Source organism: Python bivittatus, unplaced genomic scaffold (assembly GCF_059951505.1).
Source record: "Python bivittatus isolate LINGU-HERP-01145 unplaced genomic scaffold, Pbiv_v1 ctg000050_np1212, whole genome shotgun sequence".
Taxonomy (NCBI): domain Eukaryota; kingdom Metazoa; phylum Chordata; class Lepidosauria; order Squamata; family Pythonidae; genus Python; species Python bivittatus.
In genome coordinates, this window is record NW_028277033.1 from 4,321,726 (window position 1) to 4,393,814 (window position 72,089).

The window sequence follows — 72,089 nt, forward strand, 5'->3', positions numbered from 1 at the left end:
TCTTTTCCCACCATACTTATGCACCATCTCCAGTTACTATTACTGAAATTCTTAGGTCAGGCACATTTGTGCAAATAGGCAATGGTGCATTGTATAAATGTAGCCCGTGATTGTGCAACCTATCTTAAGATATTTTTTAATGGGGGAGGCCTGGAAGACTCCTACCGTGACTACCACAAGTAGAACCAAGCCAGCAAGCCACCAACAAGCCTGCCCCATTTGGAGCTGAAAGTGGAGGAGGAGGGATGAAGATGGAGAGACAACACTGATGACCTGTTTGATGATGACCTGTTTGCTATTTGCCAGTTTCCTGATGCATGAATTTCAACATTAGTGACTGCTGAAAAATGTAGTTACTGCATATCAGGCCAGATTTATGACTTGAGCATTAGTCTTTTATTTCATGGTTTGCTGAAGATTTCCTGATGGCACAAATGCAAGGCTCAAGCTGCTAGAAAAAGGAAAGGCTTCATGCTGAGATAATAATTTGGGAGTAGATAATGCTTCTAATCTTCCAGTGTTGGGATGATACATAGAAATTTGAGATGGCTGTTCCTTGTTTTCTGCACAAAGTCTATCTGGCTAGGTTGGTAAATGATACTTCTGTTCATGTAAGTAGCTAAGGAGGTTATTATCTCTATTAGTGAAGAAAACTGTTTTATAACTCTTACTGTATACTGTTATGGATCTATTTGCAATGGGTTGTTCCATATACTCTATCCAACTGATAGCCTTTTCTTGAGATCTTGTCAGCTCAGGCCTTTTTTTTTTTTAGAGGGGGCAACTGTCCTGCTTTTCATACATGGAAGAATGACTCAATAATTGAAATAATCACATTAGGTACTAGTCCTTCAGGTACCCCAAACACTTTGTTGTGTTTGCTACAACATAGCTTCACTTTGGAATATCCTGTTTGCTACCTACTGATTTGCAATGCCTCTGCCTGTATTGAAATGGGTTGCAGAGGAACAGACAAGCAAATGTTCCCTGGACAGCAGATTGGGTCAATATTGGTCCTGGCAGGTTTTTGGGGGTCCATGGGGCTCCTGTAGTTGTTTTAATGTTCTGGCTGATGTGGAGGATGGAGCTTTATTCCATAATTATAATGTGACAGTAAACGTCATCCATCAGATGCTACACGAAATCAACTACAAGAGCTCAAGAACTCCAAAACTGGATACCGTTTCTGATAATTATTAAATTTATTTCCTGCCTTTCTGTTTGTATTAACATTCAAGAAGAACCCCCTACTTAATATGTGACAATGTCTTCGTGCCAGCCTAAAGAAAGGCAATGAGAGGCTGAAAGGAAGCCATTAAGAAGAATTGAAAATGCATACAGGTTTCTTCATTGTCAATCTCCTCTTCTCACTGAAGCTGAAAGCAGTGAAGAACTTGGTGTACCAGCTGTATAACTCCTCCCTATCACGCTAGCTTATGTAGGCAGAGGTCCTTATGGAAGTTACATGAAGGAATGCAAAATGCAAAGTGGACACATTTTGAGGATCTTGCTTTTAGAATACTGATGGACTGTTTCAGTAGAAGTCTTTCCAAAGTGAAAGTGCTATTTTGCATCTCTGCAGGTGTTAGGCCCATGAGGAGCTACACAGTCAGACAAGGAAAAGTGTTCTGTTTTGCCTGTAAATTCCCTGACTCATCTACAGTGATGAAAAGTGCATTTGTGGAAGGACGTTTTTCAACTTGAAAGAAAGATAAAGAAAAATCAAAGTGCATGAAAACACTGTGTTGTGGTGGGCCTGTTAAATATAATTATGCAACTGCAACAGATGAACATTTTAGGAGACAGACATATAAAGAAGCTCAATATTGGAAAGGCAGATTGAATTGTACAGTTGCTGTTACAATATTTCTTTCCAAAAGAGGACTTCCACTCTGTGGGGAGAATTGGACTTTGCAATTACGCTACAATGGGACTTTCCTTAGATTATTGGAGCCTATTTCTCCTTTGGACCCTTTTCCTGAGCAGTGCCTGAGAGATTGCGCTAATGAAGACAATTGACACATTTCCCACCTTTTGTCACTGATCTGTGATGAACTGATTATATTAATAGGGAATGAATTTGTATGAAATCCATTTTCATCTGAATAGAGAGCAGATGCTAGTGAAGACCCTGCTCCAGGACACATCTGTAGTGTCCAGATTTGGAGCTTAGACCTTCTTATATTCTCTCACTAGTAGGCAGTGAGATCTTTCCAAGGGCTTTATTAACCAATGCAGGTGGGGGTGTTAGTATGTAAAAATCCTAATTTTTATACCTCAAACAATAACAATACTATAAAGTTCCATAACTCCTTTTTTGTTCATTCATATACCTTCTATGTATCAGTAGGACCCCTGTGGAGAACTCCTATGGAGTTCTTTGTCACATTCAGGGGCAAAGATACACAAAAATTTAGAAAATACGAAAGGGAGCATCATAAATCCCATTGTAATTTCTGAGCCATCATTTAGTTCTAAGAATTTTCTGGTACCCAACACTTTGAAGGAAGCTAGGACCCTGCAGGAATTATTACAGGAATTCTCTACTGGATTGTCACCCAGGAGCAACCAAGAGTGAGATCAGTCCATTGTGTGAGATTAGGATTGATTTATAGGGTTTTATATGGTGTGTGTCCCCTGGGGGATATATACTAGTAGTGATACATGCTGGAACTGGTTTTATAGATCTGTGTGCATAATCTCTGCCAAAGGGATGCATCAGTCTCCCAACATCTTGAAGCCTTATTCCTTCATTAAAATAAATTAGACCAGCTCGCTATTTATGTGGTGCTCTGTGTTTCTAGCTTAAAGCTGGTTTATGATGTTTATGATTTTGGACCTTCCAGTTAGAATACCATTCTAAACTACTGAGAAACCTCACAATTCTCTTGAATTGTCTTTGAAAATGTCCATTGCAAAATAGTACCACTTAATTCATTCCTCCAGATAAATCACCCAGAGTTATAATTTTGTGTCCATCTACATAATTATTTCAGTGGACCGTTCTTTGTTGATACATACATACATACATACATACATACATACATACATACATACATATAAAATGAGAGCCAGTGTGATGTAGTGGTTAAAGTGCTGGACTAGGAGTGGGGAAACCCAAGATCTAGTCCTCTGTTAGGCATGGAAGCTGGCTGGGTGACTTTGGGTCAACCCTTCTCTCTCAGCCCTAGATTGGGAAGTCAAAGAAAGCTATCTACTGTACTAACCAGTACTGGACCAACATGGTAGATTATGATCCATAACCTTCAATGAAGAGGATCAATTGGGCTGTTGCTGTTGCTAATTCTCCCAGGAACTCCTTTTCTGACAAGAGTTCTTGACTGAATAACTTCAAAAGGATTCACTGGAGAAGATTGATTATTTATTTATTCATTGGTAATGTTTCTAAAGCCTCCCAATTTCTTGTGGAGTCTTGGCGGTACGTGCAGTGAAAACCAAAGGAATAGAACAAGTTTAGACCACCGAAAAAAGAAAACAGATCCCTCACAAAGGGAGGCACCTGGGGGGAAGGGTGCTTTTGCTTTAACCATGTTTTCATGGGTTGTTGTGAGCTGCCCAGAGTCATTATATGAGATGGGCAGCCATATAAGCCCTGCAAATAAACAAACAAACAAACTTTCCCTAGCTCAGAGCCTGGTGAAAAGCCAGGTCTTGTTTAAAGGACAGCAAGGTTGGGCTGTCTGAGTTTCTGGGGGGATATTATAAGTAGACCTCACTTAGCGACCACTCATTCAGTGACCATTCAAAGTTATGATGGTGCAGAACTAGGAGGCTTATGGCTGGTCCTCAAAGTTGCGTCTGTAGCAGCAACCCCACAGTGACATGACCGTGATTCTGGTGTTTGGCAAGTGGCTAGCAATTAAGATGGTTGCAGTGTCCCGTGGTGAGGTGATTGTCATTTGTGACCTTTACCATTGGCCTGTGATAAGCAAAGTCAATTAGGAAGCCAGCAGGAAGCTACAAGTTGTGGTCACATGACATTGTGTTTAACAACTGCTCGTAATTCGTTTAACAACTGCAAACGGAACTGCTGTTGTAAGTTGGTGCGGTCACATGATTTTTCACTTTATGACTGCATCGCTTAGAAACAGAGTTCCCAGTGCCAATTACGGTAGTTAACTGAGGAATACCTGTATTCCAGAGAGCAGGTACCACAACAAAGAAGGGTGTTTCCAGGGTCCCATCAGTTTAATGGATGGATCTGGGACATGCCAACTTTGTCTGATTTTGCAGGATGGGCAGAAACAATGGAGAGAGTTGGTTCCTCAAATAACCAGGCCCTATGCCGTGTAGGGCTTTGTAGGTAATAACCAGTATTTTAAATTGCACCCATAATTCTACCAGTAACTAGTGCAATTTGTGAAGCAGAGATGTTACGTGGGTATTTGGTGGCATGACCATAATTGCTTATGTTGCTGCATCTGAGCCGGCTGAAGCTTCTGAGTGGTTTTCAAAGCAGAATACATTGCAGTTGTCCGCACATGAGTTAATCAAGACAAGAGTTATCAGGAGTCATCTTGGAAAAAAAAAATCCAACAGTTTATCTGTTTATTTAAAACATTTATATACTGTCCATCTTATATCAAACTCTGGGTAGCTCCCAACCACAAGTTAAAACAACATCAGTAATAAACCAACATAATGCATACAAATATCTATTAAAAGCCACAGACATCTCTCTTCGCTTACAGCAGATGCTGCAACTATGGTGGTGGAAAACAATTTGCTCTTTCCACTCACTGTGTTGCTGTGTTGCATTTCCAGCTGGGCAATGGTCAAAATAATTCAACAATATCATTTTAAATCGCCCTGCTTTGCTGGTTTAAGCATCATGTGGATTGGCCCTTGAGATAAAATAATCAAGGAAATAAGGGTCTGGTTCCAGAATGGGAGCATGATCTCTCCAAGACTTTTCCCTTTATTTTTTTCCAACACCACCTACAATATAAGACGAATAACAAGACAAAATTAAAAACAAAGCAAAAAACGATCTGAAAGAAAACCAAGAGCATTTTAAAAAATACTCATTTGCTGTATACAGAAAGTATATCTAATCCTGAGGTTAATACATACCTAATTTAAAGAGACATAAATTTTATATATGCATACTTAATAGCTTCGCCCAAACCAAACTTTATAGGGATTACTTTGATCAGAATTAGCTTTTGGGAAAAACATTGTTATTACTGCTAATAAATATTGACCAAATTTGATGGAATTTGCCCTTCATTGTAGAATTTTTCAGTGTTGTTTGTTAGTGTGTTAATTTTTCAGGCAAAGCGATTTCCCACACTTTAAAATTACACAGCTGCAATGAAAGATGCATTTTGATTTTCCAATGTTTTGCAATTGCAAATCTGGCAGCTAACAGTAAGAACTAAATCAAGGTATTATGCTGGATTAATTTGTATGCAGTAGAAAATATAGACAGTAAGCCAACCTCAGGATTCATCCTGAAAAATTGTTGCATGATTCCCCCAATTTCTTCAAAATCTTCCCAAGATAAAGTGCTTTCAGTCCAATTTATTGGTTCACAAAAGAGATTTAAGCATGTGCTTTTTCTCAGTGGCAGGTCTAACACCAGTCTTTTGATCACAGCTGCAATTTAGATTGGCGATGCGTAGCTGTATTTTCATACCTTCGCTAGACTTTATGCTCTTTCTCCATATCTGAGACCCAAAGCAGATGTTTCAAAACACACATGGTCATCAGCCAAGCTATTGGCTCTATGTTTCTTCCTTTTTTCCTTCTTTCTTGCTGGAAGTAAAAAATGCTTGGTGGCCATCTTATACAGTGCATTATGTTTTTTAGTCTGTGCCAAAGAGGTTTGGGTTAATATTCACTAAAAATGCAGCCTGTGACTTTCCAAACCTGTGTATGACATAGGTTCCTTTGTTATGGAAGTTTGTGAAACATTAGATGGCACAGGTTTGTGAGAGGTTAATGTGTGAAAGGGGTTTATGGACATGGAGTAACTTAGCAAACATCAATTTTTTCAGAACATGTATTTGGGGCCAACACAGTACATGACATGGTCATTCTTCCTCAAGTTATTATTAGCAAGTGTGGCTTTCTATTCTAAGTAAGGCTTCATAATACAATCCCCACAAGTCTTCTGGAGATAGTCTGAAAGTCTGAGTGGAATAAAGTCAATAAAAGCATGTTGTAGATCTTTCTCCAGTCTCTGCACTCCATAAGATGCTCAACTCAAAGAATGGAGTCTGCTCTTCAAAGGATTTTGTTTGACCTAGCCTTAATCAGCATAAGCTTCAGCCCAGCAGGCAGGTGCCATTAAAATGGTTCGTTTACAAGGTAAGTGCGTTCGCAACGCGACAAGTCCAGAATTAGTAATGCAACTCATCTGTCATTTTTATCATTGGGCCCTGCAGGGAGGATCTGATTAAATGGATATTCAACTCTTTGCATTAATGTGCACCCAATTTTAATTTGCATTTCATTAACAGCACAAAAAAGGCATAATTTTATTATTTGCTGTTCTGAAAGCATCTTCACCAGCAAGAACTACACAGAGTTGCTAAAAACAAGAAAAGGAATGCTCTCTTGAATTATCGTCTTTGTTCCTTCTCTTCCTGTCACCCCTTCAGCACTGTAAAGGTCAGCTGCTGTTCACTTGGACAGACAGCACACCGATCTAGTTATATTTCAGGCTTAAATACTATTCTGGCTTCTAAGCAAATCCTTACACAAAACAACAGAATATAGCCCACATATTTTGATTCCAGTGATGAAAAATAAGCATGCAGGGAACTAAACTAAATGGGTAATGTCATATAGTAGACTTTGGACTGAGATTTAGGTCTGGTTTAAATAAACAGTTCATCTGAAGAATACAAGAAGAATCTAAGACTAGATTATTCCACTTTCAAGTCCAACACCCTTTTCTGGCTCATTGCTTCTCAGCTATAGATATTTAGGCTATTATTTCCTTTGAACCTGGAGATGTCTTTTAGCTCTCATAGGAAAACTGTGTGTGAACAATATTCTATCCCAGCAGATGGTTGTAACTGGTCAACCTTGTTTGGGCTCAGAAGCTAGGTAGGGTAGAGTCAGGTTAACATTATGATGGGAGACTATTGGGAAGTCCAAGAATTATAGACTGGGAAATCAGAAAAAAAATATCCTGGAAGAATATAATAGCAATTTATTTCTTGTTGCCAAGAAAACAATATGAATGTTTCCATATAGTCATGAGGAAATCAATTTAAAAGCCCTGATCAACACTTTGAATTGGACTTGGAGGTCTACTGATAACCAAGGCAGCAACTTTAAGATAGGTGCTATAACTGTTCTTGGAGATTTAACCCACTAGCAGTCTAGCTGGTACATTTTGTACCAGTTGCAATTTCCAGATGCCTCCACTGCAGCTGGAATGAGAATATAATCTTTTTATCAGCTGAAATCTTGAGAACTTTTTTCTTTATGTGTTTTTCATACTGTTAAGAAATCTAATGTTAGGAAATCAGTGCAAATAGCATCTTCAGAGGAGGAATTTCTTAGGAACTCAGTATGGAAGAAAATCCTTCCATGCTTATTGCAAGTTGAAGCTATTTGCATCTAAAAAGAAAACCTCCTTCTTAAATCTAAGCAACCAGACCTGAGCTGCAAACATCCAGACTACTACTACCAGGCAGCAAAGAGTTACAATTTTCTTGTAGTCATCTGGATTTCTGCAGCCTGGATTTGATAGCCCTCTCGCAAACTCAGTGATACACTTATGATCACTTCCAATCTGATACTTAATCAGGATGTCTACTTGACTGGCATCCTGCGCAGAAGAAGAACAATTCAGTGTAGGTTCCTATAGGATCAAGAGATTGAAAACTAGAATTATCAAGCTTGGTTTCAGTTTTAAGGCTTAGACTCCAGGATTCTTTTTCATTCCTCTATAGCAAGTTGCTCTAACAAGAGCAAACGAGAAATCCCACCATGAGATACTGTATGTCTATTATTACACAAAGCAACTCATAGTTCTTGAATGATTTAAATTGTGGAAAACAAAAAAGTGAGGATTAAAAAGATCTGATACGCTTTCCAGACTGAAATATCAATTAAAAACACTTACAATCTTAAAAACTTGTTTGGAAGAATTCAATATCAAGTTAAAACATTCACTACAGGTCCTTCCTTGCCCCCCTACTTTCATGTGTTTCATGGCTGCTTAAATTTGCATTTATTGCATCAACTTCCTTCACATAGTTGGACATTTTGATAACAGATACGGTCTATAAAGAGAAAAGCACCTAGAATAATTGACAAGTTTATACTCTTCATGTTGTGTATAGCCCACTAGTATCCATAGTGCTGCATCCTCCTGGTCTAAATGCTAGATTGCATTTGAGATTGAATATACAGTTAGTCCTCGGCTTACGTCCAATTGTTCAGCGACCAGTTATGACGACACTGAGAAAATGGACTTACAATTGGTCCTCGAAGTTCCAGCTGTTGCAGCGTCCCCACGGTCACATGATAGCGATATAGGCTCTTGAGTGCCTGGCTTGCAATTACAACATCACAGTGAGCTGCATCACATGATCACCATTTGCAACTTTCCCTGCTGGCTTCCCACAAGCAAAGCCAAGGGAGAAGCTGGCAATGAAAGTCACAAGTCACCACAGTAAGTTGCTCCCACTGCTTTTTCTCCTGAGGAGCCCCACTACAGAGTATATCCACTGGATTTAGTGGCAAATATTTCCAGTTTCATGTCTACAGGACTTCAATCATGCATTGTAATATACTCCCAAATTATTTTAATTCTGTCCATTAATTTAGTTGCAAAGCATTCAAATTACAGAACAGAAATAGTGTTGATACATACATGCATGCATGCATGCATGCATACATACATACATACATACATATTTGTATGTATTCTTGAACTGCAATCCTACACAGGCTTACAAAGTATGAAACCTCTTTCAGCACAGTGAGTAAATATGCATATGACTGCACGGTCAGATATGTCTTGGCAGCATGCATACATGGTCTATTACATTAAAATGTAAGAGTCACCATGGTAACTGAAGCTTAACAATGGTTAAACATTACCTCTGAATTCCTAAAGCGGCAGTCCTAAAAATCAAGAGAAACATTGTACTGAATTGAAATGTGGAAAGGATCTTTATTCCTAAATTCTCCAGTTGAAATGTTGAGTGCTCACTTAATGCCGTTTTATCTGTCCTTATCCCCCAACAGGGCTCATCATTATTTCAAAGCAATATTTCATATAATCAGGATAAAAAATACAAATGACAACTGGAGTTAATATTCACTCAAAAGTGTGAACAAAGAATCAATTAGGACTGCCAGATCTGCCCTGCAAAAATCGTAAGAGCCACTAGAAGGTAGCAGATGGATGGCATTTTTAGAATCTTCTACTGCCATCTAGTGGTTTTCCAAATTCTTGTACCTAAGATGGACGAGCCCAAGATGTACCCTGTATTTCTGTGAAGACCAATGCTTTACAAGCTGACAATTCAAGTTTATCTTATCGCTCCATATAAAATTGCTTCTGCTCCATGGGTGTCTAGAATCACAAGCGTTCCTTTCACTATATCCTTTCTATGAAAAAAACGAGTAAAACATGTAAATATCTTATTGAAATTCAGTTAAAATGAAACCTAACAATGAGACTAGATAATAATATGTTGAAGGAATGGATTAATCAAATAAATTGCATGCCCTGATTAAGAATTGATTAAAATTGAGTAAAGGGTGGAAAATTAATTCTTGGGGATTAAGTTATGAATCAAAATATCAGGACTGGATTTTAGAAATTAATGAATAGGGAATAATATACTGAAAAGGAAGGGCAAAAATCCTTTTTAAAATTTTTGTTTTGGTGCTGGCTTGTTCATTTTGTACTCTGTCCCAACATTCTCACTCTTTAAGGGGATGCACCCTACATCAGATTAAATACTTTCATTTCAAAAAGCTTAGAACTTACCGGGCACCGATTGCCACACTCCTTGGAGTGACTTACAGTTCTGAATACAGTAATAAGCTTAAAAACATAAATGAATAAGAACAATGCAATAAACATACCAAGACGAAGGAACAGCCAATTAGGTAGAAGACTAATCTTCTGTCAGATTCAGCCCCAGAACCACTACCAGACAGTCCAGGAACAGCTCAGTTACTTTATTAGCTTACACCTACTAGACAGAATCTCGCCAGACTAACTCTAACCCCCAACAACAGCAACTATAACCCTGAATCCCTTAGGGAGGGGCCAATCTCCTTCTCTTCACTTTCACACACTCTGGCTGGGGGCTGAGGAGATGCTTGGAATGTCTCTCCCCCTCCCTGTAACCCTGAAGCTCCATTCCAGGATCCTCCTCGCTCATGTCTTCCATCACATCTTCAGAACCCAAAGGCTTGTTGAAAAAAAGAGGTCAACATGATCTCTAGGGCTATGCTGTTCCAGAGAACGTGGGCACCTGTTGACATCACAGGGTAAACCAAATAAGGATCACAACCAGATGAGGTAATTCTACTTTATTGTAAATCTACATTGACAGAATCTTATAAGTCTGAAAGTACAATTCTCCCACCATTTCCTTTACACCCTGAGAGACTAGGGAGGGTCTTTTCTGAGCCTCTTGCCCCACCCACTATGCAGCTGTGGGCTATGCTCTCTCTTATCTGACTATTCCCTTGGCAGCATCTCTTCTCCCCGTCTCCCAAAGTCTTTCCCACATAGCATTGCAGCTCCAAACTGTCTATCCTGAAACTGCACACCACAACAGTAATCGCCAAACCAGTTCAAGAAATTTTGTGATCCAGATTTAATTTAAAGATTGGGCTTTGAATAAAACGGGTGTGTGAAAAATTCTGCCGTAACTTATAAAATTATCTTCTCTACCACTTTTCTCTTTTCACCTGTGTAATTATACCATCAGATCAGCAGTGTTCTTTTTAAATTAGAAGAGCAGAATCAGCAAAAAGCAACCTCCATATGCAACATATTATTTGGACACAACTTGGAAAACTATGTGAATGTCATTGCATGTAGCTTAAAAAGTGGCCTATGAACTAAAAGCCATATGATCTCTAATGTTAAAATATTTTTCTGTTTTGGAAGTCCTAGTGCTGGTTTAATTTTTTTTTTCCACAACAGAGTTTTGGTCATCAGTTGGAAACTATTGACCTATTAAGTATTGGTCCAGAATTTAATTTCAAAAAGATCTTTTGGAATGCACAGGACAGGAGCATGAACACTGAAGCAACTTTTTTAAAGCAGTTGCAGCTTTTCCTAGCATCACCTATATTTATTTTCTCTAGGATAGTAAAAAGAATGCAAACAAGAAAGGGATAAAAAAAAGAAAAAGAAATTAGCAAGTAGAATTCTATATTGCACATTAAGGTTTTGAATAGAGAAAATCAAATTTCTGTGAATACCACCGATATGAAAACCACCTTGAAGCACTTCTTCAAAATTGAGTTATAGCACAGTTCTATAACCCTTTCTTCAGGGTAGGGTTTCTCAAATTCAGTAAGATTTAATTCCAACCGTACCTAAAATGAATTGCACAGATTTATTTTGTGGGAGGATTGGGTCTTCTGCTATATTTGAATGTGAACAGAATGGGGGGGGGCAGTTTTTCACTCAAATATATTGAAACTCAGAAAGACCGTGTAATCTGATATTTCTGCTGTTGTTATCACTTCTTATGGCTCATTTCTGGGCTGCTGGTATTGTCTTCTAAAGCTGGGCCAGTTCTCAACACTTTTTAAATCTTTGAGCCAAATTGTATTGGATTTCTCAGGATCTCTGACTCCCTTTCTTTATGGAAGTTGGATACCAAAGGACTAATGCTCAAAGGAGTGACAGGTAAACCCTTTTCACAGAGTCATGAAAACAGAAATGGAAACATGAAAACAGAAATGAAAACAGAAATGGAAATCATGAACAGTGTTCTTAGAAATCTAATTTTATGCATGTCTTGGTTTCTCTTTTCTTGAAAATATGCTGCCAAGGGAACCCACTGCTTTCCTAAGATATTTCATAAGAACTTTTCTTTACACTCTCTGCATTATCAAGAATCTGTTTATTTCACTTAGAGTTGGAGGCAAACTTGGATAAATGCCAGGGTCCAGTTCTCTCTCCACCCCCCCGCCCCCCAAAAAGGGAGTTAGTGATTGTTTTTCTAGTTCTAAAATCTTAGGTGTAACTTGATCCCTGAATCACTGAGCAGAAATTAATTCAATCAGGATGCAGTCTGGGAAGACTGTCTGCAAATTGAAAACATGTGGCTATAACATCCAGGCTATTTTTCTTCCTCCCCCCACCTTTCTTCTGCTTTATGCATCATCTGTCCTGACAAAGAGTTACTCAGAACTCAAACACTTGCTTGCTCTGTTGTGACATTTTTGTTACTCATAAAGTTATAACATAGTCAATAACCTGAATTTATCCAAGCCATACAAAACAGAGACCAGATGATCATCGGTAATTCACATTATCATTAAGAGTACAGGTGTCAAGGGAATAATAACGACCAAGAGTTAAGTACCATAGACATGAAATGTGATTTTCTGCAACTATTTTGGATAGTTTCTTATTTCTCTTATTTCTTTGCCATTGTCCATGCAGGTGGGGGCAAATGGGAATTGAAATCTAACATCTCTAAAGGCAAGAGAGAGCCAGTCTGGTGTAGTGGTTACGGTACCAAGCTAGAAACCAGGAGACTATGAGTTCTAGTCCCACCTTAGGCATGAAGCCAGCTGGGTGACTGTGGGCCAGTCCCTCCCTCTCAGTCCTAGGAAGCAGGCAAGGACAAACCACTTCTGAAATGTTGCCAAGAAAACTGCAGGGATGCATCCAGGCAGTCACCAGGAGTCAACACTGACTCAAAGGCACACAGCCTCCTTGCTACAGCATAATCCATAGTTTCATGGATTGTTATTGTTGTTGCTATTCAATCAGCTAACAGTACAATAGGAAAGAAAAAAGAAAAAAAATCAGCACATGGGGTAACCAGAGCATTGTTCAAGCCAGTTGCAGGAAGCTTTCCATGTGGTAGATAAATGTTGGACAGTTAGTCGGACTACTAAAGCAATTCCTTTTTTTTTGGTCTATATTTCAGTGTCCTTCCCTCTCCCTACATCAATTCCCACATCATTCCCAATGGGATTTCAGTTGTAGAAGGCAAGGAATATTAGCTTTAGTGGCATAGGAGCATGAATGAATGACAGAAGATTCATTTCCTCTGAGCCTGAGAAAGGTATTATTAAGTGAATGCTTCTACGTTTTGGTTGGAACATGGAAGAATGGTGAGTTGATAGCTAGCTTGTTCTTATCAGCTACCATTTTGAAAACTCCAGAACAGTAGCGCTTCTGTCCAAACGTTTTCTTCCCCCTTTGGACCCACTTCCAGCATTCCCTGCTCACCTATGATTGTTATGGGTAAGAAGGTGGTGGAGAAGAAGTAAGATGTTTTGAACTGTGTGATTAAGACAGAATAGAGAAAAATCCCCCCCCCTTTTTTTTTCTGACGAGGAAGCAGAGAGAAAAATGAAATGGGAGGTTCTGGGTGATAATCTGATAGGGCCATCAATTGAAGGAATACAGAATTTGAGTTGAGTTAATTTGGGCAACTCAGTGAAAGCACATAGATTCGACATGAACTTGGGAGCAAATAAATATGGTGTGTACAGGAAGCTATCCAGAATTGGGTGGTCTCCAAATCTAATAATAAACAGACAAACAAACAAATAATTAATGCTTGGAGGTAAATTAGTTGATGGGAAATTGCTTTGTGATAGGATCTGAAAGAGAAATAAATTAATTTGCCCATATATTGCAGCACTGAATACAAGGTCAAATGAGTTTAGTATTTAGGTTTAAATCTAACTTTAGCCTGTATTCAGTATGAGACTATGGCTTGTCCAACATTTTGTTTTCAAAACATTCAAAGATCTCTAAAAAACTTGAATGCAAAGCACAAGTGCAAAAATCAGGCCTGGTATCTTTCTTTTCAGGCAGAGAGGAACCATATTGTAATTTTCTCCCCTACACTTGGTAAACATTTTCTGAAAAGTCTTCTACATGCCTTTCTTTCTTATGGCTATTGGAAGCATTTTCACTCTGCCAACTCATGCCAACTTCACTGTCATCACCCTCAAAATATTCAAGCTGATGAATAAGAAAGTTAAAAAAAAATCAATTTCAGCCACACCATCTACATTTTTAGTTTATCATGGCATGCATGCATCTGACGTTTTGCCCCAAACCGTCTTTCAACAAATGCTATAAATGAAAGCTGCAAAACTACAGAACTACTGTTTCACTGTTGCATTTAAGAGATGCAGTGCTAGTGTCTAAGTGTGATATGGTGACAGCTGAACCTCTGGTTGTGGAAAAGAATTGATTGAGCCCAGGAGACAGCATCACATTGAGACAAGTATTCTCACTGATGTGAAAATGGACTGCCCGCAAGTTCTGTAGAGCTTCAGATTTCAGCCAGAAGGATCAATTTTATTGCAATTTCAGATATACCACCATTGGGAATGCTGTCTTCATGTGGAAGTGCCCTATCTTTAGTTTGTATCACTATCTTGAGGTATTTAGTTGTGTTCTTTCCAGCATGCTTGTAGTCTAGCTAGTGGCAACGTGATGCTCTATGTGAATGTTCACAGAGATCTGTAAGCATCAGCCGTAGTTCTATACCTTACACAAAGTAAGGATTTTACATCCCTCTTGATCTGGGAGGTGCTGCCAGGCTCTTTTATCTGACCTGCAAAGCTCTGCTTTCTAAAGCATTAATTAGATACTTCCAAGGCTCAATCTTTGGCATTCAGTTTACCAGGATCTACTGGGGGAATTAATGAATTGTAGGGCTTTCACCACCTTTTAGAGCCATCAGCTGTTATAGGATGTGGACTCATATAAAACCAGGGGAGCTTTTTCTTGGTCTGCACTTATTATCATTATTTTGCAAGCAGTAACTGGGGGGGGGGGGGACGTGTATTTTATCCAATATTTGGTATTCTAATTTGGTTGAGGAAAGCTTTTCCCCAGTTTGGTTGTCAAGGTAACCATGCCCTTCATCTCCATGTGTTCCGCATGTGTATTACTTTTTCTCATATCTCTCGGAGGCAATATTATAGTACTGCAACTGAGATTTTAAAAAAATAAATAAATAAGGGGGAAAAAAAGACGGGAAGTCTTTTAACATTGAGAAGACTCATTAAATGGTCTTGCTTGAGAGCAGCTTTGGAATGCCTCTGCTGAGGCTATAACCTTCCAACCGGTCTTTCAAATGGCTAGTATCAAAGTGGTGGCGTTTACACATTTTCAGGCAGAAGTGCATGCATTTATGTATGTACGTGGAATGTACATTGCTGTGTCTTTCTCACAAATGGCCGTTATAACTAGCAACGGCATATATGTGTGTAAGTAGTATACAAATGAAACTGGACTTGGAAACCGTTGTGTGCCCACAAAGTAAATGAGAATCACAGCCAGGTAATAAGTGTTGTATGCTGCTCAGAACCACTTTTTTGTGAGATGAATGGCTATATAAATATGATCAATCAACCAATCAATAAGGGTCTGGAAACATTTCCAAAGCAAATACTTATTATTTTAGAGGCCACAAATGATTACTGATGGGGATAATTCAGCACAGAGCTTAGATCCAAAGGCTATTTTTCCCAAAGTTGGAAAATTATTTTCTAACCCAAGTTTTCATCCAGTTCTTTCTCCAGAGGTGTCCTTGGGAGTTGAGAGGGTCCTATATTCTTCTGATGATCTGACCTTCTGAACCCTGTGCCTAGATTCTGCTTTTCCAACTGCTGATTTTTGGGCTGGGTTCAAACAACATGTTTAAACAGGTCACATAAAGATCTAACCCAGCTTGGTTAATGTTCATTAGTTGATTGGGGTGTTCTGTTTCAATGTTTTGGGAGGACTCAGAAATCTGTAACCAGGTTCAGAATATTGTGGAATGCAGATAAAGTGTAATGCAATAAAGAGTAATGGATGGACAATGAATGAGATCTATATTGCTAGTCCCAGATCTGACTGTCCCAGTGTAGGAATTGCACTGTGGGAGATTAAAACTTGTGATAGTTTGGTCCTGAACAAAGACAAGAAGATTGCATCATGCTACCAGATAAAACCATTGGAACTGGGAAAGGGGATAGACATCTCTCCTGTGGGTGAGGTGAAATTGCCAGGGGCTCACTGAATCTTTGGGGGACTTTCAGCAGGTTCCTACTATAGTCATGAATTCTGCTCTGGGTAGAATCCAAAGCATATAATCCAAAAATAATTGCTCCAAAACAAAGAAAGAAAGAAAGAATCAGTTCCAAGTACTCAAAGCTATTTCTTTTTCCCTTAATTTAGTGTTAAGCATGTTGTGTGAATCCAGTTTTTGAACTGTTCTGGCTGTGGGAACAGTGAAAGGGAAGGTAAGAATCTCTAGCCTACTTTTCTGGTCTAAGCCCAGAATGACATTCCCCAGCTTTGTTGGTGCTTCACTTCTTGCAATGAGATAAGAACAGATAAGACTGAGCTAATAATCCTTAACATAGCAGCCTTAGATATCAGCTGTAGGATGCAGACCAAGTAACAATGTTTTCAGCATTTGTCTCTTAGCGATATTCCCCAGCCTTTGAAACCATTTCTAAGCAGATCCATTTCAAGGATGATACTTTAGTTACTTAGGAGCGGACAAAAATCCAGATGGAGTTCTGTGATTCAGGGACGGCTCTGTAGTTTGAAGGTTCCAAGGTTGAATCACCAGCGGAAGACTGGAAGAGTTCCAGACTGAAATCCTGGATAGCTAGTGCAGGTTAATACCACAACTTGTTTCTTATTATGCAGTGACAGCCTCTTGCCTGACTCTGAGACTCCTTCCCCTATACTCACACCAGCATTAATTAGTGGTAAGATCTACTGTGGCCAGCCAATTTCAGTTTCCTGCACTGTAGCAATTAGTCTCTGGAGTTCAGTTCTGTTCTTATTGTGGTCTGGACACTGTTCAAGTCACATTGTGAACCCAAGCACCAGTAAGCTAGTGAAAGCTAAAATTGCGAAAGAGTAGATTTTCTTTCTTGACAACACCAGAAGAAATTTGCTACAGCTCAGTAATATCAGGTCATCCGTAGCTCTTTACCAGGGCTGTGTTCCAACTTAGGGCAAAACCAAATCTGAGGTGATTTGGAGTAGTTTTTAATTCACTCAAGGAGAGTCTGAGGTCTCTCACTCCTTGGACAGATCTTCACAGTACTCTGAAGCTGCTCCTATCCTGGACTCATGCTGGCTTGACTCTAAATTGGCTGAAAAAAATTGAGACTGAGACACTTCAGGAACAGCTTTCATGGTATTCAGTCCAAGCTGTAGGTTATAATATCCTCCCACTGGACAATCCCCCTGCTGTTCTGACATCCCATTTTTCTCCTTCAGGAAAGCAATTGCCAGTAACTTTCCTTTCTTTCTGGAAATGCATTTTTTTTTTGTCTGTCTGTCTCTCTGCGTGTCTCTTTCCAATGCACAACAATTCAGCATGGGTAGCTATGTCTCTCTATATATCATTATCAGCTGCCAGTTAGTACAGCAGAGCCTTTATAAGACTTCACAAGGATTGAGTTGAATAACTTTGTATATTCCTGTTTTCTAAGCATGCTCCAAATTGTAAATTAAAGCATTTTTGCACAGAAAGACGAATCCCCATTGTTAACTTCTGAACAGACATTGACATTCTCTGCCGCAGTTTTGTTCTCTCCAAAACTTTGGGACTATACTCATAGTACCCAGCCAACCTGACCACTGATTGAGTTTTATGGGAAATACAGTCCAGTGCATCTGAAAGGCATGCCATTTACTGAGTTCCTGTCATCGTCATAATCCTGTTTTATACTTTCAGCTTCTGAATTTTTTTTGGTTGTTTGTTTTTTGGCACCCCACTTTGGGAATCCTTTGAATGAATAGCAGTGAAGAATAGCAGTAAATAAATAAATGACCAAGTAAAAGGCTGGTGTAAAGCAGACATATCTTGCAGAGAGCTATTGTAGAAAGGGACTTGAAGCGTTACATCCCTCTGAACTAACAGATGTGTGTGAACTCCTGGAATGTGACAGTTCTCACGCTGCCTTTGGTGAGGAGCTAAAACACATGAAACACACACTTCTTACCACCCTGAATATGGCCTGGGAAGTGGGGGAGATGTAAACAGCCCCAGGACAAATTATTTTCCCTTTTATCCTATTGTTATCTTTACAATAGAGATCTGTTCCTCCTGGCAGTCAACCCCTTTGTGACTTTATTCGCTAGCCAAGACCTTCTAAATAGGAACGAAAACCCAGTGTATTAAATCTTGGAAAAGTTAAATGATCTCTGCCTACTCTTTAAAAAATACAGCAATGCTTTTGAAAACAATCGCCTTAAAAATACATGAATTCTAGCAAGGCTGTGTCTAATGCCTGTGAAGTTGTCATGTCTAAACTACTGAACTAGCAATCATAGCTCTGTAGGATTAAAGATGGCATTTTCATGGCAATGGTTGGAGAATTTCATTAAAGTCTGCCTGGAAATTTCATTAAAACCAGCACCAGGGAGTTCAATGGCATTAGCTTCAAAGTTGTTGTTGTTATTATTATAAATACAGCTTGGTGCTAATGATAAGATAATCCATATAAGTCTTCAGCCCCAGCAGTATTTTGGATTGTTGCTGGCTTTCCCCAGCCTGCTAAGCTATGATTTAATCATGATTTATTGAATAAATTGCAATTGGCTTCCATATTTATAAGCCACAGTAGTTGGCGGACAGAATAAGCTAAAAAGCCATAGCAGATTTATGATGTAAGAAAAAGGGTCAATCTAACCTACTGTGAAGGGGATTGTCATGAGAAAAATAGAAAGGAATGCTACATGTGATGCCTTGAGCTCTTGTATGAAAGGTGGTATAGAAATCTAACGAGCACACAAATACCTGCTCTTCCTGAGTGAATATTCCTGAATACAAGTAAGTAAAAATCCCAGTATATCAAGATAAGGGTTGGGTCATCTTTTTCTCTCATTACCCAAATCCTTCAGCTAATTGCGGTTAACTTGGAGAACACGTGGAGGCAAAATCTCAAGTGCTGAGCCACAAATACCATTTGTAAAATAGCTGATTCACCACCTAGCCTTTTAGTCTGGGAATACATCTCCACAAGCCTGCTTGAAGGAAAGAAGCGGGCATCCATCTTGGCTTCCAAAGATGGTGTAACTCAGACAGGTTAAACTGAGAGCAAACCCTTCAAAGCACTGAAGATGTTACCTAGCCAGGTAATGAAACAACCAAGCTCGGAGAACCCCAGGGACTCCACAGGTTATACTTTTTCTGGCCAGGAGAGGTTTTGAGCTAACATCCACTTGATCTACCTTATTGATTCTTCTGCTTCCCTTGTGAGGCTGCTACTTTTCAACAAACAAATAGAGGGAATGCTGTTTAGCTGCCAACATGCACCCATTCTTGTAGAGTTTTGGCAATATCTGTGCACATAATGGCTGCAATTAATTTTAATCTCATCTTCCCTCTGGAGGGAAAATTCCCCATTTTCTCCTCTCCCAAACCCTTTGAGGTTGGGTTGGCTAAAGGAGAGGGATAAAGTCATCTGGAGAGCTTCATGGTAGAAAGAGATTTTGGACTCTATGATATCAAACTGGTTTGCTTATCCAAGGCCACTGTTAAAATCTATTATAGTCTTCCTTGTCTAAGATTCCCAATTTGGGATTGAAATGAGCTGCTTGGAAATTGAATGATGTCATGAGAAGGGAATTGCAATTGTGCAAAACGCAATCCTCATTATTAATGTGGATGGGGAACTTCTATTTCAAGGCAGCTGCTCTCTGTGAAACTGACAAGCTTTTTTCTCTAGCCTGCACAGAAGAAAATAAACAGTTCCAGCTGATCTTTTACTAAATAACTCTCATCAGTTGCACCGCTGGTGCTCCCTTCCCCTGATCTATTGACAAAACAGAAGTGTTTCAGGGAAGATAGAGAAAAAGCCTCAGACAGTGAAAATAGCACAGAAGGATCCCAGGTGCATTTTATGCAGGAATCAGAAAGATTGGGAGACAAGGTTGGTTGTTGGAGAGCAACCGTACACAAGTTTACATGAGAGACAGGAAATAGGTTTAAATTCTGAAAATTTTTGAGAGACATAGTAAATCCCATTTTTTTAGTCCCTTGCTCACAACTTTTATCAGTGATGAAACCGATGTTGGTTTCTTAGAGAAATGTAAATGAGTGTGTATAATCACAAGCAGTCACTGCTTTTTCAAACACCCTTCCACTTTCTCTTAATATTCTTCATGATAAAGATTAAGTTAACTTCTTTATGCATACCAGCACATAAAGGATGTGTTGTGTGTTACCATGGCCTGCAGTTCATAGTAGTTCAGCGACAGTAGCTCATATCATTTTAGCATCTAGACAAGATGATCAGAGACTTAAGTCCATGAAGATCTGATGTAAGTCAATCAGTCTAGCACTTTCTGGAGGCAACCATTTATTTCAGATCTATGATGGGCTTTGTTTGAATGTTATTATTCATCCATTCATTACACACTTCTCAACTTCTACCACAAACATCTTCCCTGCTTTCCATTGGTATTTTAGATACTGCAGATCAAAGCTGGCAAAATGATATATGTTTTGATTTCCTAAAGACAATGCTGATGTAAAAAAAGGCTGTATAAGACATTGTCCACAAAGGTGAAAAAGTATCTTGAAAAAAAAAAACATATAATGATGCTAGAAATAATGGAGGTTGAAAAGTTTGAAATTTGGGCTGAGGTTGAAAGGAGGCCACAAAAATTGCAAAATAGGTTGAAAATGGTAAAGGCCCAATTCTAAGCATGTTTCCTTGGAAATTAAACCAATAAAATTTACTTCCACTTCAGTCTTTCAGTCCAACATGATGCATATTTACTTGGAACTAAGACCCACTGAGTTCAGTGACAGCAGAAATTACCTTATTCTTGAGGCTAAAACTACATGGTATCTTAATTAATTGGCAAGCAGCTCTCCATTCAAATTTTGTTTGCAGTGGTGTAAATGGAATTCTGATGAAGGCCATCAAACATCTGGGAGGAAGATTGAAATCTGTCATCCTGGCAGGTGCTTTATGAGTTAAAATGATGGGGTGGGTGGGGGGGGGGGCGACTCTAATGGCACCAATGGAGATTTCAGATCCCAAGAGCAGAACTCCAAATTGTCATTTTGTCATGGCAGAGATATTTTAAAGTATATTGACTGTATATATCCCCCAATAAACTTAGAAAAAATCAGAATTCTTTGTTTGTTTCAGCGTTCTTTGTTGGATCACAAAGTTCACCTGTACTTAATGAAATAAGATACATATAGATAATATTTAATCACAGAAATAGCTTTAATCATTTTATTCAGGAAGAGCTTATATTATTGGATAATCATGCCTTAAAAATAGCTGGTTAAACTGTTTTTGAGATAAATTTGGCCCTCATATCATTATTTTGGACCAACTTAATTTTGATGCATCTTCTAATAGGATCTCAGTAGACCTACAACAACGTTTAATTTATCTAAATACACTTGTTGCCAGATACACTTAAACATTTTTTTTTTTTTTTTTTGGTCTGGGCTACTTGTTACTTCTGAAGTCCCTCAGCTTAATATCTTTTGGAAGAATAAACTTGAGGGTCCTAAGCCAATAATCTAATTTTAGAAGAACTTGACATAAACTATTTAAGTGAATAATGAGTTTGAATGTTTGTTTTTTGTGACATAGTGGAAGATTACTTTTAAAAAAAGCATGAAATTTACTTCTTTGGATTAAAAATTAGGTTATTGCAACTCTATTTCACATATATTTCTCATATCATAGAATTTTTAGTACAGATTGGATAGGATTGCCTAGCTGTTGGAGATACAGTTTAGAAGTTGAACCATTAAATTACATGCTTTGGATGTTCCTTAATATGGCCACAGTTTGGGCTGAAACCCACATTTATTAACAGGGCTTTTGGATTGCTCCCTGCTAGTTAAGGATACATATTTTCTGCTTGGCTGTATCCCTAGCATTTGGAATCCATCAAGCTATCAGGAAGTGTGGAATATTTGTGCACAACAAATAATTAGAAGGAAAGACAAATTGATACTTGACTTACAGCAATAGATTGCTTGTCCTTTCTTTGCTTTTTTTCCTTTCTTTTTTAAACAACTAAAATAAAATAAAATCCTCATTCAGTTATTGATTGACTATACAAGCTGGCAATTTAGTCAATTTTTGGGAGCGGTTTTCATGAGATAAATCTTTCCTCCTCCTCCTCCTCCTCTCCTTCTTTATTATTGTGTTAACTCACCCCATTTTATATATACTTCCCCCTCTTTGCTAGTAGCTCCCTTTTACAGCTCAAGAAGAAGGTCCTTGATCTGTACTGAACTAGAGCCAAGTCTAATTAACTTCAAAAATAAAAATGAACTAATCTTTTACAAAGGTCATTTTCCTTTGAGGCACTGAAAACAGGCTATGCTTTCATTGGTCTTGACTATGAAAAGAATCAGGCAAAAAGAGAGGCAACCATTTCTTATTCTGCTGCCATAGTGTTATGCATATGGAGAAAACCATCCTACTGTCAATTGAAAGAGTAATTCAGCAACAGTTGGCAATAGTAAAAATTGGGGTTTATTTCCTGTTGCTGGATCAGAGTTATTTTCTTGCCAATGACAGTTGAAAATGACCCAAGACAATTTGGTTCCAGAGGCAGAAAATCCAGCTCCATTGTAATATATAACACTACATCACCGAACTACAACAACAAAAAGCAGACAATTTACCTTTTTGCTGCCTTTTAATGGCATCATAAAAAATGGATAATGGGGCAAGAATTATGTATTTATTGGATGTACACCTCCCTTTTCTCTGAAAACAAAAGGTGGCGTAAGGGGGAGGGGGGAGGTTTCTTCTACTTTTATTTGACCAGCCCTGTGATATAGGCTGACCTGAGAAAGAAAGTGATTGATCCCAAATTCTCTGTGGTCAAGTGGGGAGGTAAACATCTTTGCTAAGCCCTTCAGAGCTGGCAAACTCAGAAAACAAGAACCACTTGGATTTCTGGAATGATCTTTATGGCTAGTAGGGTAATGTAACAGAATCGTGAAAGCCTTTCAAAGCAATTCTCCATCTCAACTTATACCTAGTATAATTAAGGAGGAGTGACCCTAAGTCACTTTCTCATGCTTCCCCTTCTCTTGGACTAAGATTCGAATCTTTTCTATAATGTTCTCCTCCTCCACGTTTCCATAGCCTATTAGACATTCCATCACAGCCTTAAGCACTACACTATATTAGGCATGTCATGCTTGATAGTAGTAGACTTTGCTCTACTATTAACCCCTACTATGTTCTATCTCCTCCATTTCTTTTTCACCTCTTCTCATTAGGTTTTCTACCTCTCCTCCACTGAATAGCAAAGTTCTCCTGAAGAACAATCTGTCTGTTGTCACCAGCAAGAAAACCAACAGCTCCAGGTGATTGATTGTACATACTTGCTATCAGAATCTTCTCCTTCCACCTAAAATTGGCTATTTTATGGACTTCTGCAATGTGCTCTACAAGGGGCTATCCTTGGAAAGTATCTGCAAGCCGAAGCTGGTGCAGAATGTGGCAGCGCAGGCAGTTATGGGTGTCTCTAGGGCTTGGATTGGATCCAGAAGCAAACTGGCACCTAATGCATACATAACATGTCTGCTGTGTGAGCAGCATTGGGTGCCAGTTTACTTCTGGGTCCAATTCAAGGTGTTGATTATGACCTTTAAATCTCTTCATGGCATGGGCCCAGGTTACCGGGGGAACCATCTTGTTCCAGTTGCATCAGCCCATCCCACCCAGTCCGGCAGGAAGGGTATGTTAGGGACCCTGTTGGCTAAAGAATTTCAACTGGTGGGGTCCAGGAGAAGGGTCTTTTCTGCCGTTGCCCCCACCCTGTGGAATGTCTTGCCCCCTGAGGTGAGATTGGCCCCCATTCTTGCTTCTGGAAGAGCATTAAGACCTGGCTCCACCAACTAGCTTGGAGACCCCATGGGGGTTCACAACACTGGGTGTGGTTGGTGGCTTGAGGACACTCTCTTCATCTTTTAATTTTGTATATTTTGTAAAATTGTTATTGTTTTTATCATTTTTATTTGTGAGCCACCTAGAGTCACTTATATAGTGAGATGGGTGTTGTATAAATTTGAGTTACAAATAAATAAATAAAAAGCATCCTAGTGACATCTCTTCTCTGAGGCCTAATTCTTCCTGGTGATAAGACTTTTAACTGACTGAACCATTTTGCATGAAAAATACTTCTATGAAAGTTGCTGATAGACAAAGGTGCAGTCCTGGCCTTAGAATAAAATGAATCTCCTATGATCAAATGGCATCATGATCAGGGGCTTTGCAATTCTACAGAAACTTGATATAACCCCATTGTTTCCATGGATGACAAAGTTCCATTTCAATCAGTTGCTTGTTATGAAACTGACAAACTATGGCGGGGATGGGAGAACACAAGCAACGTTGTGCTTTGCACACCTGCTCATCTCCTGGCCAAAGAGTAGGAGTTCCTTCCTCTCCCTCCACTTCCTCTTTCTCTTGCTCAGAAGAAAACAAATACTTCTGCTCATCAACACTGATCAATTTCCTTCCCTGTAGAAGATTTTAAAGGAAGGCAAGGCAGGATTTGATCCAGAAACAGCCCAAGGAATCCAGTGTTGGCTGAATGTTTTACTAAAATGGAGAAGGAAAAATAGCTTGACTATCTAGCTAGATAGACCATCTAGCTAGACTAGAATGTGAGCAAGAAAGAGAGGTTTAGAAGCAAAGGAAGCTGCTTTTTACTAAACCAGACATTATCAGCACCTTGCATTTTTCCACTAGGAATTTTTTTAGTATCTGCTAGAGTTATCCCACCACCATTATGCCAAAATAATGATAATGAGGATAGACTTTCAGTCAGTTAGACAATGATGCCATGAAGATACTATTAGTCACTAATGAGGAAACAGCAGCTATTCAGGTTTTCAGACTAGAGTTTTTCCCACCCCTGTTGGAGATATCGGAGACCTTCTACATGCAAGCTTGTTCTGACACTGGGGCTACATTTCCCCCCAGAAACTATTTTAATATGGGCATATTTTTGGAGGCAGATGATTTTAAATGTTTAAAGTAGAGAAGCCAGAGATTGTATGGGCTTCTTTTGGCATGCAAAAGGTCCTGCACATTGTGAACGAGGTGTCTTAAAGATCTAGTAGCTACAGTTGCATTTAGCTTATGCTAAGCTTGTCTGGTTCTTTTGCAGGTTAGTTTGTTGTGCAGAGTCACCCTATTTGGTTGGTAGGTTTAATGCATTGCATGAATCCCCAGTGGGTTAATTTAGTAACCAGGTTAAATGCATAGTGTGAGTGGAACCAGGAAGTATAATGGAGGCATGCACAGACAAGGAATGGGTGAAAACGTATTGGCCCCAGATCTGATTTCTGTACTTGAACTTTCTTGGTCAGCAGCTGGAGTCCATGCATTTGCCAAGGTTTAGTGCACCAACAACTGATACACACCTGTGGCAATTGTGCATTGGTCCCAGTGTGGGAATTGCATTATGGTAGATTAAAAATGATGGTCTGGACCTGAACTGAGACAAAGAAAGTGCATGATGCTATCAGGTAAAAGCATGGGAGGTGGGAGAGGAGATTGGCAGGATAACTGTAGGTGAGGAGACCAGAGGTAATTGTCAAATACTCCTTTAATCTTGGGGCAACCTCAGTAGGTTCCTATTCTCCCCATGAATGTTGCTTAGGGTAGAAACCAAAGGACATCATCCAGAATAACTATTCAAACTGCTCAGATATCCAAAGCTTCTCATTTCCCCTCTGCCTTTCACTGCCTCTCCTTCTCTTGGTGCCTGACTTCTTTCAGCGGCTTCTCATGTAGAATTGTGCATATTCATTTCTTTTGTTGGGGAAAACAAGATTGAAGGCTGTAGTAGCACCTGCTTCATCTGGTGGTAAGTTGGCAGGATCTTTTTCAGGTGCTGATATAGCAGTGGTGTTAATGAACCTTCAGAACTAAGAGATCATTGTCTCCCCTTTCAGCCCCCTACTTTGCGCTGAATAGCACCCCACAGTTCCGCTCCCTGCTGAATGGACACAAAGCTTGTCAAAGCAACTTGCTTTGTTCATCTGCAGTGTGAAAACCATTGCACTTTCTTCAAGCGACATGTGCGTCCAATATTAATGGACTACAATATGCTAAACGGTGACTGTGATCTTTTTCTTTTTCTTTTTTGAATGGGGACACTTCTGCCACTGAGCTGAGCCTCTGATTCTACTGTGTTACCAACAGCCTTGAATTGCTTGAAAGATTTTAAAAGCTTATTGGTCAACCCAATTTTTCAAAAGCTTTGAACATACCTGTCCTGGATGGAAAACTTAAATTTCTGCAGCACTTCTGATGTGTCCTTGCCACGTTGCCCACAGTTACTTACACAGTCATATTCAGCTTAGTAGTGCCCCAGTTCTGAAACTCTTCCAAAGGAAATGCACCATCTTTTGGATGACAGCTGAAGACATGTCTTGTCTCTCAGACATATGTAGAGGAAGAGTTAATCAAATTGGTTATATTCTTCCTCTTCCTCTTCCTCCTCCTCTTTTTCATCATGAACCTTCTTCCAGTTTTTGCATTGCTTCTTTTAAGAATTATTGGCTTATTGTTAGTTTATTGTATACCACTCTTGGCACTTCTCAGTGGAAGTGTAATTTAGAGATAAAATAAATAATCTTACTTCTCACCGTATTGATCAGTTGATGCCTGCTATTTGTACTCTTCTTTCTTCTTTTCTTCCTATTTGTAGCCGCTGGGAAGGGGCTGCTGTGTCTTTAGAAGTTGAACAGAGTTCAATATTTCTGTCAGCACAGCCAGTCCAGAGGAAAGGAAATTAGTTGCACCTGACATTTCCTTTCCCATCTCACAAATGAAGTTAGGAGTTTGGTTCTTCTTGCTAGTATACCCAGCCACTTTTATTTATTTATTTATTTATTTTTAAATGTGCTTAAACCAAAAATAAAATCCCAACTAATGAAATTGGTTAGTGTGATGTCACTAAGGTTAAGATTCAACCTACTGTATGTACACCACTAGGAGGTCCTGGAGAATTTCTGGCCACCAGCTTTGGAGTCTGGTGGCCAGAAATGATAGTGGTGGGGAATGTCTCTGTGGCTGAAATGGGTCAACAGTTGGAGATCACATGACTTGATGGGACTTTCAGTAGCTGTTACCTTACCCACCCCACTGAGCTGCCGCAGCAACTAGGCTGGCCTCAGTCTGCAAAGAAAAAATCAAGAAATGGTGAGAAAAGTCTTCCTTGTGCAATGCTACCTTCCTGAGCAGAATGCTTTTCCACACTATGTTACTTCTTTTCACATTCAACATCTTCCTTCTCCTGTATTCAGAGTATAGAAGCAAGGATCCAAATAGTGGATCAATTTTCTGAAGCTTCAGATTGCCCACTCCACCCAAATGATTGGAAGTTTTCTTATTTGGGAGAAACATCCCCCAAATCTTTATTTTTAAGAGTCCATGATAGCTACTACTTATTCAGATGCAAATTATGTTATACTGCCCTCTGGTTCTCAGAAAGAAGGCATCTGTATGCCTGTTGCAGATGCAAAGATGCAAATATATTTAAACGCAATCTGCTTCAGCAATGTAAGTTTCTTTCTTTCAACAATCCCTGGTGTAATTATAGTCAGAAACAAGGCGGTACAACCAATGATGGCATTCAGAATAGTTTCCGTTTATGCTTATGATAGACACCTTCCAGCAGAACTCAATGTCTGGTAGCTGCATCCATGTAAGTTGGACAACAACAGGGTAGAAATAGTTCGCCACTGCCTTCTTCCAGGACACTGCTTTCAACTTTCTAATACAGTCAGCACTGGGATTCTGTGATGATCTCCCATGCACATCCTAACCAGGGCTGACCTTGCTTCTCTTCCAAAATCAGCCAAGGTCAGTTAGGTGTGGCCAACTACTGAGCTCTACTTTTATGCTTACAGATACCTAAAATGTATAATACAGTAAAATAGCACAAAAGGTCACAAATTCCAGCACAGTGTATAACAAGAAAATAATTGTGAAGAAGGGTGGAATGCATCAACAGATGTGAAGGTTACTAGTACCAAGCCAAACATGCTATTTCTTTTTCACTTCAGGAGGAAAAAAGAAAAAAAACCCAAGACTTCTAAAACTTAAAAATGAAATAAAATGAGAATTATATTGCTGGTTTCATTGCAGTTAGAAAGAATATTATATTCATTCTCTTGTCACCCTCAGGAAATTCAACCAACTTATAAAACCAGTGACCTCATGGTGATCTCATTTTTTTCCCTCTCTGCATGAGGTTATGGAGTTACTAATCCAGCCTTTTATCTTGTATCCACAATTAGAATGTCAAGATTGAACAGTTTTTATCTCCAGGGTGAAAGTGACTGAGAACACTTCAAAAGGGACAATTTTGCCTGCAACTAAAAACTCTTCTTAATTATTATATCCTTCCTATAGAAAAAGGAAATATCAGAAAGAGGGAAAATGTTTTTACAACACTTTAAAAACATGTCAGTAACAAAGCAGTACATTTTAAACTATTTGAACAATGCATTTAAGTGAGTGCAAGACCCTTTCTTCTTACTGTCCATTAACCAAATTGTAATGTTTGAGAAAAATACATCTTATTATGATATTAGCATGCAGGGCTGGCTAAACTGCTCAAGGAATTAAAAACAGAAGATTAAATGTTTTCCTGGTTATATGTCTTGGCAAGACATTTTTTAATTTGCAGCAGTTGGTCAGCTTGGATAGGATGCCAGACTAGATTATGCTCAGAATGGGTCATCACTTTTTAAAAAATGTATTTATTTGATTCATACTCCTTTTGTATAGAAGATCAAGGTGGCAAATAGTGCTCATTCCTCCATTTTCCCCCCACAACCACAACCCTTTCAGGTTGGGCTGAAAGAAAATGACAGGCCCCAGATCAGCCAGGGAATTTCCATGGCTAAGGGGAGAGTAGAACCTGCTCTTTTTCTTCCTCATATAAACAAAAACTTAACTGTAAGTTCAACCCCCCCTCCCCCCAAAAAACAGCTCTTTGAAAAAGAAGTATTAGGTAAATTTTCTCCCTGATGAACTAGATTCTGACTTCTAAGCCCCGTTTTTCACATGGCTTCTTCCTTGCCATTGGAAGTATAGGTATGCTTTTCTAGCCTATCACCTCGTTGTTGACTTATTCCATAACAAGGGTAGATTGGACCTAATTCTCTTTTTCCAGAGAATACAGTTTGCTAGTTTTGTAAGGGTAAATAAATATATTGCAGTGCATGCTTTAAAATATCCAAGGGCAAACTATGCCGTCTCTCATGTACAATTCTGCATACTCCACAAAGCTCTGTATATGGAAAAGAATTGTCATATAATAATAATAATAATAATAATAATAATAATAATAATAATAATAAAAAAACCCAAACCTTTTGAGATTTTACATATTACCATCTTGTATAACCGGTGCATTTCATGTTGCAAATCCAGCACTGTTCCCAGACTTTACAATAATATGGGACTCCGCCTTCAGATTCAGGTATCTGGTACAGCCGTTCCAGAACATGCTCCCTAGGGTCTTCATGCATCTGGCCACCATCTCTTTTGCATTTTTTTGGGGGGGGGGGAATTTGGGTTCCTGAACCTTTGCAATTGCTTAAAACACCCATTTCACTTCTTAAAACTCCTGAGGAGTGGGGGGAGGGGAGGGGAGGGGAGGGGGAGGTGAATTCTTGTCTGAGTCAAACTTGATTCCTGGTGACTTCATGGACTTGACCAGCTGCTTGCCTGGGGCAACATTAGCACAGTGATTGCCTTCTTCTAGGATATGTTCCCCACTTTCCCAATCTATAGCCCTGGTATTCCCTGACCTGACGCTGCTTAAGCTGAAACCAAGTCAGCCAGGTGCCTACTTTTAACTTTCGGAGTGCATATCCCATGCAATGAAAGCTACTTGCATACAGACCAAGAAGTCAGTCTGTATGCAAATAGTAGCTTAGTCAGAGGTGGACTCTGTGGAAACTGTTAGGTCTGAAAGAGAAAGGCTCAAGGCCACTAAATCAGTCCTACAGAGAGGTTGGAATCAGGGTTATTGAAAGTAATAATAATATTCTATGAAACTATGCATTATGCTGTAGCAAGGAGGCTGTGTAGATTTTATTTATTTATTATTTTTTGTGCCTTCGTGTTGACTCCTGGTGATTGCCTGGACAAATTCCTTCAGTTTTCTTGGCAAGGTTTTAGAAGTGGTTTGCCCTTGCCTGCTTCCTAGGGCTGAGAGAGAGGGACTGGCCCAAGGTCATCTGGCTGGCTTTGTGCCTAAGGTGGGTCTGGAACTCACTGTCCCCCCATTTTTAGCCTGATGCCTTCACCAGTAACACCAAACTGGCTCTCTGGACCAGAGGTGGAACTGCAGAATTTCTTGGGGACATCTTGATCTATATACTGTAACTGACTCTAAGCCACAATAAACATCACTGTCTCCTTGTTCTCATGCCTGGCAGCATCTGCTGCTCTAAAGAGGAACATAGGGCAAAAGTAATAGCTGTATGAGAGGAAGAGAAATAGAAAAAAACCCTGATTTTATTTAACCAATGAGAGGGCTTACCAATGTACATTTATGAATTTCTCATATGCACTGCAGATATGTTTCCTAAGCAGCAGATTTGCCACTATTACGGATTCTACCTATGGGCTTAGGTAACCTACCTTTGCCATAACCATAATTCAGATCTTTGCAGCTTCTTCATGATGGAAAATTTGATGTTCAGTTGTGGGAGAGAATGTGGTACATAAATGGCCTGAACAGATTCATCTGTTAGAATAAAAGGATACTTCTTGCACAGTCAAACATCCTTCTGCAAAAATGGGACATGTCCAACATTACTAGGTTTAAGATTTAGCCTTGGATATGCCAAGACAAAGTAGAGGACAACAAAACCCTTTTAGCCTTTATTAGGTAAGCAAGTCTGTTCAACTATAAACTATTTTTATAGATTAAGTCATCTAATAAAAACTGTTCCTACAAAGGGTAAATCAGTAATATGTATCTGACTTTTTTTGCAAAGGTTGCAATTGATATATTTCATTCAGGTTCTTTAATACAGTATGTTGAATTGCCAAATAAAAAAACTTGCATTTGATTGGAGAGACTATGCCTGTCTCCCTACGTTGTGTAGTGGGGAGTCCCGACTGGTGAGTATTTGGTACATCTTTAGGGGGACAATCTTTATTTTTAAAATCAAATTAATTAACTCAAATTAACCCCCAAGGTGTTCTCCACAACTAATCTTCATCTAAATCTACATCAAATAGATCCAGGTTTTGTTAAAACTTACCTTCTGTTTACTTTGGCTGTATTCAGCCACTCTGTCTGGCTTTATAAGAAAAGCAATCAAGGAAATTAAACCCATCTCCCTCCTACTTTTGGCATAGAAGTGAGAAGTTCAGCCCAGCATCTGTTAAAATAACCTTGTACTGGAAGAAGTGCAAACAGAAAACCCCTGACCCAGCCACGCTGACACAAAGAGACTTGCCTTGGAACAGAATGGAATGTCAACAGTTTAAGTGCATCCTCCATGAATAATTACTCTTACCTAGTAGAAAAGATTGACAACATCATTCTTTAAAAGTGTCATCTTTCAACACCTTTTATCATCACACCCTTGCATTAAATGAACCAAGGAAGGAATAAAAAGGGCCTTGTATAACTTGGAAGCATTTGCATACAAAAACATTGGAAGCTGATGAATATGAATGCTGTCACAGATGAATACTAAAATGTATTGGAGGGCAATAGGTCTCTCTTCAGAATCTTAATTAGGCAGAATCCCAAATGGGTGGGTGGGCCAGACAGTCTTTAATCCTGCACTAGCTTACTTGATTTTAAACAGCATTTCTGCCTTAGATCCTTTAGAGGAAACTAGTGGATATCAAACCTAAGATCTCTGACATGTAAATCATGTGCTAAACTACTCATGGCTGCTCTCCCTTTCTTTTAAAACAGTACAATAGCATTTCTGTTGGCTACTGTAAGTTCTGTACTGTAAAAATGGTTCTGATCATACTTCTCAAGAACCTGAAAAGAGATTGCAGACAAGAAGGTGAGAACCTGTTCTTCCTCATTCCATAATCTGGGACATGGAATAATGGACAAAAATTACAAAAAAGCAGATGAATGTTAGAAAAAAGTAAGAGCAAAAGTAACAGGAAGAGCAATTTGACAGTGCAAGCAATTACTGAGTGAGGTGATGGGCTCACCTTTGCTATAGGATTGCTGTCCTGTTAACATTCAGAATCTGCCTTTTTCTAGGTCTTTCCCCCAGTTTTCATTTTAATGTTATATCATGCTATTAACATATAATTGTTGCTGTTTTTTTTTAACTGTTAGCTTGATATAATATACTAGTCAAAAAAGAAAAAAAAATCTGCTTTCTGCAATGCATTTATTTATTTAAACAATTGACCCTGTCACCCCTCTCACCAAGATGACTCTATATGGCATACAATAATTCAAAGCCACAACTTAAATCATTAAATCAATCTATTTTTTTTTTTGAAAGGTGGGGGGGAACAAGCAAACTCTATCACATGCCAGGGATCAAAAAGCCATACCACTTCAGATCATTAAAACAATATTAAAAATTCATCCAGTTGGGCTTATTTAACTTCCTGACCCAAATGCTTGGGGGAACACCCAGGTCTTTAATGCCCTATGAAAGACCAAGAAAGTTGGGTCTTTGGGGGGTGCTGTTCAATGGGGCAAGTGCAGCAACAGAGAAGTCGTGACTCCCAGGTCCTAACTCATTTCTGTAACTGATGATCATATTCTTTATCTACTGTGAATATTTTGATCTTTCCCCATATCAGAGTTTTAGAAACAGGTTATGATTTCTCCCTATCCCATTCTCATAACTGCAGCTTAAGTTGCATTTCTCTGGGAAACGGTTTCAAATGTTTCCTTTTGCCTCAGAAACTAGCAGAAGGCAGCGGGTGAACCAAAGAAACATGTATGTATGAATGTATATACGTATGTACCTCTTTTCAGTGCTCAAAAAATATTTACTCGTTATTGGTTTCAGTTTATTATACACTCTGGAGAAAGATACGGGCTTCAGGAATGAGCTGATTTTTTGATCCTGGCTTATTTTGTTTTATTTATATTTTCCTTCCCTTCAGTTGCTCAAGATAAATATATACCACTCCCACCTTTCCCAACTCCTGTCTCTTTCCCACAAAAACCCTGTGAAGTTGGTTAGTTTGACAGGTAGAGACTAGGCCAAAGATATCCAGTGGGTTTCTGTGGTGGCAAGTAGACTTGAACCTGGGCTTCCCAAATTCTAACTCAGCATGTTATTCAATAAAATAATTTCCTCCAAGGCAGAATTTTGTCTTCAGACATGTTTATTGGCAGGCTAAAAGCTCACGGGCCCCCGTTATCCAATACCAAGCTGTATACTGACCATTTGAAAAATAAGAGCCAACAAAAGGTTGAACAAAGGCCATGCTCCAAATTTTATATAATGCAGATTGTGCTCACTCATAAAGCTAATTTCACACTTAGCCTTGTTACTATACGTCATTAGTTCTGACGGGTCATTGCTACTTACTGATGTGTAATATGATGAATGAATCAAGTGAACCATGTCTTGTCAGATACTGCTGTTTGGAATATGAAATACAAATATTTTCCCAGTTTCAGATCAAAAATAATTCAGTGGGATTAGAAATTAAATATTCACTTTTTATCCTATTGAGTCCCATGGTTCCGTCTAGCTGTTGACGGTATAATTCCATTTTTTTTTTGCTTGACTCTTACCAAGTCTGTGTTTTGGATTAGTTACAAGTTATTATCCTAATGAGGGATAATTTGGGAGTTGGGATGTATTTATTAGGAGTGTGCAAATTGGGATCAGCTTGATTTAAATGTTCAATTTGAGTTACAAAATGGATCTGTTTTGACTGATTTAATTGATCTGATTCATATCACATCATACCAAACTACTGAATCCAGCTTGATTCAATTTGTTTTGGACCCATTTGAATATTTAAAACACATGCATCCATGCAGGAGGAGTATCCCAAATGGGTCCAAATCAGTCTGGATACATTAAATCCAATGCTACTAATCAAATTGCTTCTTCTGTTTTATTCATCAAGTCAAGTCAAATGTTCAGACTGACTGAATCTCAGTTTAATTGATTCAAGCTTGTGAATATTCACATATAATGAATATAAATACATCTGATCTTGCTTTATGACGAAACCACTGAGCAGATAATATTTGCTGTGTTAATCACATAAGTAATCCTGCATTTTCAGAAATCACACACAGAACAGAGGGACACCGAGTCCTTCACAGCCTAACTGGTTTAGCTGTATTTGAAATGTTGTTGAACTTTCACTGAAGGCAATGGTGATCATAAGTAAAGACAATTACTGGCTAATAGTTTCCACGCCATGGAAACTCACCCAAAGGCATTTGTGATGAAATATGCACTGTGATATAGACCCTGCTCATTAGGTACTGCTGTATTTTGTTGCAACACAAGTATGAAGGAGTGGGACTTGCATTGTGACATCACAATGCACGTTTCATCATTTTGCATTGTCATGGTTAGGGATGGTTGCCAAGTTGCTCATGGGGTGACTTTGGACAAGTTATGCTCTGTCTTTCAGGCCAAGCTACCTCACAGGTTTATTGTAGTGGAAAAAAATTGAAGGGCAATTTTATACAACCTTGAATTCCTGGAGGAAAAATAGGATTTACATCTTATAAACCAATAAATCAATATTTCTCATTGTGAAATTAACTGAACTTTTTAATCTTGTCATCAAACAGAAAACCTCATGGGGAATGTTAGGCTTTTGCGCCTCTCACCAACAGTGTGTGTGTAACAAGCCACAGTGATATAAAATTGATATCATGAGGATCATGATGTCGTCATGCAAATGTCGCAATTATGTAATGACATCCTGATGCCTGAATGTGGGCACATTGTGTCATTTGTTTGATGATGTCCTCACACAAGTTATCAGTTGAACCCACTCCTTGCCCTCCTCCAATCATTTGGCTTTTTCTGAACAACAATAACAAATAACTACCAGTAGCTTCTGCTGTGATAATGGGACTTTTATTTCCCAGTGTTGCAACTTTTGCTACAAGAAGCATTCCACTGGATTCTACCCCTAGAAAAGAAAGGTGAATACATTGTTCTTCTCACCTGCTTTGTTCTTTTTCCTGGGGGGGAAAAAAACCCCTAAACATCCCCTGCACGTAAACACAAGCACACACACACACACACACACACACACACACACAAAGCCTTGGAACAATTTTGCCATTCAGACTTCACCTGAAGCAACTAAGCGGTAAAGAAATTTGGTTTCCTGTCAGCTCTCGCTCTCTTCCGTTTCCCTCTGCTTCTTGCGGTCAATACTTAGCTTTGTTTGAAAGCTTTTTCTGGGGTGTTGTTGTTTCAGTTAGACCATAAAGACCCTCACCTGCCACTGGCAATGTGTTTTCTAACAGAAATAGATTAGCTGCAATTGACAGAAAGTTCAACATTAATGTCTGGAGCTTCACAGGACAACATCAGCATGTGATTGGTGTGGCTTAGCTTTCCTGCACCATCACTGTGTCCTTCTGTGGCAATTTCATTTCAGTCTGGTGCACATGGAGATGGGGGGAGAGAGAATGCAGAACATTTGCATTTCTAGTTGCCACAGAATATGTCAGTGGTGAAGGGCAAATACTGAGTGAAAGAGAATGACAGAGAAAAACTTAGACGTGAAAAAGATCAATTAAACGCATCAGGCCAATTTGCAAATCTGATTAGATGGCGAGGGGAAATGTGTGAAGGCTCAAAGGGGTTATTCCTTTTCAGAATTAATTTACAGTGTGATCAGCAATAGTGGGACTGGACTCTTCTGTTAATTGGCCAGGTCTTAATGTGTGAGGATGCTCCCAATATCTGTGATCTGGTCTCAGGATGAAAACTGTCTATTTGCTAGGTGGGGTGGGAGAATAAGTTATTATAACATGGCACTGAGAGCTAGTTTGATGTAGTGGTTAAGGCATCAGGCTAGAAACCAGGAGATTGTATATTCTAGTCCCACCTGAGACATGAAGCCAGCTGGGTGACCTTGGACCAGTCACTCTCTCTCAATCCCTGGATTTCAGTTTTTCAATCTATGTTCACAAAAACTTCTTCACTGAATTAAGTCAGACACAAAATATTGGCTCCAGGCAGACCCACCTGATGAAAATTAAGGGAATGGAGTACTTCTGAGCATAGGACCTATTTCAGGGATTTATTTCTAGTATCAGAACGTCACGTACAGTTCTTTCAACTTATGTAGTCCATAAGTTGTATCCAAATATTACCTTCTAGAATTGATGGAAAGAACAGAACCACTGAAATTCCTCATAATTATGGTTGGTGGTATGAAGAGGTCCAAAAGAATCAGCAGAGTCAGATTATTCCTGGCAGAGCCATTCACAAAGTAACCAAGTCAATTCAGTTCTGGGGGAAAAAAAGCTGGAAGTTAGATTGAAATGGCATCAAATAATGTCATGCATTATTTCATTATTATATCATATTATATCATTATTATATCATGAGAAATGGGATGCCTTGCTCCATTCCCAAATGGAGTTGCTTCAAATTTTCTAACTTTGTAATGTGATACCAAAGGAGTCAGCCTTCTCGGGTGGGCACACGTGATTGTGAAATACTTTTGGGGGGATTTCTGGTCAAAACCTCTTTGTATGTGTTTCCAGCCTTGTAATACTGTAGTAGATATTGCCATTATTAGTGTGGTATATTTTTATTATGTATTTGTAGAAGCAGGACTGAACCTGTGGAGTAAAAAGAGGGTGATCTCAACTGTCTTCTTCCAGAAAGCTCTCTGGAGTTTACATACCCTGGTCTTGCCTTTCTGCCTTGGTGAAGTTGCTTGGGAACCTGGGTTCGATGGATGTCTTAACCTGGTGTCCTCCCTGTGAATCCCAGTGTGTCAGACAGATAGGGTTCATGCAATCTATGCCCTTACTGGCAAGTCATAGAAAAATAAAACAGATGAAAATGAAATAAATTGGTAGTGCTACTTCCTAGGTCTGTAGTATGAGACATGTGGGTAGGAAAATCAGTCCTTTCTCTATAGGGAGATTTTATTTTATTTATTTATTTATCATATTTATATAGTCGCCCATCTCACACAAGGTGACTCTGGGTGGCGTACAACAATTAAAAACAACAACAACATAAAAACAGCTACATATAAAAAAAACAGTAAAAACACACAAAACAAGAGGGGATAATATTAATACAGGAGCCACCGCAAAATCTCCCCGGTCCCTTGGGAGCCCCAGGCCTGATCACACAGCCAGGTCTTGAGGGACTTAAGGAATGTCAAGAGGGATGGAGCTAATCTCATTCTGGGGGATAAGATTCCACAAGGCGGGTGCCACGGCAGAGAAGGCCTACCTCCTGGGACCCTCCAAGTGTAATTCTCTAGCAGATGGGATCCGCAGCATGCCTTCTCTGCCAGATCTGATGGGACGGGCAGATGTAATCGGGGAGAGCGATACATCAATCTCACAATAAATAGAGTAATTTTTTAAAAAAGGAAAAGAGGAAGATATAAAAATCCCCTTCTGCTTTTAAATAGGTGCATGTAAAACAATCAAGGTTGGAGGAAATTATATTATGTATACTAAATTCCCACTGGAGTGAGAGTCCCCATTTATCTACTCACGTGAGTTTTCGACCTGTTGGGTTGACAGGAACTGGGGAGGAAACAGGAGCTCACCCTGTTTAACACGAAGGCTGGACTCGAACCGCCGAAGAGTCAGCCATTTCTGGCTGGCAACTTTCAGCGTCATTAAGCTGCTGCGCCACCACGTCCCCCAAATTATATCTACTAAAATCACAGACAGTACCTTAAAGGAATCTCCCATCACCTGCTAGAAAGGAGAAGATAAGTCTAGGGCAGATGACCAGATGGGAGGAATCTGCTAATAATATGGGAGCATCTGCTGCCCAGAAATCCAAAGATGCCTTAAGCATACAATAACCAGAGTGCATAAAGAAAATAAAGATCAGAGATAACAACACATGCTTTAGCCTATGGAAGAGGAGGAGGAGGAGGAGGAGGAGACCTTAGCACAATGCTAACTAGAGATTTATCCATATCTATCCAAATCACAGTTCTTCAATCAGAATTTTGTTTCTGATTCAATTGTGCCTGTACTTGGTTTTGGTTTTCCAGAAACTCCAAGTTTAAATCTGGGGCCGAAGGACAATAGTCTGTTTGTTCCTTCTCTCCACCTTGGCATGCTTCTTGATTTCTTCTCTTCCACTAGAGATCCTCTTCCGTTTCAAACAGACAAAAGCTTTTTTTACTGGGACAAGGAAGGGTTGGTGGGAGTCTCCTCCCAACTATGTGAACAGGAGTATGTCACAGTGGCAAGACTCTGCTCTGGGACAGAGAGACAGTCAAATTGCATTTTGTATGTATCACCTGAGTATCATCAGTTGAGAAGTAAAAAAAAGCATTTTAAATAATACAGTATTGTATATTGGATTCAGAACAATATTATTGTCCTCTTGTATTGATTTATCTTTTTTTTTTTTTTTTTGCAAAGGGGTCCGAATGGCAATCTCCTTCAAAGAGGCAGGAATTCCATTCCACCAACAGGCAGCTAACCTGAGCTGATCTGGTTATATGATCTGGGATATAAAAACAAATATATACTTTGGTTTCATCTGTTAAATACATTACATCTGTCCCCTCTCATACAGGACAGGGCAGAAACCCTTCTTTACAGCATTTCTTCCAATAATCAGTTTGTGTTCAAATCATCTTTAAAATATATGAATATTTTATTTTAAAATGAGCACCCGTAATATTAATGTTCATTAATATTATGGGTGCTCATTCAGGCACACCTTTTTCATTGACAAAAGATGATGAATTGATTAATAGATCAGGAAATCAGCAAGATCTGCTGACTATCATTTCTGTAACAAGAGCAAGAATGACAAAACTTCCATCCTCTCCCGAACTGCTACCAAAAAAGAACCTCTGAGAGAAACCAAGAGTGGCTCTTTTGAAATGAAAGCCTTTCTGAGCTTGATTCTGAAACCGCTTGTCAACTTTCTGGTTTCCCCTTTCCTGGACAAAGCATTTACTCAGAGGGACCCTTGACTTTAACTCTTCACAACTGCTCCTTCTAATTGAGCCAATATTTGGTAGATTACTCCAATTATAGTTAATGGACTTCTATGTTCTAGTGGAAACTCAGTAGGTGAAGGGTGGTTAACCTCAGGTTCTCCAGATGTTTTGATTCCCTCTAAGCCCTAACCAACACACCCTACAGCAAGGTAGTCCAAAGGATCTAGGTGTCAAGACACCACAATAAATTCTGCAAGCCTGTGTTTTCTTATCTCTGATCCAAGCAATCAATTGACTAATCACAGCAGCCTTTTAAAGTCTAGAACATCTTCAGGGGACATGAAGAGCAAAACAAAACAGGAAAATCTTCTTGTTAGATATTATTTAATGCTTCTTTAAAACAATGACAACAACAACAACTAGAGTTTCGAAAACTCTAATTAAACTCATTTACAGCAATGATAAATATGAATAAGCACTTACACACAAACGAGGGGACCCACTCATCCAAAATGCTAATTGTTACTGTGTCTATTGTGATCTGCAACAGCTCCTCCTCTCCTTCAGTGATGCTGTAATTAATTGAAGGGAATTAATTATCATGTTGCGTTATTGCAGTGAACGCCAGTAATGGGGGCTATGTGGGTAATGAATCTTGTTAAATAGGGTATTCTGCTCTATCTGTCACTTACTTTCCCATTCCTCAACAGGCTATCCAATAAAAACAGTCTAAAAAGACATTGTACAGGGCTGCAGAACAGGATGCCAAAGAAAGCCTTCATAGCATACTTTGGATATTGAATCACCTCTCCGCAAGTTATGTATTTCCAACATTGCATATACAAGTTCGTAGTCATTTTAGTCAAAGCACTCAAAAGACAAATGAAATCTCTCCATCTGCTGGCTCCTAAAGAAATAACTGCTCAGTGTTCTTCAGTGAAGTTTAGAGTGTTGATTCCAATTTTTAATTATCATCCCACTAGCTGTGTAATGATGAGTGGAAAAGGGGAAACCATGTTACATAGTATTGATTCTGTAGATCTGGCCCTATATCCAGTGTCTTCTCTTCTCTTCTCTTCTCTTCTCTTCTCTTCTCTTCTCTTCTCTTCTCTTCTCTTCTCTTCTCTTCTCTTCTCTTCTCTTCTCTTCTCTTCTCTTCTCTCCTCTCCTCTCCTCTCCTCTCCTCTCCTCTCCTCTCCTCTCCTCTCCTCTCCTCCTCCCCTCCCCTCCCCTCCCCTTCCCTTCCCTTCCCTTCCCTTCCCTTCCCTTCCCTTCCCTTCCCTTCCCTTCCCTTCCCTTCCCTTCCCTTCCCTTTTTTCTTTTCTTTTCTTTTCTTTTCTTTTCTTTTCTTTTCATTTTTAAAAGATAAGTGGAAAAAACTTATCACTGGCTTCTGGAGATATGGATTTTTGCTTGTTGTCCTATACACATTTCCTAATCTTACTTTAGGCTTCAAAGATAGAGGCAAGAAGGTTTATTTGATTTTTTGGAGAGGAAGAACAAGACTCACAACATGATTCAAGACATGGCTCATGAACATTCTCACAACTACATCTACACCTACACCTATCTATATCTATGGTTGTTGTGACTACTGATACTAATTAATTATATATGTGCTGTTGAGGCATAATGATGCGATCTGAAACAAGATAGGGACAGGAGCAAGTGGTGTGACACATATCATGAATTTATCATGCAAATTATGCAAATTACATAAGTTTGTCATTCATATCATAACATGATTGATGCAAGCTATATCAATTACATCATTTGTGCAATGGAGAATCAGTGTAATATAGTGATGAAAAGCAGGAAAATCCAAGTTCTAGTCCTCTGTTAGGTATGGAATCCGGTTGGGTGACCTTGGGCCAGTCCCTCTCTCTTAGCTCTAGAACAGTGTCAGGCTCTGCAACAAACCTTATGAAGGACACCCTCTTGTTGTATCATGCATTGGTGATTTCACTATAGAACTACACAATGTGCAGTGCAACCAAGCAGAACCAATCTGAAGAAGAGCAGCAACATTATTTGTGTGATGATGTTGTGACATATTGTGACATCATAGCAGCCTCTACCAGATGTCTATGGACAGGGATGACTTCAGTCTCCTTCTCTTTGTAAACAGTTTCAGATATTTAAAACTGCTTAGTGAAATAAATACCTAGTTGCATAATTTGGATATGAAATAGAAGAAGAGGTAAATAGCACAGGAGATAGATGTTAAATAGCATAAGGATCACTTCCACCCAGAATTACCTTCTGGGCTTGTTCAAATAAAAGGCAATGATTGAAATCAGAAATGCCAACTCTCAGAAAATATTTCAGGAGATGTAATAAGATACCATGATGCACTACTAAAAGGTCAAGAAGAATCAACTGGAAAGCACTTGCCTGTTAATCTATTGTCCATTGGAGCCAGCGAGGTGTCTCATTTCCAGAACAAGATTGGAAGCCTTACTGAAAAATATTGACAAACCATAGAGGTGTTCCTTCCTCCTGGCCCTGAGTCACCCTTCTAAAGTTCATTGGTTCTTCAAGACCTTTGGTTTGATGGAGGGAAAAATACATTTTGATTGTGAAAGTGATGCCGTTGTTTTAGCTTTCCCGTGTTCACAGCTGAAACTGTAGTTTTAATGTATTGATTGGGTGAAGTGGTTTTAAATCAATGTTGTATTCCTACTTTAGCAGTTTGGGGAAAGTGGGGATAAATGCTTCAGATTAATTAGTAGCTATGGCCAGTTTGAACCTGATGGAGTAGGGATCTATTTCAACATAAAATCAGCTTCATGTAGTCGTCTCACCAGCCATTGTGGACTAGAATTTTCCAAGACTCAGATTCCTGACAAATTCAAGTCAAAATCTTTAAAATGGCAACATCAGTCTCTTGAAACTGTACTCTATTTTGACTCTACCAAGATCCAATGATTGAATGAGCAGCAGAGAAACTGATCTGATGTGTCTAGAGAGGCAGGTGGCATTGACAGGTTCAGGGTAGATGTGTTGATGAGACCACTCAGGAAGTATGACTAGGTACTTGGGATTTTATGTACACTAAAGATGCAGACAAGGGGACAAACACAGCCTTGTGGGCTATTGATGAAGGAGAAGTCATTAGCTCTCAATTCATAGGAGAAAAAGCAGAAAATGGAAGGAGAGAGCCTAAAGCAAAAGAGAATTTTAGCTTGGGAAAAAAAGACACCTAAGGAGAAATGCAGTCCTGCCTTTATTTTATTTCTTTTAACACCCCAATAAAGAGGAGCAGAGGGCGCTATGGCATTTCTTATGCTATCCTCCTTTGTTTGAATGGCATCACCTGTCATTTTCCACTGCAGTGGTCTCATTGCCTTTCCCCCCCTCTTTATGTTTTTCATTACTCTGCCACACTCATTAGTCACTGACAACATCCTGTGAGTGCCAGAGGATTCACAAGAGGCCAGGTCAAGGATGTGAGCAGCAAGACGGGACAAAGCAGTTGAAAGCTCCAAAGCACTGGGGCCTGCAGTAATGCTACGAAATAAGGCAATGGGGGCTGTGGTGACTATATGATAGTGGTTTTTGTAAAAGGGCGAAATACGTGTTCGTGATGAAGTGCAGCAAATCCCCCAGAATGTGCCATCTGGCTGGATTTCTGCCTTTAGCCAATCCCAAAAGGGCTGAAGGTTTGGTTTGCTGTAAGGGGAAAAAGTTTGAAGATGGAGGCCTCTGGCAGGTGGGAAGATGATGATCACTTTTTATTTTTGACTTCCAGAATCTCAGAAAGGTTTGTTGGAAGACTGCAACTATTCAGTGAAATTCCCCAGAACAGACTTCAGCAACTTCTGACTTAAGGTGGACTCTAACAAGCCAACTTATAAGATGGTTTACTAGGAATGTAATAAACCAGTTTTTTTTTTAAGTTTTGCTACTTGTTTGTGATTGCAAAAGGAGGAGATAGTGAGACATTTGGCAGTCCACAAAATAGGGCTCAGCCATGTACAGTAAACATAGCTGTAAGTTAGCTATGACTACTAATAATATCCACAAACTATATGGAAATAGATGCCATTGAAATATTTCAGTGACAATAGCATTAAGAATAATAACTATTTACAATATTATATACCTAGATAACCATCAAGCTATTTCTTTTTTTCAGAGGAAACCGTCATGCAAAGTGCAGAAAGGGAGTAAGAAATAGTGAAGCAAATTAAATTAATTAAAGAAAAGGAAAGGAAATGCAGCCTCATCTGCATTTACACCAATACAGTTCACTATATCTCTTCATATCTTTCTATCTTTGCAAGCCATCCTGGCTTCCACTATATCCATACATTGATTTTACACTTGTCACACCTCTTTTTGAGGATTTCAAGTCCATCCAACTATGATTTCCTTGGTAATCTTCTCCCTCTCAATCCATTCACTCTTCTCTCATTTTTTAAAATTCAACCTTCATTCATTCTCTCTGTAATATCAAATGACCGAAAAATATATCTTTCGTACTGATCACTCACCTTTATATTCAGTCCACATTCATTCATCACCTATTTGTTCTTAACTCCAATCTCTTCTTGTTTCACTGCATATGCATCTTAAATATCCTATTCTCATTGCATTCAACTTACTTGGATGTTTCTCCCGACATACCTAATTCTCAGTTCCATATAACAAAGAAACGTGCTTTTATATGCTGCCATTTTTGCTTCATTTGTTAAACATTTATTCATCCATACTACTTTTCTACCAGAATTTGCACATCTAAATATTCTTCCATCTAGTTTCCTGTCTTTAGTAAACCTTCTACCGAGATACACAGATTCACAAACTTGCTCTTGGTTTGTTGCAATTTATGTATAACTTGCCATCATGCACATTTTCTCCTGTTAGATGCAAGTATCTCAGTCTATTATATGTATTAGTTTTCCGATCCACTACTTGTTACATCATATAATCTGTTTAGCATTAGCTGCAAATCATTCAGATTCTCAGCCAACCCCTCAGCATTGTCTGCATGCAAAAATACACCCATATTTATGTCCCCAGTCAACATGCCTCCAGTGTTGTCAAGCATTCCTTATTCATTTCTCCTTAAATACATTAAACCACCAAGAGGACATCACACATTCTTGCCTTACCCCCTCCTCAACGTTGAACCATTTGCTAAGCATTCTATTTATTTTCCCTTAGGCTTTCTTTCCTTATCTATTGTTCTTTCGAGGTTCATCAGCTGACCTTCATCTCCATATTCATCAGAACATTCCATACTTTAAGCCTGTGCACTTAATCTTATTTTATGCTTTTTATAAATCAAGCATAAAAATAAACATTCTTTCTCATTTTCATACAGTTTTCAATGGCTTGCTGAAGAGCAAGAATCTTAGCTGCACACTCCCTGCCCAGAATATTTGTGGGACTGCCTCTCCCTGAGGTATCTGCCTGTCCTACCAGGTCCGATAGGGTATTTGTGCTCCAGATCCCTCCCTTAAATTATTGCCATCTGGTGGGACCTCAGAGATGCACCTTTTCAGCAACTGTCCTGACCCTTTAGAACAGCCTCCCCCTTGAGATTCAGAAGGCCCCCATCCTATTAGCCTTCCAGAGGGCTATAAAGAACTGGCTCTTTGCTCAGGCACTGAGCTAGGATAGGAGTAAGCCAAGAAAATGCAAACTTAAATATAGAGTTAGTGTGATGTTGTGACCCTGTGGTTGAGATATATGGTGGTGTGGCTTCAGTTGATCATATTTATTCTATTTATATTGAATGTCATTGTTCGCCACCTAGGATGATCATGTATACAATAGGTGGCCATATAAGTTTTCTAAATAAATAAAACTTCAGCGCACTTCCCAAATTTTGCTCACTATCATCATTTCAGCCAGAATTCTATGGAAACCTTCCCAGACAAGCTAATCCTTCCACAGATTTTATGTTTGTTCTTGCTACCTTTCAATAGGCAACAAGAACGGCTTTCTTCCCCTTGCCAGACACTGCAAAGAAATTTAGAGATGACCTTAGAGATAAGGAAAGAATGAATGAGCCATTAAGAGGGAATTTGCAGAAAATATTATATCATCCTGAGAAAGAAGGGTGAGGAAGAAATTCAAAATAACCCTGCCTTGGTTTCCTTTAGTATAAGTTGGAACTGAGGAAAAACTTGGACTGGCTTTCAGAATTGATGTTGGCCCTTCAAAATGGCTCAGTGAAGAACACTGAGATTTCGTGAATGCCCTTGATTGTTGTAGGGTGGGATAGCAGAACCCTGAGAGCCTGTTCCAAGTTTCTCTATTGGTGAAGTCAGAGATAGCTCTCCTAATGCTCTTCCTATGACTTGTCAGCTGGCTTTTTCTAAATACAGGTCCAGCACTCTTCTAGAAAAGCACTAAATCCATGTCCAAAGAATGGAACAGTAGGGAGAGATCGCACACGCAGTAGAGGGGCGCAAGAGGGAGGTCTCTTGATACTCTGGGAAAACACTTTCCTATTTTAGCACAGTCAGCAGCACCATGCTGCTGACCTGTCTCTTGAACCAGTTGAGCCCTAGGCACCCTCCTACACTCATTTAAACCTGCCATCTCCAAACAATGGGTGGTTTGAGTGGGTTTTTTCCCCTCTGCTGGCAGGTGACACTCAGTGGGAGGGGTAACGTGGAGTCCACCAATTGTTCTCCTTAACCTGTCCTGCATCAAAAATCTAAGACTACCACTACTTGCCTGCCTCATTTTTGAGTCAGATTACAACTCAATCATTGAAGCGGTGCAATTTATGCCAGCCCACTTTCTGCTTACTTATGAACTGGAAGCCAGCATGTTAATACAGCTGTGAGTATCAACCACTGTGTAGGCTAGGTTAATGGCCTTAGTTGTAGCTGAGCCAGATGCGTCATTCCCTGCTAATAGCAAGGACAGTATCAGTCAGTTCTGGCACATACTGGCCAGGATGCTACAAGCACAACCAAAACTCAGTTTTACCCCAGGGATCTTCATGCTGTTCTATGCAAGTTAGGATCTCAGTTTAGAGACAGCTGAGCATACTCTTGCCTGCATCCCATCAACTAGAAAGTACACACAGAGTCCAGACACAGGATGCATAATCATAATGAAGTTCTGTAATATATAAAGTTTAATTAGCAAGCAAATCCCACCATATTAGCAATGGAACAATAGCCCAGTTGATCCAGCATTATATAAGTTATGTAGGCATCATAGAAAAGGGAGAATTCATTTTTACAAAATATAACAATAGGCAGTAGGGTCAATGGCTTCAAAACGCATTTAACCATGAATTAGTCTGTTGGTAATTATAATGAAGAAATACATAACAGGCATTAAAATATGGTTAGTTCTTTGGGGTTTGAGACTCTTCCCTCCAATGGTCAAATATTTTTTGACAAGTGATGGATGTTGATATGTTTTGATTTTTATTCTGTATTTTATGTTCTAACCCAATGTATATATGTTGGGATATGGGCCACTCAGAGTTATTTCCCATTGAAGTGGCCAATTAGCCCAGTAAAAAGACTTTATCATCTATCTATCATCTATCTTGGTGTTCCAGAGCCTTATAAGTTCAGGTTGCTAGAAGGAATAGGGACAGACTGCCTTCTGCTCTTTAAGGGTTGGAGAAAAGTGCAAACCCAGTTTGTGAAATTGTTTGAGACATGACAAAGGAACTATAGGCCAGTCAGCTCAAAATCTGCTCTGGAGAAAATGGCTGAAAGTATTTAAAAAGAGAAAACATATGAACCCAAAGAAGACCAAGCCTTGCTGAAAAGAAACATCATGGCTTCTGCAAAGATAAGCCTTGTCTCATACATTTCTACATTCTTTTGAAGGTGTCAACAAGCATGCAGACAAGGGTGACCCAATAAATACTGTATGAAGGGACTTCAAGAAACCTTTGACAGTCTTTTGTCAAAGCCTTTTGAGCAAACTCAGCTGTCATGGGATAAGAGGACAGGTACTGCCTTGGACTGACAACTAGTTATTAAGCAGGAAACACAGAGTTGGAATAGAGGGACAATTCTTATACTAGAAAGATCTGTGAAATGGGATCTCCCAGGAACTGGTATTGGGAAGGTGCCTTTTTACATTTTATGTTAATGATCTAGAGTTAAATCTAAGCAATAAAATGGAAGTTAGCACAGATTTTCTTTGACAAACTGCTCTGGGCCATGGATACAACTGGATTTACCTTGCTGAAGAGAAGAAGCCACCCAATTCAACTTAGCAATTTGGGTGACTTTGAATTACTACTCTCAGCCTTCTCCTCTAGCACTGGCTGAAGAGCTTTCTTGGATGGGAGACATCAGGCTTGCCTACAGATTTTGCCGAAGCCACCTGGTCTGGAAGACCTTCAGTCTGTGCCAAGGGGTCTCCATACTGGGGATCTTCAGCACAGCCTGCAAGTAATCATGTAGCCTTTCCTAAGTCCCCCAGCCTACAAGCCCTTCAGCCAGCCCAGAGATGGGAAAAATCTCCTCATTTCAGCCTTCCCCCATAGGTCTTCCTGGGCCTTTCATTCCTTCTCTTTTTAGGTCACTGAACTCTCAATCAGTCAACAGCTGGACAAAGTTAGGGAGAATTCAGTGGTGCAAAAGAAGTGTTCTGCACACCCAGTTCTTTCTCAACTGCTTGCCGGTGCAAAATATGGGCCTGGATGGTTTTGAAAGTGGACTGGACAGGTTTATGGAGAAGCAGCTATTGATGACTACTTAGAATGATGACTGTTAATTACCTGAATCATAGGCAGGTAATTAATTTAAATACTGATTGCTGGGAAATTATGATGAAAGGGGATATTGTCCTCCAATTCAGGCTTATGAACTTCCTAAAATTATCCAATTGACCATCATATGACACTGAATGTGGGATTAGATGGACCTATGACCAAATCTAGCTGGGTTGTTCTTATGCACCCTTTCAGGTTAGCTGCTACTAAAACAGAATGCTAACCTAGATAAACCGTGATCTGAATTAACAGCATTATTATTTTCTTCTTATGAGCGGTAAGTCCAAAGCAATTGTGAACCAAACCTGCATAAATCCATCTGCTTTGGTATGGAAACTGCAGAAGGATTACCAAATAAGATGCTTTCTTTGGGCTACATCTGAAATCCTTATCTATTCAGAGATCCTATTTTAGTTCCTAATATGAACAAATATTTTGGGTTTGTATCTGAAGCCATTTTTCAGTCTGATTGTGTTCCTATGGAATTACAACCAAATGTTCCATGAAGTATTAACATTTTCCCATGAATTACATCAGTCTAGTCTAAAAATATATCTGTTTGTCATAGCATATTTCCATGTGGATGAGAGAGAAATTCAAGGCAGTCCTTATCATTAGCATCACTGTCATGTGAGTGGCTACCTTTTAAGTGGACTTCAGAGAGAGCTTGAATCAGGAATTCAGAGACTGCAGAACAATACAGATCTGTCAGTAGGCATAGAATAGATGTGACCACAATGGAATGTTACCCATATAAATCTGGGAAGGGAGGCAGGAATGGGTGTGGGTGTCTGGAGCTGAAATCTTTCAGTTTGAAGTCCATTTAAAGCAGTCTTTAATGGCTAGACGTAAATATGTCCTATTAAGTTTTCCAGACTTCTCTTCTCTTCTCTTCTCTTCTCTTCTCTTCTCTTCTCTTCTCTTCTCTTCTCTTCTCTTCTCTTCTCTTCTCTTCTCTTCTCTTCTCTTCTCTTCTCTTCTCTTCTCTTCTCTTCTCTTCTCTTCTCTTCTCTTCTCTTCTCTTCTCTTCTCTTCTCTTCTCTCCTCTCCTCTCCTCTCCTCTCCTCTCCTCTCCCCTCCCCTCCCCTCCCCTCCCCCTCCCTCCCCTCCTCCTCCTCCTCCTCCTCCTCCTCCTCCTCCTCCTCCTCCTCCTCCTCCTCCTCCTCCTCCTCCTCCTTCTTCTTCTTCTTCTTCTTCTTCTTCTTCTTCTTCTTCTTCTTCTTCTTCTTCTTCTTCTTCTTCTTCTTCTTCTTCTTCTTCTTCTTCTTCTTCTTCTCTGCTCTCACTCTCAGACAAAGCCACAGTCTCCACTTTTCCTGGGATTGCACTGCAGCTGTGAAAAACAGCCATGAGATTCCAGGAAAAGACACAGCTGTTTTAAGGAATTGCTGGTATATGCCAGGTGAATATCCTAAGCACCTTTTGCTTTTGAATCCAAAGTGCAGTAAAAATGCAAAGTTTACTCATCTCAAGAGAGATCTAGCTCTATCAGTCTCCCCTTCTAGCTATCATTTATCATATCTATATCATTATATATAAATGTCATATATTTCAGTATCAGCATTTGTTTTCTTTTCTCACTGACTAAACATACAGGTGGTAAGGAGGTCAGGGGTCATATGTGTGAATGTTGATGACTCTGGTGTCACAAAGCTAAAAAAAGTCATTTCCAGAGTTTCTGATTGCTTTTAATGGGCTGCCAACAGATGGCTGGCAGTGACAGAGCAATTTCCAGGAGCAGAAGCAAAGTTCTTCCTGTATGTGGTAGATCTTGGCATAGAAGGATTTGTGCCACCCCACAGGAGGTAGATGACTATGGCAAGTGTGGAGGTGGGCAAGATTAACCAATGCACCCACTATAATTCTCATACATTCTTGAATGATTTAGCTGGAGTCATATGAACTAGAGCACTTTGGACAACTACAATGTGATGGGGGAAAGATGTACGTTCAGACTTGCAAGACTGATGTCAGCTTTATGAGGTAGACCAGACAAAAACCTTGACCAAATGAGCTAATTCTACTTTATTGGAAAGCTACATTGACAGAATCTTGCAAGTCTGAACATACATATCTCCCCCTGTCTCCTTTAGAGCCTGAGAAACTAGGAAGGATCTCTTCTGAGGATCTTGCCCTGTCCACATTCCTGCTGCAGGCTCAGCTGCTTTTTATCTTACTTTTTCTACACACAGTGTCTTGTTTCTAGTCTTACTTTTTGTTGTCATGGTGAACAATTTATAAATAATCCCCTTCCCCTTTCCTAACAACCTTTTACACACAGAAGTATGGTTATATCTTCCCTTTCATAGATTCCCACCCTCTCTGACAAAGTGTAAGTTCTTTCAACAGTTCCCTAAACAGTTTCCTTCCCAAACAATTTTTTCCCACTGGATTCTTCTGACGCTATCCTAGATTATTTCTCTTTTGAAGTGTATGCCCACACTGAAAATTAAACTTAGATGAGGCCCAATTTTTGTGGGGTAAGGGGCACTCCTTCTATTTCAGATTAAAGCAATCGACTGTGGTTTTCTGGCTGAAAATAAGTTCTGCACGTTTCATGCTTGAGCAACTGTTGCTTGATTATGTAATGCATCAATCACAGCTGATTTATTATGCACACATTCCATTCAACGTCATGCAATGCCAGCCAATGCTAATTAAGTGCCCTCTGTTCTTTATAACAGAACACAGTGGTAACAGGGACAGGTGAGAAATGGATGACAGAAGGCAAAAGGAGGGCTTGATCCAGGTCGGTTCTAGATAAGATGTGCCTAGATGTGTGTAGGCTGCTTTTTCTTCAGCTGATGCTATTCCATAATAACCCATTTTGAAAGTGAGCTCTGCTAAGGTTGTAGCTAAATAAGCACAGCATGATACCATCATTGGAGCAATGAATGCAATGGTACAGAAGCACCTTGGAACCTACTGCACCAAATAGGGACAGTAGGGTGTAACTAGAGAGTCAAGGAGTTACCCTGTGTCCTCTATTCTCTATTACTCTGCCTGCTATTTATCTATGGGGTTGCTAAACTGTGGTTAGTCTTTCTTCCTTTTTTCCAAAGCACATGCACACAGAGCGCAAGGTTTTTCTTTTTCTTTTTGACTCTCTTCCTGTTAGGATGCAGTTAACTTAGGGCTAGGCTTTGCTTTTCCATATAATATGTTTAGTATAAATAAATCTTTCTGTTGTAAAACCTCAGATCAGGTTCCTTTGCTCAAGAACTTCCATATGCATGCACAGAATGGTTCACTCTCTAAGTTACTGTCAAGGTTCTGGAACGAAACTGGGGAGACTCAAATTCAAGTTTCACTTAACCCTGCAGCTTACTGGCTTTGGGTCTGTTACCTGGCTCATTTATTTATTTTTAATTATGGCTGCCCATCTCACAACAGTGATTCTTGGGGGTGTACAAGGCTTAAAACACACACCACAACATATAACCCACAGCACCCAAGTTTAAAACAATCATCCCAACCATAGAAAAGCACATCAACAGCAGCAGAGCTCAGCTAACCTCCTGGCCCTAACAGTCTTCAGTGCCTTATGAAAGGCTAACAAGTTGATCCATTTGGCTCTTTTGGGGGAGATGCTGTTCCACAGGGCAGGCACAGCAAGATGAAGGGATCTGGACCATGTCCTCTCTGCTAGATCTGGTGGGCTGAGCAGAGACAATGGGAAAGAGCCTGGCCTTGTGCCATGCAGGGCTTTATAAGTGGTAAACAGGACCTTGAACCTCACCTGGAGCCAGTGCAGCTGGTGGAACAGTGGTGTTATATGAGCATAATGAGAAACATCAAAAACTGCCCGTGTTGCTGCATTCTGGGCCCGCTGGGGCTCCTCAATGCTCTTCAAGGGCAGTGTGTTACAGTATCCAAAGGTGACTAAGGCAGGAGTCACTGTAAGCAAGGCCTCTCAGTCTAGGAAGGGTGTAATTGGTGCACAAGATGAACTCATGCAAAGCCCCCTTAGCCATGGCTGCCATATTCCAAATCACAGCTTCAGAATGAATATCCAAATCCAACTGATGTGTCAGATCAAAGTGAGTGTCAGGTCCAAGAACAAAAGTGAAATAGTCCAGTTGAGTTCAGTTCCTTTATTTGCTTACACCTTATAGCCAGAATCTTGCCAGACTAAATCTATCCTACTGCAACTAGTGGATACACCCTGGGAGATTCCAGGGAGTGGCTGTCCTGAACCTCTTTCGCTCCCCACGCTCCCCCTGTGGACTGTGTTGTCTCTTGTCTCTTTTCCTTTCTTGAAATGCACCCCCTCCTTCCTGATAGCCTTGATCCGTGCTGCAATCCACCACAGTGAGTGCTTTTAAACTAATTTGGCAATTCTGGGACTAGAGGGTATTCATTCTAAACCTGTGATTTGGAAGTGTGATTTGATTCTAAATTTTGTTTTGAAAGGATGATTTGGCTAAATTAAAGGTCCAAATCAAAGATTTGCTCAGCCTATGAGGGACCACTAAGCTCTTTGCTCAGCAAGCTTTCAGAAGATCAAACAACCATTCTCAAACACCTGGATATATACACATACTTTTTATTGAAGCCACAATTCAAATCAATGAGGCAAATCAACTTGATTTAACTCTTCAAATCAAATAGATGATTTGACTAATCTCATCCAGTTGAATCCACAGCATGAATTGGTTCTTGGGTGATTTGCAAGATCACAGAGAGAACTTGCTAGAGGGCTGGAACACACGGGAAATAGGTTTTCAATTGTGGAAGCAAGTTTTCTTCTTCCTGACATAGTTCTAATTGCTTTAATTAATGGATGTATTGCACTTTAATTGTACTGTATCAGTCTGCAATTCAATCGTGATAATTTAAAAATTAGTGTGAAAATTTCCTAGGATTGTTGTGCACATTTCTTGCAACATACACATTGCTGTATATACTTTCCTTAGCAAAGCAGATTTCTGAAACTTTCTCTGAACTTACTGTAGCATTGTGTATATTGGTGCTAATACGTGCATCTTTGGGGGCATTTATCCCTAACATCTACATCTGGAAGCGTGCTTTTTGAACTGTAAGTGGCACCTCACAGAAAAAGTGGAAAAGTGTTGGTTTGAGCACAGAAATGCATTTCAGTTCACTTATATATCAGGGAATTATGAGTTGGGTCTTGAAATTTACATGGAAGCTTGAATGAAATACATTTCTCACTCACCCCTATTTGTAAAGTTACTTTAGAAAGAAAGTAGGCAAGGTCCCATCCTCAAAACCCAACAAATACATTTTTGTAAATCAATCAACAATACAGGGGTTAGGTCCTCCATTTTGGTGTGGGTTTCTATTTCATTCCTAGTGTCATTTCCCCCACATTTTCTGGACTTGTGGAGGGTTAAGAGATGCAATTAACAGGAGAAGCCATACAGAGACCTACAGGAAAGCTGAACAATGTTTTAAAAGTGTTTTTGCTTCCCCCATTAGTCTGAACGTGACGCAGTTATTTCTCTCCCAAATGATCCATTAGGGTTGCGCAAAGCATTCCAAGGAGTACTTCCCAAAGCACTAAATCAGTCCCAGAAGGGTCAGTGTTCTGCCTTAAGGGCTTTCCAGGGGTGATTTGCCTTCTGCTGGAACTGTCAGTAAAGCAACATGTCTGTAAGGTACACACAGATATTCCCTGGAAGGCCCTCAAAATCACTGCACTGGGGGACTCTGCCTCAACGATTAGCAGAGAAGCACTTGGTAGGCCAACATACTCTTCAGAGCACCCTTTGAATGTCATCTGAGCAAGCCCTCAAAGTTTCTAGAAGATGCACCTACCTTAACATTCTTAAAATGTTCTATTTTGCCTGCAGAGCACCTCTTAATTGCTTTGCACATCTCTACTGCCCACTGGTTTGCCCATCCTGGCTCTACTGAGTAGCCCAGGCCAAGGGACTCCCTGATGGTCTTTAGTCAAAGTTCTCCCTGAAACTGGATTTATTTTCACTATTGTTTCAGAGTCTAACAATGTATGAGTATGTAAGTCCACATTATTGTTTTCCCCAGTGGGATGACATCTGCACATGTCCATGTTTTCCTTGGATCTAAAGCATCTTTTTAAACACTCTGCCTGATGCTCCTGCCCAGAAAAAGTAAACGAAAGGCATCACGTGCAAAAGTCAATCAAGAGCCTATTTTCTCTAGCAAATCCACTCCACTCATCCTTCAAAGAGCAGGAGTTTCTCTTCACCCATCCCCTTTCTTCTTGAAATAAACGTGAAAGAAACAGCTCGCGTGCTGGCATGGAAAATTGTCTGAGCCTGCCTGCGTTTCCTTCAAGAGCTGTAGGTGTCAGTATAAACATGGCTTTGAGGTCAGCTTGTTCTGGGTTGTCATTCGAACCCATTGAGTTGTCCATATTATTGAAGGAGTCGGCATTCAGATGTTCAGCATGCAGGGGACGTTGTCTGCTCGGCTGTTTGAAGCTTTGGCAGCAGCAGATGACATCTGGTGACTAATGGGCTCAGATGTGAAAGCTGTTCCCACAATGCTTTGGGCTGCAGCTGCTCCAAAGCCACAGCAAGAAGCTGGAAACAGTGAAGAGAGGATCTGTTGAGGGGGAGGGGGAAAAATCCCCTGCACAAATCAATACCTCCTGATTTCTGAGGAAGTCAAACATGGCCTCGACTGCAAATCAGTTCTCCCGTTCAGGCACTGGTAGTTAAATGGAAAAGGTCCATGTAGTGTCCTGCTTTTCTGAAGCATAACTTTTTTGAAAATGGCAGCACATTCTGTGCTGAATCCTGCTGAAATGAAGTTTGATCTTTTCCAGGCACAGGGGAAAAAAAAAGTCTTTGGATTTCTTTTGTTTGAAGAGAATTGCTTGCAAGGGAGGGACGAAGAACGGGAGGGAGAGGCAGGACACACTTCAGGGTAAAGCTAAGATTCTGCGCACATGGAGCACGTGCATTTTCCTCTGTGCTCAGGCCGGCTCAAGGCTGTTTTACAGAATAGCCGAAGGAAACCCCCTCCTAGATCAGATTGGCTTCATCCATTAATTTCCATGGCTTGGGATGAATTAGAATAACATACCTAGCTGGTTCTGCAACAAGATTTCTTTCAATTTTTAATTAAGACCCAGCTTAAATCTTAGTCTTCTGTAAAGCTTTTGACTTCACCTTTAAATCTTTTTGCCACAAGAATGGGATGAAAGTGCATTGCCTTCCTTCTTTCTCTTTCAATAATGGTGCACATGTATGCAAATGATATGCGTGTGATATTACATGTACACATGTGTGCCCAACAGAGGTCTCTCTCTGTCTCTCTCTGTCTCTCTCTGTCTCTCTCTCTCTATGTGTGTGTGTTCTGTGGCTGTGTATGTCTTTTGTAAAGGGCTGTTGTGCACATGTTAATCGTTACTAATAACAATACCAATAGCTGAAATTTAGAAATCTAGATTTTTCTATTAAAAATGTAAGAAAGATGGCTTGATGAACAGGTCGTAGCACTTGGAAGGGCAGAGCATTTTTAGGAATAGAAATGGGGGTGGGGGGAACCCCAGGGATTAGAATTCATCAAAATAAAGATAAGGATGCTGCTAAGATACTACAGTAATAAGGTAAAGGCTCAGGGAGCTTCATTTAATGCAATGGAACAGCATAGATAAAATGTAATGTAATTTCAGCACAAGGAGGAGGAAATCAAGACAAAGTGCTTCAATTGATCTTATTTTAGAGCAAGAAACCCTTAGAACCTCATTTTTCTGCAAGCTACGCATGGTTGGAAACTCAAAGTGTGTGTGTGTATTTATCATAAATGTTAAATGAGCTAATCATTCTGGCTCCTTAGACAACTTAGGGGTAATATTTCCCCAAACAGTTGGACTTTTGAGCTGTAGGTAATTAAGACAAGATGGAATAGCTAAGTAAATATAAAGAGGAATGAAGGAGAAGGTAGCTAAGTGTATGGGTAACTACATTTGGCTTGAAAGTCTTAATGTAACATCCTCCACTTCCAAGTTGCTACTGAATGAGGAAACCTCTGAGTTTAGAGTCAGTAATTCATAAACTCCATATGTTATAATTACAAATGACTATCAGCAATTCATCCCAGATTCTGATAATAATTCTGCAACTATTTTTGTATACTCAGAAGGAGGAGTTATATAAAAATATTGAACTCATACTGCAATTGAGTTGTCTCATGAATGGACATTGGCTAGAACGCCACAAAGGTCCCTTAATCAGCAATGGGTGTTTCCCAGTGTATCGAGCTGGTTTAAATAAGGAGAATCTAATAAAAACTCTAGCTCAGAATCATTACACACACCCGAATAAAAGGGAGAGTCTAGGGAAGGTGCTGGGGAAATCACAAGGGACAGAATGGGAGCCAAGCAAAAGCCGATTGATCCCTTACTGAATTCCTGAGTCAAGAGTGCTGGATATCTGAAATTAAGGGCAGTTCCAGAGTTCAAGCAAAGAAGCAACAACTATGAGGAGACCCAATTTGGGGTAGAAGAAGAGATCTATACTCTGATTCTAGGGAAGGTAAGGGAATTACAAGGAACTAAAGTCACTACTGAGGCCATGGTGTTAAGAGACTACTGTGGTTGATAGAAAGTTGCAGTAAGTGTATAAATCAAAAAGTTAGGAAAGAGCTGCTGAGGTGGTGATTCAGGAAAGACTACCAAAGACTTCCCATGTTGAAAATACTCTCGTGGGTTGGTTAAGCAGAATGAGAACTTGATGAGCACAAAACATGTTCATGTTTGAGGAGTTCCTAAGCTTTCCAAATTAAGAGAAGTAGTAGGCATCTACTATAGTAAAGGTGTGGCCAGGAAATTAATTTAATGTGTTGGGGAAGGAAGGAAAGATGACAAGAAAAGGCAATAACACAAAATGGATTGGATGGGGTCAGGATTTCCTCTTTTTTCTCCTCAGGATTTTTAAGAGGGTGATTCCCCACCCCCCTCTTTTTACAATGAAGTGGTTATGGGTTTCCTTCTTTAAAAGGATGGAAGCCACTTCACCAGTTTTTGGCTAGAGGTAACAAATGGGGGTTCAAATTGCCAATCCCTGCTTTGATTGAATCCCAGTGTCTCCCAGCCTGCAACAAACAGTTGCAATTAAATTTCAGTGCAACACATTTGAAGAAATTGTGGAAGAATATTGCAGAGCCAGATACACATGCAAAAAAAAAAAAAAATCCTCCCCCCTCTGGGATTGTTGAAAGGAAAGGAAAGGAAAGGAAAGGAAAGGAAAGGAAAGGAAAGGAAAGGAAAGGAAAGGAAAGGAAAGGAAAGGAAAGGAAAGGAAATGCAGCGTATTAACTTTGTAAGTGAATTTTATAAATAAAATTATGTGACCCACCCCAAACTGAGGTTGAAGGACAGTGTGGTACCCTAATCCAAAGCCTTATATTTAACTCTCTCCCACCCCCCAGACTTATTCATTGATTGGCTTAGGGGTCGGTCCTTTGGGTGTTAAGCTGAGACAGAGGGCTACCAGCCACAGAGGGTGGAGAATTCTTTTTTCTTTGCTCTTCATCACAAGAGAGGAAGTATAAATGAGATCAAGGGGGATTAGATTCCCCCCCCCCCCGAAGTGATGTATCAAGATGCACTTGGAGAATCTCAAAGTTTCAGCATGTTCCCTACTAGGAGCAGAGTACAGTGGTACCTCGGTTCACGGACTTAATTCGTTCTGCGACTCTGGTCGCGAACCGAATTGGTCGTGAACCAAATCAAATTTTCCCATAACGTTCGATGTAAATACGGTTAATCCATTCTGACCCCTCCGAATTTGGTCACGACCCGATTTTTGATCATGTCCCGAATCAAATTTCCCCATAAGGTTCAATGTAATTACAGTTAATCCATTCTGAACCATATGTTTTTGTTTTTTTAAACCACAAAAATATGACACAAAGTACAGTACGAAGAGAGAGAACGCTAACCTTGCTCGACGCGACTTCTGGCGTGGAGGACAGGAAGGCGGGTGGGGAGGCGGTTACTGCTTGGAGGGAGAGTCCCCCTCCCTACAGGAAGCCGCGACCACGTATCACGGCAGGGAAAATGGCCGCGAATCCTGTTCGTCACCCGATCCGGCGTTCGCGAACGGAGGCAAAATTTTGCGAACGGAGCTGTTCGTGAACCGAATTGTTCATGAACAGAAGCGTTCGTGAACCGAGGTACCACTGTAGCAGAAACTTTATTTTTCATTACAGTTCCTCAATCAAATATTGTGCATCTATTCATTCCAAGGAGCTGGTCTAGCAGATCTACATGCCCATCATGAAGGTAATTTTGGGGTCCTGAGAAAAATGATGCTGCAACTCCCACAGACTCATGTGATGGCAAAAAGGATGAGTTCTTTCAGTCAGACACCAGGAAACGTTTAACACTAGTGCTGAAAGGCAAGTGATTCCCACGGCTCGCAGGCCCTCCGCTTCCAAATAAACCACAGCTCTTGATTCAGAAGTGGAGCAAAAACAATCTAAACAGAAGTGGAATAGCAGAAGACATTGCACACATGCACACACATACATGTAACACATACATACACATGCAATTACATGTGTGCATGCACGCGCACACACACACAATTTTGTACCATTAGTTAGAACTGAGCCAAAAGCTTTGACCTGTTTTGTCTCTACCTGGAATGGTTTTGAGAATCAAATGGCATGCAGAAGAGAGACCTTGCAGTCTGAGTTGATTCCTAAGGGCCAACTGCGGGGGCAATTACGATGCATCTGATTTATCTTAGCTGTGCCCTCATTTCGAGCTCTTAAATCTCTTTCCAGCTAGACTGTGTGTGAATCTCTAAGATTCAGCCAATTTAGACTTTTGATGCTGGCTGGCTGGTGGCAGGAAACATATATAGCCATGACTTCCTATTCTTTCTTCCTGACTGCAAACACTGCTCTTCAATCATCCATCCAGCATGAGAAGTTGTAGAAGGTGTGGCCAGCAGTGTGTATAAAGCAGTGTTGTCCAAACTTGGCCACTTTAAGATGAGTGGACTTCAATTCCCAGAATTCCCCAGCCAGCATGGCTGGCTGGGGAATTCTGAGAGTTGAAGTCCACTCATCTTAAAGTGGCCAAGTTTGGACAACACTGATATAAAGGAAGTGGCCATAAGGGTTTCCGGAATGTGTTTTAGTGGGAAAGTAGGTGTGTGTTCGATGTTAAGGACCGTAGCTTACTTACTAGCAATCTACAGGGCAGAACTTCTTAGATTTTGAAGATAGTTTGAGCGCTGCTTTTTATTTGAATTCAGAGGTTCTTTGAAAAAGAGCGATTGTTATGCAACACTGCTTATAACCTTTTTGATCTTATTTAGAGATACTCAGCGTAGTAGACATAAAAGGCTTGGGATAGTATATATTTGTCCCATGCAACATGAACACTTTTGTGCAACGTGAACTTAGACATGCAGATACAGTCCCTTTGTGAAAAATCAGGTATGGTAATTCTGCGGGAGGAGATTACACCAGAGGGTAATTTAATCTAGTCAGGAGCCTTGCAGGCTATGTCCTTCTTTTCTTGTCAAATGAGTGTCCTCTCTGGGCATATTTTGGCAACGCTTTACATCCACTGATAAGAGAGCAGGGGGCTGTTTGCAGGGGCTGAGCGTCAGGTGAACAGGCAATGCTTCGTTCGTTTGTCTGCATAAACAAATTAACCACTCTTCTCTTGCATAGGAGTTGGGCAAGTAGGAAGACTTAGCCCAGTTGTTTAGGCCATGGGGACCAGTGTCCCCTTTTCCTCCATATCCTAAGTATAGCAATGAAGGGGGGGGGGATGTGCATAAAGGGGAAGGTTTCCATCCCACTCACCCCCAAACAACACTTGCATATTTCCTGCAGGGGTACCTTTCACAGCCAAACCCAAATCTCATGAAAATTCAGCATGTTGGGACAGCTGAGGCTCCCCCTGCCCAGTTTCATCAAAAGAGTGCAAAGACGCTGTTTTCGATCTAACCAATTGGCAATTCCTTTCCAGCAGAGGAAGCAAAATCCTCTTTGCAGGCCACACCCTGAATGCTGCCTTAGCCTTGTCCTCAGTTCAGTTAGCTGTCATTGTAATTAAGGTCCGCTGCATGGACATCTGCTTACTAGGAGGCATAAGATAAATTACACAAGGAGGGAAAGCCGTAAATAAGGAACATCTCCAAAACAGGCTTTCCTGCATCTGTGTCATGTAAGGTTTTGTTTCAAAAGGAAACCATTATTCAACCTCTTTACATGAATAGTGGTGAATCCTCCTCCGTTATTGAAATAGAAGATGGGTGTGTGTTTCCTCTGTGGTCTTTCATAGCAAACATGAGTTTGCAAGGATTTTAGGGCAAAGATTTCCTGTTTTATCTCATTCTAGAAAGAGAAAGAAAGAAAGAAAGAAAGAAAGAAAGAAAGAAAGAAAGAAAGAAAGAAAGAAAGAAAGAAAGAAAGAAGTGAAAAATAAATGTGGCAGTGAAGTAAGTAGTTTCCCAGTTTACTATGCAAAATTGTTATGCAATTCTTCTCCATCTTTAAATTCTTCCCGGTGATTTATTTTATTTTTGCATGCCAACTTTACTACTTCAGTTAGAAAAGACTGCAGAAAAACTTAAAAGGTCAGTCTTCATGCTTCCAGTCTGAAAGACAACACAAAAGAAAAAGGGTTGGGAAGGAAGAGGAAAAAGAAAACCCCACACTCACTCGCACTGATGATGTTACCTAGTTGGGTAATGAAACATCTGCAATCAAACAACCAAGCTCAGAGAGCACCAAGGACTCCATGGAAAAATAAAAGTCAACAGTGATCAAATCAGCCATGTGGAACCAGTGATTTTGCAGAATAAGAAATGACTGCCATTTCTTGCAGTGCAGTCCTCCGTTTCCTGCATCTTGAGTTGAACATCTTGAATCACAACAAACTGCGGCTTGCTAAAGCTAATGTGGTGATATGTGTGTGTGTTACAACCAGTATATATCTACCCAGGTTTGCAAGCGGCAGGAATTTCTGAAGAAACCAACAAGCTGCTTCTGAATGCTTAATAATGATAATAATAAAAAGTCTGGACAGGGGACATTGCAATACCTGGAGACAGCAGAATCGAAGAGAAAGAACTGGAGAAAATCACAAAATACAAAGACCTGCAAACAGAAATAGAATGACTGTGGCAAAAGAAAGGAAAGATAGTACCAATAGTTATAGGCGCCTTGAGTGCAATCCCAAAACATCTGGAGCACCACTTGAAGACCATCGGCATCAACAAAATCATCATCAGTCAATTGCAAAAGGCAGCTTGACTTGGAACGGGTTATATCCTGCGACAATACCTCTAACACCATCAAACAACAACATCTGCCTATCCCAGGTCTTTGGGAAGGACTCGATAGGTGGATAAAAATGCCATAACCAGTCTAAACATCTGGCTGACTGTGCAACCAACAATAATAAAGGGTAGAAAGTTTGCAAACCAATTGCAAACTGAGCCACTGGTGAAAACAATGAGGATATTTATTATTTTAATTTCTATCCCACTTTTCTACACTGGCAAGAAGTCACAACTGATAATGTAATGTTAAAAATAGAACAGGATGTAAGAAGTTGAAACCATAAATTAAAATTAACGCTAATGTTGATCCTAGCGTTTGATTTCAATTAGCAATCGAAATCCTGGAAAAGAGAGATGCTGTTACCAAGTTTGTGAACCCTGAGAGAATCAGGCAAAGGTTCTTCCTGGAGGAACAATGTGGAGGTTAGAGCATTCTGTGAATATGGTGTGAATCTTTCTGATTATAACTATAATGAAAGGTTTTATAACTGTAACAGAAAGGAGATTTATTTATAGGAAATACAATATAGGAAGAAGCAGAGCCAAGTACCTAGCTGATTACATCCTATCAGGAGGAGAATCCAAAAACAAATGCTAGATGAATTTTGGGGGAGTGCAATCCCATCCAGAATGGTCTTCCTCTCAGTTTCTAAGCCCCACTTCCCACCTACAGCATTCTTGTCTTGTCTAGATTTATATTCAGCTTGTTCTCTCTCAACCAGACCAATATTTAAGTTAGGTAAAGTTCAAGGATATTAGTTGCTTCATAGAACAGGACGATAAAGAATGAAAGCTCTGGGTATCTTCAGAATGCAAACAACGCCTCACTCTAGAACTCCAAATGACCTCTTCTAGTGAACAGAAAGGAGAACACAATGAAATCCTTTGGGAATATCCCCCAGCTTCACTGTCTGAACTTGACTTGATAAGAAGGCCCAGACTCATATTAAAATAGTGTCCCTCGTGCCAGATTTGCCAGGTGTCATGGTTGAAGGTGTTCAACCATTCACCAAAAGATCCAGGAGAACTAATAGGGCCACACTCCCCATATCTACCATCTGTCATTCACCAATGCAACCAAAGCAGTTTTAATAGAATATCTTAGCCTAAGCTTGATTGAATCAATCTAATTCAGGGGCACCTGGACCTGAAAGAGAACCCTTTTCTCTGCCACATTTGCCAGGAATGGAATCTTTGAGACTGGCCTATAACCTCACAGGACTCGCTGATCAAAGGAAGTTGCCACCAGCACAAGTCTTACTATGACATCCTTAGGTAGTGGGGAAAATACCCCTCCTATAAAGGGGATTAAGCATGTCCCCTAACCTGTCCCATTCCAGCCAATTTAAGTAGACATGAGGGGAAGAGCTAAGTAAGGAGGACTCTGTGGACCTCTCCAGATTCTGAAGTAGGTCAAAAAGAATCAAAATTACGAGGAATGTGCTTTGATTTTATCTAATTTTGGGGGGGCTGTGTTAATTAGCAGGTGTGGTTAGTTTATAATTCCATGCATTGTGCAGTACCCCAAAACTGAATTGAGTAAACCAGGATTAAGTTAACCCTAGGAATGGGATGGTTTTGCTTCAGGAAAGACATAGGAATCCAATCAGAGGGGATCAGCAAAGGAAAGAGAACTAGAGAAAATGAGACAGAAGGAATTTGCAGGGGTATTAATTACTTGAGTAGCAAATCTGTCTGGACTGGGTTGTTGTTACAAATGAGATTATTTTGTTTACTGAAATGTTTAGATTTATTTGCACTTATGAATATTCCATTGTGGGCTGGAAGGGGATAGACAGAAGTTAATAATGTCATAATGATGATACATTGGTTGTAGAGAAGAACATTTTAGGTATCTCAGGAATTTTAATTGGAAGATATATTTGTAGCTGTAATATACAGATGATTTTAGCCACAGTTCAGTAGGTATCATATTTATCCAAGCACAAGAAAGGCTTATTGACACCCATTTGTAAGTTGAGCTTTAACAACAATCTCTGGTTTAAAGATCTGAAAACATCAGCAACAGCAGAACTCTTATTTTCCAGAAGGAGAAGGAGAAGGAGAAGGAGAAGGAGAAGGAGAAGGAGAAGGAGAAGGAGAAGGAGAAGGAGAAGGAGAAGGAGAAGGAGATTTGGGTGTTCCAAGATCTTTGTTCACTAATTAACATACCTGATGCTGTGAACAGATTTTTCATTTATAAAGACCCTTTTGCAAGATACACATATTCTATGCACAGTTTTACAACTACTTATTGTAGAGTAGTTTGGTTGCAGTCTACTTTTAAATATGATGTTTTAAGGTTTTCTACATCTCCAGCCCTTACCAAGTTCCAAGATCAGCTTTTACAAAGTCTCTTTCCTTGTCCCTACAGCTTACTGTGGACAGTCTTTCAAACATTTACTTTATTTACAAATAGAGCTGTACAGCCTTGCCCACACAGGCAGACAGTCCTAGTATTAGTACTGAATAATATCAGTTACCCCAAACTAACAAGTTGTGAACTGTGCACTGGTGTAGACCTTCCAGAGCAGCATAAGTGAGGTGTTGCTCAGCTTAGAAGTGGTCCACAATTCTCAGGCATTTACTTTGCATTTGTAGTACTGAGGATTCACTTAGCCTGCAGATCTTGGTCTTCTCAACACTTTGTTGCAGATATGTCTGAGTATGCACAGTTGCTTGCCTGTATGTGAAGTCTCATTTTTGAGGTAGTCAGTACTATGAACAAGGTGAAACCAGCTGATGGTTCTGTCCTCTCCATGGTACTTGTCTCTGACCGATATGCCACCAAGATTCTTACTTGCAATTCTTTGTTCAAGCCACCTGAAAGATTAAATTAGAGCAGGTTTGAGACAGGATTTCTTCCCATCTTCCCAAACTGATTAAAGTTATGATAATAAAGAATACATAGGGAATTAAGTGTGATTTGATACTTGCAAATGCTTGCCCATGAGGGAGATCCATCCATCACTGTTTGCGGCAATGAAGGTTGATCTATCAACATGATTGCAAAATGAAATTTGCATATCATTACCAAATCTCTCTCCCTTCTCTTATTTTTGTTAAGAATTTTAATTGTACCCTTCCTACTCCTTAAGCGCACTAAGGTTTAAATGTGTATACTGTAGATCTTCCAACCAGCAAGACTCTTCCCTCATATTTTTCCATCTTATAGTTTACTAACAGCCATGCATGACAATGTTGATTGCCCTTGTAGTGTGTGCAGCAAGCAGAGAGAATGGTCAGTGAGTCAAAAATGTGAAATATTGAAAAGGTCAACATCCAACAGGCTGCTCCTCTCAGTTTCATCAGTGATCTCTTGTTCTTGTATCAAAAGTCATCATAAGGACAGTAATGAGAGCATCATAAATCTAGACTTCTCACCTACAGGCTGATGGCAAAGGATGAGTGAGTTTGAAATGATAAAGAAATAGAACCCCCTGCTATTTTTCATGGGACAGAGAATGGCTTTTCAGATAAACACAGCCTGAGTGAATCAGAGGGATGATGTGCCCAGTACAGGACCTTTTATCTGATTATGGCCAGATCCAATTCTTACAGGTGATTTTAACAATAAGATGAACATTAAATTCCCAGGCTGCTCTTAAGAGGGCATTATGGAGACCACGGACTGAATCCAGGCAAGGTTGGAACCCTAAGTAACACTGCTACATAATTGAACAGCACTGCACAGTTGGAGTTTAGCCAGTCCTAATGATCTTGTCAATATGAGTACAGCAGTTTACCTGGATCTCTATAAACATGTTTTCCTGCTCAAGCATGCAGCAGTTTAAAGATCTTGGCTCATGGGCTCTACACTGCATGTGGATCACATATTCTGGAATACTTTATAAAAATTGATGGGAACCATTTCCATACATGTGATTTATAGGGCATTCTCACATTATTCAGCCATTGCTGGAGGCTCTGTATCATCACAGCAGTGGCTAGTTGATGCTCGAAGATGCTATAAATCACTAATGTGGAAGAAGCTTGGGTGTCCTGTGTAACTGCACCTTAAAAAGATCATTATGCAGCTGGAAAAAGAGGCTGAAAAGAGCCACCAAAGTGATCAAGAGTTTGGAACTGCTAGGTTATGAGAAAAGTTCCAGGGTTTGGGAAGCTGGATCAGACAAAATATAATAAAGTTTATAAAACTGCAGAGGATAATAGATAATAGTCGCTCTCTGAGTGAAATGGGCAGTGACTAAATATGAAATATAAATAAATAAATAAAATAATATCATACCTCCTAAAACGCTACAACCTGGAGTCCAGCCGGGGAAGCTAAGAGATAGAAATTCAGGACAGCTAAAAGAAGACATGTCTTCAGGTAGTATGCACACTATGCAACTGGCTAAGAGAAGATAATTCCACATCTACCAAGGATGAGTTTACAAGGATAAATGCATTCTTGAAAGATGAAGGAGGAGGATGATAATGATGAAGGAGGAGGAGGAGGAGGAGGAGGAGGAGGAGGAGGAGGAACTGGATTATATTCCTTTATCCTTTATCTCTTGCTGTTAAAATTTACAGGCCAGACAGAGCCTATAATTTAGCCCAAACAAAACATTTCTAAGCTGTATTGATTACTATGGGGAAAAAGTAGGCATCCCAGGGACTCATGACCAAACATTAGAGGAGGAGTAAAGCAAGTGGACGTGGTGGCGCAGCAGCTTAATGCTGCTGAAAGTTGCCGGCCAGAAATGGTCGACACTTCAGCGGTTCGAGCCCAGCTCCGCGCAGCAGAGTGAGCGCCTGCTTCCTCCCCAGCTCCTGCCAACCCAGCAGCTCGAAAACTTACGTGAGTAGATAAATGGGGACTCTCACCCCGGTGGGAGGAAAAATGCTGGCGGCGCTTGCACGGAAGATGGGAGCAGTTGCCGGTAGCGCGGAAGCCGTGCACGCCCAAAAAAGATGCAAAGCAATGGAAACCCCGCCTCCTGCACTTGCCAGCTGGGCTCTGCTCTAGGAAGGAGGCTCTGGCAAACCACTTCCGAAACACCTTGCCATGAAAACTGCAGGGACTCGTCCAGGCAGTCGCCGCAGAATCGGTCACGATTGAGTGCAGATTAAAAAAAAAAAAAAGCAAGTAGATGGTTGGGGAAGGAGAATTATTGAAGCCAATGCAGTGATCCTACTGAGTCTAAATGGATCAGTGGAATATATAAAGGACTGTGTTCAACTGAAACCCTGGAGAATTATCTTTCAGTTTAGGCATGATATAGCTGAACTGACAGGGGTGGGAAGGCAGAAGATGATGGTGGAGATGTTTCTGAAAGGTTGGGCCTTTGCCTCTTACATATGTTTAGGTAGCCCATTCTGATCTGGCATTGGAACATACTGTAGCTTGTATGCAATCAGAAATATTCCTATATGGACTATGAGATGGCTTCAGATTGCACCAGTATGATATTTGCAAGTTCATGAGCCGAGGTATCTAACTTTCTCACCAGGGAAGTTGTTTGTTGCTACCATTTTATGGTGCCTTGCTGGGTGGCAGCACCTAGCCAACCTTGGGTAAGCTCAGAAAGCCGAACAGGGTCATTCTATTAGTTCTCGGTTGGGAGAACATTGGTTGGGAGAATATAAAAACCCAGGGCTATAGGCTACATGGAGAAGTTGACAAACTATTCCAGAAAAAAGCTATGGTAAACCACTTCTGCCCTGTTATCACCAGGAATCAAGCTCAATCTGAAGGAAAAATGATCTCTTAGTAAGCAGTCAAGATGTTTTATTTCACCAGGCTTTTAATATGTTTCTAAGGGTACTTTAATTTTGCTGGCTGCTTCACTTTTTTTTAAATAATGTTTTAGTTCTCTCCCTCCCTCCCTCCCTCCCTCCCTTTCTCTCTCTCTTTATTAAATCAGGATTGTATTCCCTTGATGTGAACTTCTTTAGGGAGACAAAATATAGGTATTTATAATTAATAATAACAACAATAACAACAAAAATAAATACCGTGCAACCCTGTTTGTACTGGAGTTGATAAATTGATATCTGGGATATTAATTGCAGCCTGCCTTTTCAAATAATGGAGAAAAAGGTTTGGGGGGGCATGTTGATAGAGAGTTCTACATTTACATAAAATGTTTTGTTTAAGCTGCAATTCAGGGTTGGGCAGGAGGAAGTAATACACGTCTTAAACAACCATGCATCAATTTAATTTATGAGGCTTGAGTCCCTATCTCCTAACTGGCTGCTGAAACATGAAGAAGGAACATCAGCAGCCAATCTCACCAGTCAAACTTCCAGATGGTAAGATTTGTACAATAGTCTTCCTTTGGATTCTCCATCTCTGGAAGTTTAGCAGAAAAGGCTGGACAGCCACCTCTTGAGCATCGATTAATGGCTTTTCCTTGCAGAGGATTGGAATAGATCACCCTTGTGGCCCCTTTCAGCCCCACAATTCTATGATTCTATATTACCCATTGAATTGCTCCAAAGCCTGATCTGGTAACTCAGTATCCAGAAGAGCTTTTGGGCATGCACAGCCAATGCACAGTGCATGCATCTGAGTGTCTTCCATTGTTTGCAGTAGTGTTCTGGCTACTGGGTTGAGCGGAGGTGGTGGAATGATGTGAAGCACCTCAATGAAGTGAATGCTATGACATCTGCACCTTATCACATCTATGTAAGTAGAGGGTATTGCATTTTAATCTGGCTTTTTAGCCAAAACCTGCTCTCAGATTGTACGCTATCATTGGACAAGAGAATCCCTACAAGTAACATTAAATAAGAATCAGAAATTAAGGGGGTGAGGGGTGGAGCTGGCAGGAGTTGGCTGATGTACAGCAAGACTGGGAAAATACACACACATACCCCCTCACACATTCACCCCTACATACCCAAAGGAAATTTTTTTTAAAAAATGGCATCAAGAGCAGCTTTGATTGGCTTGAATTAGGACAATTGAAACCTTTTCAGTTACTGGGCATATATACCAACAGCAGTAGGTTCCCCTTGTGGGGAAAGGATGGCGCTTCAGAAAAATGCCTGCTACAGCTTTCCCCACCCCACAGAGAACATCCCCTGGGGATGAGAGTATAGAATTTCCATGGGCTGTTTTCCAACACGTATACAGAAAACACCTCTGGCTTGCAACCATCCTGGAGTTAAGCAGAGCTTCTTACCCATCGCATGCCAGAGGGATCCCCATGCCCACCTTGTATTTAAAGATAAGCCCACCCATCCCCAAAGTCCAGTCCAGTCCAGTCCTTGTAGGATTTGCTCCTGCCTCTTTCCTAGAAATTCATGGAAAGGGTGTTTGTAGGAAATGCTTTGGTTCAGCACTGATGTCTGCTACATACAAGAGAGAGAAAGAGAAAACCTCCCCTTCGATCAGCCCCATCAGCCTTCCCATTCTACCTGCCTCTGCTCCTCCTAGCTTCTGTTCTGTAGCCAAGCTAGGGGGTGACCAAGCCTTGGGAATTTGCTTCCACAAATAAGAGATTGCATTATTAAGCCAAATCCCCACAGCAGAGTCTATTATACTCAATAGCATATAGGCAGAAGGAAAAGATAGATAATCTCTCCGTGTATTTTTCTTTCTTTTCCCCCTTTTTTTAAGGAGGGAGGCAATCAATGAATGCAGCGAGCGAGGGGAGGCACAAAGAAACAAGAGCACAGTCTTAGTTGGAGGTTTTTGTACAATGGTTGCCCGGCTGTTGTCAGGCTTCCGACAGCCCAGCCGAGAGCATGGAGGAGGCTCTCTGTTCTATTTCCAAGGCAGCCCACGGGAAAAGCACTAACAGAGAGCCTCGGGGGTCAATAGAACGTCATCTCGGGGGGTGGGGGGAGCCCTGCTGGTTTCACAATAAAAGCAACCACCGCCAAGCAGAGTGAATTCTGCCTTTGATTTTCAAGACCCTCTTTCTCCTCCCATCTTCACCCCTTCATTCTCATCCCACCATTCTCATTTCCCATAAGGGAACCACTGTTTCACACAAGTTCAAGAAAAGAAGGATCGTTGTATTAATGGAGCTGCCTAACAGTTTCCTCGTTGCTAGAATACCAGTTTGGGTAATGAAAAAACACCAAACTGCCTCCCTTGATAGAAAGGAAGTTTAAATAAAGTTACCATATATTTGGCATTTGGGGAGGGATCATGTACAGTTTTCAGTGCAGTCCCAGGGTAGCTGGCTGGAAAGAAAACCCCAAATTGTCCAGGGCTGGGGCAACAGTCAAAGGGAATCTTTTTTGATTAACCTTGCAGTTAGACTACTACGATGCACTTCTTTACACAGAAGATGATTCAGAAGCAGGAACTGGGGCAAAATGCAGCTGTTCGACAGATGGTAGGAGGAAGTAATTTCAACATTGGTGCAGACAGTTTTCCAGGCCCAGTTCAAGGTTCTCTTTTTAATTATCAAGGCCCAACATGGCATGACACCAGCATACTTTCAGGACTGTCTCTCCCAACCAGAATTAGCCCATGTTATGCTTTCAGTACCCCAGTGGCTGCTCTGTATTCCCACCTGTATGAGGTTAAGGGGTGGGTGTCTGCAAGCACACCTTCTCAGTGGTGTCCCCCACATTATGGAACAGCTTCTTTCATGAGACATTTAGGCAGTATAGAAATGTTGCAATAAGAAAAGGCACTGTGAAGGGTACTGGTTCAGATGGAGTGAGACTAGCCATCATGCAGTCAGGAGGAACAGAGATGGGTATTGCCAGGGGCAATCTCTGCATTTTCCCTTCCTGCCTTCAGAGTGGTGTGCAGAGGAAAGGAGGCATGGCTAGTAGGCATTTAAATAGAAGTGTTGCTGGTCATTAGGTGTCAGATGGTATCTCTAGTATGAAGGAGAATTTGCTAATCTAGATAATTTAAATACTGCTTTAGCTGCAGATTGCTTTGATGTTGAATTTTTTTTTCTCATTTTCATTGAAGAGGATGCCAGGATAAAAGCAGAAATTCACTGCAGAACTAAAGACCAATTGAAGACCAAAATGGTCAACAGAAATGGGAAATTGGCTATTTGATTCATACTGTTGTCATCTATATCTCCATGGCAGATAAAGGTGTTGTGGGATTACAGACTCAAAGCAAACACAAAACATGAAACAAAATGTAAGAAAGCACTTCGAGGGTTCCTCCAGGAAACATACAATAGTTTGGTGAGAACAGATCGCAAATGAAAAAAATGCTGATACTGTAGCAAAGTCCTTTTGCACTGCACACCTCTAGGCACGGTAGTTTCAAGTCACAGGATAGCTACTCTGTCACTGAAAAAGCTATTTCTTAATGCTGAGATAACCTCCAAATTTTCAGCCCAAGACAGAAGGGGTGGTTATCTCAGTATTAGCATCACATTTTGTTGAAGTTGCTCGAAAACATCTGGAAAAAATCACATAGCAATGCTTCAGATGGAAGCGATCAAAATCAATTGAAAGTATTTCCAGTAATAATTTGGAATGTCAACTAGTAGCTTGTGATCAATGAAAACTGAGATGAAGAATACATATAAGAGGCTGCCAATGGGTGGCCACCTCAGCAAATTGCAATGACCCCAGAACAATGACATATTTGTCAGTGATACCGTGATGCAAATGCCACCCTGGTGTACTTCTGTCTTGACATCTGATGCAAGTCATGGCATTTGCATGATGACGGTGTTACTTGTGCTTTATCGTTTTATTTATTTACTTATTTATTTATTTACAGGACTTATATGGCCACTTATCCCATACAACGACTCTAGGTGGCTCACAACAATCCATAAAACATAGTTAAAAACAAAGGTACCCCCCCCCCCCCGTACCAGACCAAACATCCTCGCAGCTCAGCCTCCCATCCTGGCCCAATGCTTTGGGGAAGAGCTGGTCTTCATGGTCTTCACAGCCCTCCAGAAGGCTAAAAGCATAGGAATCCCTCTGATCTCTGGTGGGAGGCTGTTCCAAAGGACAGGGGGTGGCCACCAAGAAGGCATGCCTCCGAGGTCCAATCAGATAGCAACATTTAAGGGAGGGGACCTATCTAAACTAGTATCCACCCTATCTAAACTAGTAGGATGGGCATAAACCCTCAGGGAGAGGTAGTCCAGCAAGTAACCTGGCCCTGTGTCATGTAGGGCTTTAGAGATGATCACCAGCACTTTGAATTGCATCCAGAAAGCAACTGGAAGCCAGTGCAGCTCACGCAGCAGTGGTGTTACTCAGGTGAACCATGGGACACCCAAAACTGCATACGCTGCTGCATTCTGGACCACTTGCAGCTTCTGGATGGTCTGTAAGGACAGTCCCATGTACTGTACAGTACATTGCAGACAGGAGGTGACTAAGGCATGGGTGACTGTGAGCAAGGCCTCACAGTCCAGGAATGGGCACAACTGGCACATAAGACAAATTTCTGCAAAGGCCCATGGCCACGGCTGCCACCTTCTATTCCAGCAGGAGCCGTGAGTCCAAGAGAACCCCCAAATTGCACACAAGACCTGTAAGGGGGAATGTTATCCCATCCAAAATCAGAGATGTCAACATGTCTCCTGACCCCAGGTGGCCAAAATTCCACAACCACTTTGTCTTGCTAGGGTTGAGTCACAACCGCTTTTTCCCCATCCAGGCATTTACAGCGTCCAGAACACGGAGCCAGCACCTGAACATCATGACTTGCCTGGTATGAGGTAGGGATGCATAATTGAGTATCATCAGCATACTGATGATACCAAATCCCATGCTGGTGGATGGCCTGTCCCAGTGGCTTCACGTAGATGTTAAAAAGGAGGGGAGAGAGACTTGAGCCCTGAGGTACCCTACATAAAAGGGCCCTAGGGCTGGACCTATCCTCCCGC

The 72,089-nt window shown here is 40.3% G+C and overlaps 1 long non-coding RNA gene across 1 annotated transcript; it reads right to left on the reverse strand.

Moving 5' to 3' along the window:
- Nucleotides 1–4,608: 4,608 nt before the first annotated feature.
- LOC148216918 (uncharacterized) lies at nucleotides 4,609–39,939 on the reverse strand. Its single transcript, XR_015793819.1, has 3 exons — nucleotides 39,808–39,939; nucleotides 36,533–36,671; nucleotides 4,609–4,959 (listed from the first exon to the last, which is right to left on the reverse strand). It is a non-coding gene; the product is annotated as an uncharacterized LOC148216918 (long non-coding RNA).
- Nucleotides 39,940–72,089: the final 32,150 nt, after the last annotated feature.